Here is a 72,089-nt window from a genome sequence, read left to right as displayed (position 1 = left end):
ACATTCACTAACTGCGGTGTTTTAGAGTTATTTTTTGCGGCTGAAGGCAGCAAAAAGAAGGGCACGGATCCCTTCTGCACCGGTGCAGCTCAGAAATCGGGATCACGCCACAACTCGGGTGACGGCGCAGCGCTGAACTAGCGTCCACAGCCTTTACTTAGAAACCAGAATGCAAATTCTCTAGTTAATGCATGAAATGCAGACAGCCCAAGTCGGAGCGGGCAGTAATTCCCTCTATGTAATTCACACATTAATTCCTGAAATTCCGAGTTACATTCGCGCCCTTGGATGGTGCAGACGTAAGAGAAAGCACGCGCCGGCTCAGCAGTGAACCTCCGCAGCTGTCCATGGATCGGCCTATTCTGCCTCCACAGCGCTCCGACGGAAGCCGCGCTGCCTCGGTCTCCTGCAGGCTGTTTGTCATCTGCTGAAGGGAGGAGGGCGGCGGCGCGGCGGCTGGTGGGCCGCCCCTCGGCAGGCCGCCCCTCGGCAGGCCTCCCTGGCTGCGCAGTCACTCAGCACAGCCAGCAGGCTGCGGGGGAGCGGGCAGGCTCGGCGGGCGGCCTCGGCCGCTCTAACCCGCAGCCATCCATTACCAGCGAAGCAGCTCTCAGCAGCTCCGCAGTGCCAGCCCCTGCGAGGCGATCGATCGAGGAAGACGGCGGAAATACAGCGGGGAAGAGAGGCTCTCCGTCCATTAGGGCCGCAGCTCTGCGCCAATTAGAAGGAAAGGAAAATCATTACTCAGCAGCCAGCGGCGGGCGGCGGCCAGCCCTGAAGTGCTTGTTTTCCGTCTAGCGCCACTCATTCCTCTCAAACCTTCTCTGCTTCCCCAAGACACACATCAGATAAAGAGGGCTGGGCACGAGAGACTTAACGCCGCAATAGCAAGCCACGAGAAACGCGTGAAGCACGGCGCTGCACCGTGAACTGGACCTGAATTGTCTGATCTTGTGTTGTTTGATTGGCGCCTACGTGGTCATGGCAGGATGCAATACCAAAGACGCGCAATGTGAAATTAGGGAAGTCCTTTAAAAACTGCGGGGCATATTTACAAGCCCCTTGCGCCACTTTTGCATCACTTTTAACATGGGAAAAGTGACGCAAATGTGGCGCAAGGGGCTTGTAAATATGCCTCTGTGGTGGGGCTTATTTACAAACCCCTTGTGTCGCCGGTGCGTCACTTTTTAATATGGGTAAAAGTGACGTGCAAGGGGCTTGTAAATAAGCCCCTAAGGAGCAGATTTATGACGACTGGCGCATCCCTGCATATCAGCAGGGATGCGCCAGTTATTGTGCGCCACAGCTCCGCCACCATGGATGCGCCGCATTTACAATGCGGCGCACCATGGGGCAAAAACGGCACAGATGCGTGACGCATCTGTGCCGTAAAAGTGGTGCATTGCTGGAGTTGCGTCGCAAGCGCGACGCAGCTCCAGCAATGCTCTGGGGGGGCCCTATGGACAAAATGCTGCGTCAATCCTTACGCCTGCTTCAAGCAGGCGCAGGGTTTTGACACAGCATGTGCTCAAAAGTGACTGAGTGAATTCTTGTAGATTTCACTCAGCCATTTTTCGGAGGCGATCCTGCGCCGGAACGCCCCCCCCCCCCCTGTGCAGGTACGCCCACATGTGGCGCAAGCTTTACAACGTGACGCATCTCCCTAGATGCGTCACGTTGTAAATAGCCCGCAGCATGGCGCTGGCTTTGCGCCGCCGCTGCGTCACAAAAGTGACACAACAGCGGCGCAAAAGTGGCGCACAGGGCTTATAAATCTGCCCCTTAGTACCGCATACATTTACTTAGCTGCCAAGTGCTCGATCTCGCGTCTTGTTCTCACATCCAGCCATGGCGTTTGTCATCTATATCCGGTCCTGGCTTTCCATACAACCGTGCTTGGCGTTGTTGGACTAATCGGTTTCAGGTTTGCCTTTTTCAATTACAGGCGTAGCCAGCCTGCGTGTCACGGGATTGCTGTTGAGCTAAGACCGGGGTTGGCAGAGTGCCGTCCGTGACACGGGCCAGCTTCTAGTTAACAATATCCATCAACCCTACACAGCGTGTCACCCTCGGGATAGGCAATAGCTCATAGTCTCTTTTGCCCACTGACTGCAGGAGATCTAAATACCCACCAAAAGGGCACAAATTCGTTGTGACTTTATGACGCAGCGTGAAAACTGTGCCACATAATTGTGGCGCCCTGATGCGACTGCACATCCTGCATTCATGAAAGCTACGTTCCTATCCAGGGCGATTCAAAGTACAAAGCTGTACTAATGAAGCCTTTCAAATCAAAGTGCACCGGCTCCATTCCTTAACGCCATTAAATTATAGCCGCCTTTTACTACCCAACGCGACACCCTTGCTGATGCTTCTAGGCTGAGTAGAGTGGGCAAGTTTAAACAAATAAAAATATTTTGAATAAAGTACCCTCTTGCGTACAATTCTGCAAGTCACCAAGGGGTTCCACCAGTTGTAATGGAAAGAACCAGACAATGTGAAGTATTTCTATATTGATTTATGGAAGTCCAAAGTTACTTTCAATACCCTCATTTACATATGGTAGAGGTGCTTAACATACGTCAGTCCCATGCCCCCCCACATTGCAACTTTTCATACAGGTTCAGTTCTGCAGAATAAATGGGAAATCCTACCGTATAAATAAACAAACATTCAATGTATGTCTTGTGACAGTCAAATATGGGAAGATCAGGAAACAAATTTAAACTAAACTATAGTTTTTGCTTAAAAGTGCTTGTGTTGCACACATAGGGCCCAGTGTCCTTTTGCATCAAACCAGCATCTACAACATCATAATTGTGAAAAACAGTACATATCTACTATGCATAATTCACTTTTCCAATGTATGCCACATGCATTTTTTTGTACAATGTTACATATAAAGTATCCTGAAAGACTGATATGTATTCATCACAAGTGCCTACGACTAATGGAAACCAAGCAGGCCACTATGTACTCACAGGTGGGTAACATGAAAGGAATTTAAAAGAAAAGAGAGCATTCAGCTTAATTAGGGAAGCGCTTTACAATACCTGTTCTTTGTTGTCACTGCAGCGATCCTTGTGATGTCACCTCTCAAAGGTATCTCATTGTTGCAACACAGCTGGCAACTAACGAGAGTGACTTTTAAAAAGTCCTGCTTTTTTGTCGAAGGTTCCCATTATAAATATAGGCCTACAAGTTCCATAATGCATAGCGTTGTTGACCTCAAAGTCAGGAATGGGTTAAAGACACCCTCACAATCCGAACCCTGTTCACTTCTGCTACAAAAATGTCTGTCATCTGAGATGAACTGTAGTGCATTAAGGATTTCAAGTCACAAAGTAGTCCCTTGATCAAATGGAGGCATAAGCCCAAGGGTCACAAACCAAAAGAATCCAGACGATCACCTAAGTTTCAAGTTTTTTTGTTTGGTAACAAGCCAATTTGGGCTATACAAACACACAACACCAAAATATTTAGTTTCATTCACGATAAAAAAAAAAAAATTAACTTGGAGCAAACCATCCATTTTAATCATGTTTTCTCATTTATTAAATAAACCTCCAAAGATTATAGCTTAAACCTATATTTTCCCAGCACATAACATATGCTAGGAGTTTTGAGACTCATTTTATCTGGAACTCCCTAAATCTTGGAAGTAACAGCACTCTGTGATGTTCCTTCATAACTTTTCATGAGATATAGTGTTAAATCAGCTTGTTGGCATTAGGAACAATTCCCAGCAGTGTTGGGCTGGCCTTTTGGGTGGTCTGGTCCGCTTGAAAGATTCTCAGAAGCGTTCCGGATCATCTTCCACACCCCAAATGTCCTGGAAATGGTTAGCATCAGAAACCATCTCAATTCTCTGGATTGACTATTTTATCCGTGGAAGTCCTTTAAATTCTAAGTTGATGATATACTTTTATGTGTGGTGACCTGTGTATGAGTGATACTTTAAAAAAGACATGTTTAGAAGCTACTTAATCAGTGCATCTGATATCAGACCCATCTTTATCTGTTAGTGTTAAACTTAAAATATTTAATTGTAAGTATTTTAGCATTCCATAGGCAACTTTTATGCCTTTCCATATAGTCTTTAATTGCATACTGCGTGGAGATATCTTTTGATGTTTTTATATGATGCCGATAATTCAGTACTCTTATTTAATATTGAACAAATGTATTAGTCAGACTCAGGTGGTCTCAAAGTGAATCATGGAGAGCCCAGTGGTGTTGTGAACCCTCTGCTTTCGCAGTGTAAGCAGAGAGGGGTTGGTTTTTAATACTTCTAGTTAGTTATAAGCCGGTTCTGTCTTCAGCTCTACAGCCAAAAGCTCTTAAACAACAAAGTAAGGGAAAACAATAACAGAGATCGGGGATGTGAATTTAAACCAAGAGAGGGAAGGGAGGGCTAATATTTATTCAGGTCCAGCATATATGCCCCTGGAAATCTCTAAACAATACTGGTATGCAGTTCCTAATATAAAAACAGGTTGTTGAATAAGGTCAAGTGCTCCACATGGAGTAGGAACTCAGGAGAATTTTCTCCTTTTAGGAAAAAGGCCCTCACACACCCAGCCAGCTAGGTGTCATGCTTCATCATCGGGTCTGCTCCTACTCGGGGCGGCGCTGCAATACCCGATCAGGCGCCCGTGATGGGGCCTACTTGGCAGAGATCTTTATTCCTTAAGCCGTTGGGTGCAGTGCTTGTGGGGGCCCTAGAACTGTGTAGGTGATGGTGATGTGCAGGAAAATGTAAAATTAAAATAGGGAGAAATGGTCCATTCAAGATAATTTTAATGAAATTGGCCTCTTCCCTAATTAAAATAAACAATGCGCGTATATTCACTCTATGGTGTGAGGTTCTACGCTAGTGATAACGGTCGACATGTTTCTTGTCCTTGTATCAAGTTGATGGCAATTCTTCAGGACCAATAAGGGACTACCTACACTTTTTGGTAGTGGTCATTAACAATAATTAGTGAGAAATGACCACCGTTACAGCACCCTAAAAAGTGGTGGTACCTGTAGTTCAGAAAACAACCCTATTAGGGTCAGCGATGGACCGCAACAGTACCGGCCAGTGTAGACACTAAGGTGTAGTGTCGGTACCACTGGAAGTGGGTCGGCGTCTGTCCTACCCCTCACTCGGCCGGTCTGGTCAGTACTCTTATTTAATATTGAAAGAATGTATTAGTCAGACCCAGCTGGTCTCAGAGTGAACCATGGAGAGCCCAGTGGTGTTTTGAACCCTCTGCTTTCGCAGTGTAAGCAGAGAGGGGTTGGTTTTTAATACTTCTAGTTAGTTATTAGCCGGTTCAGTCTTCAGCTCTACAGCCAAAAGCTCTTAAACAACAAAGTAAGGGAAAACAATAACAGAGATCGGGGATGTGAAGCCAGAAATAGTAAATGAGGCCCAGAAGATAACATGATAGAGAGAAACAGGATGAGGGCTGGAAGGAATAGTGAAAGGAAGGACGGGTGAATTGAAAGGAGAAACTGTGACAAGTAGGAGGGGTGATACAGGTTAAACAATAGATACAACGGTGAAAGGACTGATGTATGGAAGGGCAACAACATTTGCATGGGAGAGTGAAATAAAGAATGGAATGATGAAAGGCTTGTTAAAGGGTGGATGGATGAACGGAAGTCTCAATGAAAGAGAGAAATAATGGCTGGGTGAATTGATAAAAGGAGGTTAAAATGATGTTTGGCTGAAAAATAATTTTGTGGATGGGAAAAGGATGGCTGAGTGGTTGAAAGCGTGAGTGGAAGGATAGATGGATGGAAGAGTGTAACGATGAAAGGGTGGATAGAACTGAAAAAGGAAGGTTGGAAATAATGGTGGAAGGATGAAAGCATGAAAAGATGGATGGATACATAAAAGCTTTAAAGGATTGAGAGATAGATGGACAGAAGGTGGGATTGAGGGGCCTCATCTAGGTGGGGCAAGGCTTACTCGCTTTGCTCACCCTATGGCATTTGAGGTATGGATTAAAGTGGGGTGTATTTGTTTTTGGCTACTCCCTTGGGCCATGTCTGAACTGGGGTGGCAGAGTGAGCTAAATAATGATGATGGATTAAACCCAGATCAGTTGACTGGTGGTGAGTGCTTGCAATGTTCAACACTCCGTCCATCATCCCCTTTGGTTTTGCTTTGTACTCCCTTGGGAGACCCTATTGCCAATTCCATCCACTACTTGCAAATTGTCATTTCTGCTATTTCTGGAACAAAACATTGCTTCCATACAATACCCAACTCACAATTTTTATTTCATAAGTTTCTCTTAATGCTTCAATTGATTTATGTAATGTGTGTGTGTCCGTTTTCCCCAAGGCTTCTCTTGCTGTCTTTGTATGACCTATCACAGATTTAACATGTTCCCGAAAGGTCATTTTGCTATAAATCACCCTCAGATAGCAATAACTGTTTACATGTCCTAATGGCTGATGGTTGAGTCTCCAGATGAAGTCCTGTTTACAGCCTCTCTTCTGGACAACCTTGACCTCTATTGTAGGTGTATTACGTTTTAAGTGAGTATCTTTACAGTATCTGGTAAAAGTGTCCAAAGCACATTGCTAGGGGTTACATCGAAAAGGATTGTATCATCTGCACAGTATAGGCTTTGTATGACTTCTTGCTGGAGTTTCAGAAAAACAGCATAACTATAGCTTTTTGGTGTATCTGTAATATAAACAGAAAATAACAAAGATACCAAAATGCCCCTTGTCTCAGTCTGCGGGTCATAATCCTTATAGAAAGAGCTCCATTTTTGTTTATTTGTATTTGGGTCCAAAATTGATCATGGAGTTCAATTCATTATTCATAAAAGAGCTATTGATATTTCCCATGTGTTCATCTTGTTCCATGAGATATTTTTGTCGACTGAATTAAAAGCCATTGTTTAATCACCATTTGCCACATGAAGTAGGAGGCATTCTTGGCACGCATACTTTTCTGGTAATACTCTTAGTAGTAAGTATCAGTCCATAGTGGAATGGTATTTTTTTAAAGACAAATTGAACCTTTGGCAGTATGTCTATGCTTTCTACCCGTTTCTCTAGACTTCTTGGGAGGTGTCGAGCAAATATGTGATATACATCATTGCTATCATTCAATATTTTCTGGTAGCGACTCGCCTCCTTTCTTCGGAATCGTGAACCGTATGATCCCTCTCAACGAGTCTGCTATGGTAATACTTATCATGACTGCATTTGTTAGTGGTACTGATAAGGAAGACAAAACGCAAGGTTATAATTTTAGGGTGTTTGCCAATATTCCATCTGGATGATAGGCGCAACAAGAATTTCTGGACCTTACATAATTTTCCAGTTCTTTTTGTGATGGTGGTAGTGGAATACTACCTCATTCTCTTATCTCTTCATATTTTGGTTGTTCTTCAGCTTGTTATCACGGATCATGTTAAGTTATTTATCTATCCTTTTAGCTTTAAGATTTAATTCAGATGTTAGAGATGTATGTATTCCGATCTTCTTCGGCCACTGGCGGTTTGGTTATCCTTTTTAATGTGCTAATAGCTTTTCCAGTCAATTTCCAAAATAATTTATGCTTCTTATGTTTTAATAGTAATATTAGTTGTCCATTATTTTTCTTTCTCTTAATATTGGATGTGTCTCATAATCCCCCGATATTGCTACCTATAGTTTTGTATACGTCACTGTTCGTTTATTGCTGTCTACCTTTTGTTAAACATTTCACTGTCAAATTACTTCTTAATAAAGAGGATTGAAGGTCTTCTGCAAATTGATTATACTTTTCCAGCAGTTTGTCTGATTACCTTACACAGAGCACCAAAACTATGTACATGACCTCACACCAAACAACACTACACTACCCTCAGCATACTCAGCTATAAGACACAAGTTGCATCTTCTGCACAAGACCAGAATGAACACACAGCAATGCGCTAGTAGTAGTACGTTTTATTGTTTGAGCTTATAAATATGTCATACAATATAAAAAGACAGTAACAATCTATTAAATTAATAAATTTGAAATCCACAAAGTTAATACATTGAAATTTTACTATGCAATGTGACTACTAAAGTAGCAAGTGCATGAATCCAGTGCTTTGATCAACAATTCATCACATTGAATTAAAATAATTAATAGTGGAAAGCTTTGAAAATCAGACTAGCATACTTATAAGAAAACATTTGAAATCCACAAAATTAACACACTTAGGATAAACTAGATTGATACAAAAGGGCCTTCACTTTACTATATGCCTGTACAAAAATGTTCAGGATAACTGAACATAAAAAAATTGTTAACTGCCGAATAGCTTGTAAACATAGTACAATCATGCCCAGATCGTATATGACCTGCCCTCAGTTTCTGCTATAGTGCTGAGTGCATGAATCCAATGGTTTGATTATCAATTCATCACAACTAATTAAAACAAGCATTGGCATAGCCAATAGGTCTCGCCTTTGGGACCTTATAAGTGCATAACTAAATACTTATAAGGTCCCAAAAGCGAGACCTATTGGCTATGCCAAGCGGCTGTGAAAGTGATTGCGATCGTGATCACGCTCAAACATCAAAGCGGCCGTGCGGTCGCTAAAGTGAAAGTAATCGCGGTAAAGCGCGGCACGCGCACCCGCGCACATGCACTGTAGCTCTAGGCTGGCCTGGTAGCACTATTTGGAGCCCTCTCAATAAGTCTCGCCAGACCAGCGCATGCGCTGGGTCAGACGAGACCTAAAAATTAATAGATCTGAAATAAACACTAACATACTAGTAAGTCTATGGCAAACTTTTCCGATTGAGCCTAAAATTCGCCATATATCCCATCTTGAGAACTCAATGCTATTTAAGAATAATCCTAACCAGTTCCATAACACAGAACCACGATTATTAAAACATAGTGCATAATATTTCCGCAGCAAGCATCTCCCGCACAGGCTTGTTCTTGACCCCCTCTTTTCCTCCTTGATGTGTGTGCTTAATAGGACTTAATTGGTCCAGCTTGTCCGCTTTAAAGGGTGCCCCTTGTCAATCTCCAGGCTGCATAAATATTTTCGGCAACCGCCCGGCCTATAGACGGACATGGTAGCGGACTACAGGGAAGATGTCGTGGCTGTTATATTGTGCCTTATTTTGTGCTTGGTAAATAGCGGCCTAAGATGTATTTTCCTTGCTGATAAAGATTTGGCACAAAGCTGAATAAAATGAAGTGTGTTTCTTCTCTATTTTGTTTGCAATCATATTTAGTAGAGGATGCGTCGTGTCTTTCGCATCTTTTGGTAATTGTTTTAATCTGTAAAATACAGAGGCAAAATTTAATAGAGTTATCTTTTCATACCTGGAAATAAATTACCCATATAAAATTCCAATAGCACAGTTGGTACGATTGTTTAAAACTGAGTAAGCCAATGGCTTCCTTCTGCTGAGCTGACATACGCCCAATCAATCAATCAATCAATCAATCAATCAATCAATCAATCAATCATTTGTAGAGCGCACTAATCACCTGTGAGGGTCTCAAGGCATTTAAGTAGCTGTGCTGTTGTGTGGGTCATTGCCTCTGTTTTTTTTAACAGTCTTTCCATCCTAAAATCAGAAGAGTCTTAAAAATATGATTTTACCAAGATAGATAATTCACTCTATCATTCCTCCATAATTCATAGATAGCTTTTTGATAAATTTCCAAGTCGTGCTGTGTCCAGATTCGCACCCAGTATAAAATCGGTTAAAGAGCCAAGAGTGATTTCATTGACTTCATGCCCAGTTCAAGGCTGAGAGCATCCATTTGGGTACTTGGCCCAGACAGAGAAGACCGCATACCTAGTTACTTTGGACTTTTGTGCTCCCAAACTTCCACACCAAATGTGCTAGCTGCCACAGCTTTACACTGATAGGCGCTGATTGCTGGAGCAACTAGTCTCCTTCCACACTTGAGGAAAAATCTATGAACTGCATTACTATTGTGGAGCAGGGTACCTTTGGATGCTTGCTCGGACCAGGATAATTTATCATTGAATATGATCCTCAGTTAGTCAAAAAAATGGACTCTGCTCAGGTAGTACCGTATTTTGGAGGTAGTCCTCAAAGGTTCCTGCTATTCTCTATCATTAATTTAGTTTTCATTTTATCTATCACAAGGTTTTTCTTGGGGCAGTGTGTCTCCAAACAGACCAATGATTTATGGATTGCCAATTCGGTGCAGGAGAAGAGAACTATATCAATGCACTACAAACACAAAATCCTTAAAGAACTTCCAATCCATATACACTGCATGGTCTGAAGCCACAAATATCAGACTTTAGCCCAGACTTCCAGACAACACAATGAACTCATGTCCCCCACAGCATCTCACCTCTGAGGATAGAAATGTTTGCAAAAATATCTATGTATGCACACACCATCACTCTCTGTCATCACATTAACATCACATTGCGCCTCATTCCACAACACATAACAGCAATGGGTTACCAGATGAACACCACACAGATCATTACACCAGTGCGCATCACCCCATCAAGACATAACTCTAAATGACTCAAAACCCTGGAAAAGTCATCACAAAATCACAGACCCCATCAAGACACCACAGAATAACACTCAATGCCACATTGTGGTGCTGCTCTTTATACAACCCTACCCCAATGAGAGACCAAATATTTTAGCAACTCACCACATTGATGTGTTTCATACAACACCTACCCTTCTCAAAGCACCATACAACAGGCACCATACAACAGAGAAAAATACCACTCCTCACTGCTCAACACCAGCAACTCCACACCAAATCACGTTGTAGCCCTTCTGCAACAAATGACACCACTCCAGCAATGCCATGCCAATGCATGCCTCACTCCTTTGAACCACACCGCAACTCGCCCCTCACTTAGAACATTACACCACTCATCACCACTTCATACTGGTCCACACAGTAACAACACCAAATGCCGTACAAGATCACCAATAAACACCTCGTCACAGTGTTGTATGCAGTACAATACCAAACCCCCTCAACATACCACCATTCAATACCCCTGCACCCATACAAGATACCACTCCATTGAACACCCAACTTCTCTGCTTCACACTGTCAATGCATACCATACCATCCATATATGACCCCTTCTTCTACATATTACTCCACACCCAATCACACACATGCCAGCATAAACAGATACTATCACAACAATGCATCTACTGTGACCCACAACCTGAAGATTATCAGTGGGTTCGACACTAAAATACCCCACTTTCTTCTTGCCCTCCTTCTAACTTTCTACTCAAGTCCTCCTTCCCCCTCATGCATAAATCTTCTTCTTTCCTCATACCCTTGCCATACTCTTGTTTTTTGCTCCCATAATCCTCTGACACCACACCCCCTAATTTCCCTTCACTTTTATCATCCCTCTTCCCAACCGCCAGAGCTTTGATGGTCTTTCTCACACCAAAACATACTGCATAATGCCTGACAACACCCTCAACACACAAACACACACACCCACCTCACAAACTATTTCGATACCCCCAAAAACCAGCATGCAACGCGCCACAAAATCTCCTTATCCCCAACCACATTACACTCAACTTTGCCAAATGCATAACACAAGACCTGAAACAGGATAGTCTGCCAAGATACCGCTCACAAGATGAATCAACAAATTGCTGCATCACATACAGAAAAACTTAATAGGTAAAAGTGAGATCCTGTACCCAGACTCTGCAGTAGAAGGCGCTGGGTCTATTGGCTAGATAACCATGTTGCAACACTATAGTAGAATCAGGCGAGAAAATCAATATCCGTCACAAGATCTGACTGTCCACTTTCCCTGCAAATGAAATGAGTCACATGGACAATTCCCTGGGAGAAGTCAACATAGCCACTGCAAGACACATGAGAACTATGAGTCTTTGGGAAAGGGCACAAAGAGCTGAGAGCAAGAGTTTGAGGTTGTTAGAGGTAATGATAACATGTCCTTGGGACACAATGCCATGGTGTCTCACAGACCTGGAACACTTGGAACAGGTGAATCCATTTCTGAACAAATGCTGACCAGAATTCTTATCACATGAGTGATCGGGATCCACTAAACTAAGGAGAAGAAGCTGGTAATTGAACGGTCAACCACTGCCGTATATAAATAACCAGAATAAACTAAGAGTTCAGCCTGCTCTGGTCCATCAAACTTAAGGAAGGAATGACACAACCTGTACTCCGCATTACGACTAACCTAACACACATCAACCAGGTCAATACTCTTCTCCTGCTTCTCTCCTAGAGATCAACTCAAAAAACACCTACCTATCTGACTAATGTTAATTGGATTCAAGACCACCCTCTCAAGACAGTTTCAGACACATACCAAACTCACTTATGTTTAGATTGCAATAGTGCAAGATCCAAGCCCTATAGACCCCACTCTGTACACCATATTCAAAGCCACATTCACCCAAACCACGGGACGTCAACCGACCCCTTCTATGGAATGATCCACAGACAAACCCACAATCACAAATACATCTGCTACTCAAAACAACAGGAGACCAAATAATGGGTGAGTGTTACACTAAATTAAAGCTGCGTAACATGACGTATAAAAAGTATGTCTTACGGAGTGTGTGTAAGGGCTCCCATGATATTTATTCCTTTTTTGCTTCTTAGTATCACCCACAAGTGGACTTCCATAGCATGCTTGTTATCTATGGATGATGATATCGTATCTGATCTATCACCCACAGGATTGCAAAAACCTTCGGAAAAAATAAATATATGCTAGACAAAAACATTATTACAGTGAAGACGAAAAGACAAACAATTTGTATAGGGATACACATTGTAAATTTAAAAATAGGTTATGTTTTTTTAACAAAGTTGAGGCCGTTCCTTTGTGCTATTTTGAATGTTATTTATTTTAATCGCACACATGAGAAATGCTAAGCAAGTGGTCATCACACTGTCCATTTTCTTTATATTTATTGTGTCTGCTTGGTGCTCTTTATTTCCTATAGGTAGGCACAGAGCCGCTTTATGGGTGTTTTAGAGGAAAGGACAATCAAATTAAATGTAATGTGAGGCTAGTTTTTTTGCACGATACTTTAACCCTGAAATGGGAGTCCAACTGCGGTTATTACTAATCAATACCTGATATGAGGACAGATTTCCTTGGTCAAGCTACTGGTGCAAGCAGTATTACAGCTTCAATTATTGTACAGTTGTGCTCGTTGCAGGGTAGCGCTTTGGGTCGGAAAACTTGTAAAACTGTTAAAAGAAAACACTTAGGGGCATATGTAGAAGGGCATTGCGCTACCGGAAAGTCACTTTTACCGACGTTCCTGTGGCGCAATGCCCTGCTCCGTATTTACAAAGTGGCGTTAATCCACTTTTTGTTGCTTAACGCCAATTTGTAAATACGGTCGCTTTCACGCAGGTATCTGCATGAAAGGGGCTTGTAATGGGTGTTGCTGTGGGCGTTCCAGCGCAACATCCACTGCTTTTTTATGCTGCCCCAGATTTACATGGATCTGTAAATCTGAGGTAGCGCCAAAAACGAATGCCTTGCGAAAGCAGGCATTTGATTGACACAACGAGGAGAAATACCTTTATTTCTCTTTGTTTTTGCTTTTTCTATGTGTGCTGCATTCTGCAGCACATATAGAAAGAGCAAAACGCTATTAATGATTGATTTTGTGCACGAATAATCATTAAAACATTGCAGCACTCATAGAAGTAGCAAATCGCCATTATTGATTGTTTATGTGCAGGAAGATACACCTTCATGCACATAAACAATAATCCCTGCAAAGCAGGCAGCCTTGCACTATGGCGCTAGGGTCTCTGTGTTGGCGCTAGGCAGCTATTTTTAGCGCCAGCGCAAGCGAAAACACAGGGGTGCGCCGTATTCTTCCAAATACGGCGCATCCCTTTGTTTCAAAAATGGTGCAGCGCAGGCGCTGAACAATTTGCCAAATCCACGCTATGCCATTTTTCTTGTGCATATGCCTCTTGGTTTCATTTCCCAGTATTAATGAATTGAATAGTCTAATCTGGGATTACAACCACTGGATGGGGGTTCTAATGAGTGCTAGGTGTAATTTACACAAGAGATGTATATTGCTGAAGACTACGGTGTTCTTTCAAACTATAAAAAAACTTTTTTTTCCTTTTGTGGTGCCCATCAAGAAGAAGGACCGATTATTGAAGAAATTCATTTGAAATTGGGAAAGAATAATGTTTCTAAAGGTTCTGTTTGACCAGGGTATGGGTTGGTGGAAATAATAGTTTATGGGAGTAGAAGGCAAAAGTAAGAGTTTATGTTCTGTAAATATACGGGTAAAGGAAACTGACAGATTAGTACACATATTCTAAGAATGACATTGCAAAGAGAAATTCTTGCAACCAAACCAATTAACTGGAGAAATGATGAAACAATGCCCTTTGTAGTGTGATAGGTAGACTCAGCCAGATGACATTGCTCCCCAACTTCACGAGAGACCTCAAGACATGGCTCTTCGATAGACCTCCTCCTTGATGGACAGAACCCTGACCCCCCACCCCAGCGTCTTGAGACCCTTACCAGTGAGTAGTCGCACTCAATAAACCCATGATTGATTGAGGGGGTGCTATTTTACATTATTAGCATTTCTACAGTGCAATTCTAGCATCTGTTTGACACTGTAGCAGTCTCAGGGTCTCATTAGGAATTAGGCAGTAAAAGAAGTCGTAAAATCCGTATTCAATGCTAGCCGGTAAATCCGTGTGTGTTTCACAGAATTACACGTTTTTTATGTGTACTGCAGTTTAATTTTTCTTGCATGTGGAAAAACTACCTGTAAAATCCGGGAATAATACTGTCATCTTTCTTTATACCTGACTGCACATGCGGTCTTTTATCTCCCATTGTATGCTCATGCAGTTAATGATTCCACATTACCTCCTCGTCCATCTTCCCCGATCCAGTCCTTACCTGTGAGATCACATCTCCTCACAGATATTGTTCCCTAGCCATCTTCAGAATACTTACCCAACATGGCCGCCATTACCTAGATGCCACTATTAAGGGGAGGTAGTCACTTTACACTTTCTGTTATTACTAAGCAGAAAAACATAATTACAAAAGCACTATAACCAGTCCCTTTAGGGTCGGGAGGGTGGGAGCCCTAGGCCTGTTTTGGGTAAGCTTTGGATTCAGAATGATAAAGATTAGTGGTAAGTAACCGGAGCATGTGCGCATATTGGTTTTCCATTGCATTTAAAGAAAACCACATTCCTAATGAAGAATGAGGTTTTCTTATGGTTTTCAAATTCGCTCATTGTATTGGCGTATAGCCTCTGCAACATGCGCTGTACGCATGTATTTTGATTTTTGTGCTTCACACACGGAAGGAGGAGGCATAGCCTTGCTTCTTCACTTCAGGTCGCCAGTGCGCGATGAGGACACCAGTTTGTTCACAGGCCATCAATCTGTTGTAGCACCAACACACTACCAACGATGTCCTTATTAAAAACATATTGACCTGCCCTGTCCGAGCCCATCAATAAAAACAATTTGGCAGCATGTACTGACTGTTGCAAGGTGCCCTCACCAGCTTGAGTGACAGCAGGCTGCGGGCCCTGCGGACCATTGACCTGTCACTGCCACCCCAGGTAAGGCGAGAAGGAGGCTGTCCCCTCCCTTGTGTGTACTTCATGCCAGAAAGAACTTTAGGGCACTGCAGGCATTATGACGTACAAATATAAACGTCACAAGTGCAGCCCCTATGTACAGCTCATTGTTTCTGCCAGCTCAAAGGAGGCAGATTGAGAATGCGGTTACTTCATGGAAGACTTTGGACCTTTCATTATTGTCCGGGAATTTGTTAATATGCAGAAAAATGGTGAAGACATAGAGTGAAAGCGGGCACAGCTCAGTCCACTGACACTTTAGTATGTGTGAAAAAGGGTGCCTTATTGAAACAGGTGTGCATCACAAGGAAATTCCCAGGCCTTACAAAACTAAAACATCACTATACAATTTTGTCACCTACTATTCCTACTCCCCATTCCTAAGGTCTCGCCCCCACATAACATACCCAGAAAGTATCTACGTCATGACCTACTGCACTCCTGTGATTGTAACACTTTTAATTTCCCCTCCTGTTTAACAGTGAATCTATTAACGTCTACTAAACAGAACTTCCTATTATGTAACCTTTAACCTCCTGTCTCGGTCCGGTGTGAGCTTGTTCACACCCTCCCTTTCAGCCTGGTTCACCTGTGGCAACAACAATTACCTTATCTAAAGCTCTGCAAACCTGTGGGCCTACCACCACCAGAAAAAAGCACTTAGGTTGGCTCTTTCTGCCCCCCACCTCCAATGCCCCCCCTCCGAATGTTCCACTCGACCTATTCCTTTGTCCCTGCAAAAACATTGCATGTCCCTATTAATTTTCCTCATCGCTTTATCTATTGTTGCCTGGAGGAAGCTGGTTCTGTATGTGCTATACCAAAGTATGGTATAGTGTGCACAGAGTCCAGTGGATCCCCAGAGGCTTACAGAGGCTTACGTAAATAATACTAAAAGTTCTGTTTGTGGTAGTGTGGTCAAGCAGTTAGGCTTATCAGAGGGATGTGTTAAGCATTTGTTATACACACTCAGGCAAGAAATGATTACACACACTAAAAGACTGAATCCAAGCCCAATTATTTTGTATACAAAGTTATTACTTTGGTATTTTATTTTAGAACCAAGAGGAACTCAGTTGCAGGTAAGTAACAGTTTCAAGAATAACTATACTTTTCAAATACAGTGGGTATTGTGTTGTAAAGGCGTAGAAGTACTTTACAGGAGTATTACAAATATTTTGGCAATGTCAATCAAACAATAGCAACTTAGCAAAGGTACCAGATAGATATTTTGTGCAATAGGAAGAAATGCAATGCAATCCTATGAAAGAAAAAGAGTAATGCACATTTATAGGTAAGAATTCGACTTACACCTCCAGTCTTCGGGCGTTTAGACCAAAACCGGGCAAGGTTCAGATCAAGGTAGATACTGCACCATGAGCGGCACGGGGACCGCCTGGTGCAGAGGTCACTGGGCCCAGGGTTAGTCAATAGAGACTAGAGGGGACCCACGAGAGGTGCAATTTGCAGGTAAGTATCAGCGGTTTCAGGGCACAGGCCCCGGGATTAAAGCAAGCACAGAGGGGGGCCACAAGGTAGCACCAACCAAAGAACACAAAAGGCACAGGGGTGGCCAGGTGCAGTGTGCAAATCAACGTTGGGTGTCCAATGCAAGTGAATGGGGATCTCGGTCGCACAAAGAGGCTGCCGGCTCAGACCAGGAGGCTGGATGAAGATGACCACCGGCTGATGGACAGTGAAATACTAGATGGCAGTGGATTAGTTTGTATTCTGTTTTGGCTCTTAAACGTTGGATATGACCACTGGCATGATGCTATTTAATGATGGTAATTGTAACTGTGTGAAGCAATAAAAATTGTTTTTGCAAAAAAAATGGGGACCCTTTCGTGAAGAGGCTGCAGGCGTTTTCGTGGAGTCTAGGAAAGGTCAGCCACCAATAGAGTTGAGGTCAGGATCACTGGGGAGACTTCACCGAACAGATAAACCACTCAGACTCAGTCCATGGGCATCGGGTGCAGGGTGGACAGGAGATGCAGATCCGGCTGGATCCTGAGTCCTTGTAATTGGATTCTTCTGGACAGGGCCGGTGTCCTCGGTAGATCTGGTGCCCGTAAATACAGGATGTTGGGGCGTTACAGGTACTGCCAGATGATAGCCAATGGGCTATTTGCCTTTAGGATGACTACGCCCTTTGTATTTCCCTTCCCTTTGGGGAGGGGACATCCCCTAACCTAATTGGCACAAGTTGGAGGATTTTCTATGGAGGGGGTCACCTCGGTCCAGGGCACCTTAGGGAGGCACACCTCTCCTGATTACTAATTTTCCCGCCGACCTTGCTGCCAAAAGTAGGGTTTGGTCCGGGAGCATGCATCTCCACTAGCTGGAGAGGCCTTGGCTAGCATATCAAATGGCAGGAAGCCTTTGAGGCTCACTACCCTGAATGCTGTTCCTGCTTGAAATGTGAAGCACCTCCACCCAGAGCAGCCTTTGTCTCTAACCCATGAGAGCACAAGGGCTCCCACCTATTGGGTCAGAAACATAACTTTGTGTGGCAGGCTGGTGTAGACCAGTCAGCTGGACACAAAGGAGTTAGTTGTTTTTCAGGGGGCATCTCCAAGATGCCCTCTAAGTGCCTTTGGTAATAAATCCAGCACTGACATCAGTGTGGGTTTATTATACTGAGAAGTTCAATACCAAACTTCTTAGCATTCAGTAAAGCCATCATGGAGCTGTGGAGTGCATAATGACAGACTCCCAGTAGCTCTGGGAAGCTCACAACTAAGACAGAAAGATACAGCGTGACCTCCTTGAAGAACCAGCAACAGGTTTGTTGTTCATCTAAGGTATCTGGGCTAGAGACCACTGCAAGAAACACCGACGGGCACTTCTAGTGATAACACAGATTAGCTAAGGGCTACAGCAAGGGATTGGCTAACAGTGATTAGTTCTATCACTCAGTCTGTTTTTTTTTATAGTTTTATCTATACTCATTATCTGCTCTAGATTAGAAAGTTGATTTTAATAAAGTCTTAAAATATATATTGGGTGGATAATTGTGAGTGTTTAGCCATGGAGAAAGGAGTTTCGGAGCTCACTAACAAACTACTAATCCTGTACATCTCACAAGACTAATCGTTGCCCAAAACACACCCTCCTCATGTAATGCGCAGTTGTATGTGGGTTGCAGTCCACTAGTTTCCCTATCTCAAGTTGGTAAATTGGCAATTGATCCGTGCCCGGGCAGGAAGGATCTAAAACTGGGCTGCATTTAGCAGAATATTGTACAAAATGCATCCTGGCTCCTGGCTGTAGGACTGAGTTTTGAGTATCCCTGGGTGACACACACAAGACTTTACGAATAAATAGTAATAGCGGAATCATCTGCTGTAATATTGGATTCACCCCTCTGTTTGGAGAAAAGCTCCCTCTCTGCTGAAGGGTTTGTCAGGCCTTTAATTAATAAAAGGTATTCTCCATTCAAATTCCTTTTTTGAATCTCACTCTGAGCCTGTTTAACAATGGCGGCACCACCTATTATGATAAGGGTGAAATTTAGGTCACCTGTAACACAACACCTAATGAGAAAGGGGTTTCCCTGAGGCATCTGTAAAGTACTTGTTGTCATAAATGAACATGCTGCATACTTCCTTGAAATATTTTACTCATGGGTGGAATCTGATCCTGTAGATCCAAACACTAGGTCCTTTCATACCTATAAAGCTGCCCCTATGAACTTTATAAAAACCTATAAATCCAGATATGGTATTGGAAGCACCAAATTAGTTTGGTGGAAATTTACGAATTTCAGTGGCAATTATAAGAACGGGCACACAGGGAACCTGGGGGCTGCTTGGCCCATGATGGAAGGTTAGATTCTGCATCCGTATGAAAGAAATTTGAAAGCTTTGGCATTAAGACATTTTCTAAAAGAGTTAGTGACATATATAGGCAAGTTCAACAATACATTCTGGTGTATTGGTTCCTGCTGCTGCTCAACCACATTCTCAAGTGCTGACAGTTAGTCCACAGGCCGTTAATGTGATCATGTACAAAGTGCCCACAAAACAAGATGTGATTCCATTTTGGATTGCTTACGGAAACCAATAAATTGTGGTCTATCATTACACTACACACCAGGACAAAGATAGGATGCTAAGAATGTGTGTTCCATTTGGTAAGCACCCACTCGTAGAGGAGTATAATACTTAGGAATTTTTTTTTGCTGGTATGTACACTACTACATATAGCAGTCCCTCACTGGCGGTGTTATCGGAGGTATTAAAATAAATACAGAACGAGCATGGAGCCGCTCCATCTGTTGATTTAGGTATGAAATTGATGGAAAATTTTGAAACTGTCTCTCTTATAGTTCTCAGTATCATTTGAGGGGAAGTGGTGTTTCTTGCAGTGTTACTTTCACTAGGTTGAAGTCTGAATTGGAATACTTTATTCCCTGTCGACTTCCTGTCCTGCAGGAACTACACATCTCTTGTTGATACAGTTTCTTGCAGTGTGTCAGCTCTTATCCACTATTCCCATTCATGATCATGAACATGAGATTTCTAAAAATATTTCACTACTGTATACCTCCGTAGTGCGAGATACCTTAGGTTCTTGATCTGCAAAACCGCAACTCAAAACCAAAAATGAGTCTGAGGTTTCTAGTAGAGAAAAAGCACTGGAAACTAAGAAATAAGCAGAAAGCTAAACAGAAATCCAGGACTGGATCTTCTCTGTAGAAGGAGTCCAGTAGGGGTTGATACAATTTGAGGGACCATAAAACAAATGATAAAGCTAGATCGGGATCAGTTTTCTGATAGCCGTTCTTCATATTCTTTGCAGAACTCTGGGGGAGTTGAAGGACAGAAAGGAGTGGATGAACTGATTATAGCAGTAAGGACAAGTACGTAAGACAAAGAAGTGAAAGAGAGGCAGCATGCAATGTTGACGTTTGCCTGAAGAAATAAGAGAAAAAGTTAGAATAAAAAGCTTGTTTTGGGGAAAAAAAAATAAAGATGCTTGACTGACAAAGATAAAGCATCTCTCAACAACTGTGCATACTTCTGTGGAAGAGAACCTGGGCACTCGCACTTCAGGACAGTGCAGAATAGATAATTATAGTTCCCCAGACTCTCAAAGAGCATTTGTTGCTGACTCCAACTGGAGAATACATACAGGTTGAAACACTGGAGGGACAAGTAAGCTCTTCTGATAGGGTTTATGATGTAGAACTACAAATTGAAGTGGAGAAATTGCACAAAAACAAAGTTGTATTCTGGTCACATTTGTCAGTCACCTATGAAATCATTCTCACAGGGTGCGATTGCCTCCATCATTTATAGGGGATGCTTCTAATAGGGAGCTGGTAAAATGGTGGGCATTTTCCTCCTGAGTACCTCAGGAAAAAAATATGCATGTGCATGGGCCATGCAACAGGTTCAGACATTGTATAGAAACCAAGCTGAGTGGGACGAAGATTCTCTACCACATGTGATCTCCTTATGGTCTGAGATACAAGTTCAGGCTCAGTATCCCAAGCCAGAAGTAAAGCAGAATGTAAATGCTATCTTAGATAAATTATACAATCATAGTGAAGTAGTGTCTTGTTATTCATCTATGAACACTCCACTTTTACAATTGTTGAAGTCAGACAATTCGTCAAGAATATTTTGGGATTCTCTAAGTTTAAATGCACACAAAAGAGCTTTGCAAAACTCTCACAGTTCTGGGCTGATGACAAATTTAGCAAGGCAAAAATACAAAACAACTTTAGATAACTCAAAAGGGTTCTTGAGTTCAAATATTGTGCCTGGCTCACAGTTTCTAATCACTTTCTCATTCGACAGATGTCAACATGCATATATGAAATTGCATTAGGGGTATGAGAATAATCCTGGGGGGTTTTTGCAGCAAGAAAAATGGGGTTCTTGCAAGAAGATTCAGAGGTGTTATCATACATTGCTGACTTCTAGATCACAGATGATGATTTGGCAGAACACCTATATAGGGTGGACAGAACAGTGACTCCTTTAGCCTGGCATGGGTATAAAATAAACTTTAAGAACTCTAAGGTGTGTGCCCACCCCCATGCCGATTTCTACCATATGGTTTGGTCGTGCTCTGCGATCCAGAGATATTGGGAATTGTTAACCCAAGACCTGACGGGTGTCTTGGGGTGGGAGGTGCCTCTCGCTCCTATACATGTTCTGCTGGGAGTCTCTGACGGATTGGACGGCTCTAGGGCAGAGAAACGTTTCCTTAACACAGCACTGGTGGTCGCCAAGAGGGACATTGCTGCGCATTGGTTGGACACTGCTCCTCCCACTCTAGGGCGCTGGCGCCGGCGGGTGGATTGGTGCACTGCACAGGAGCGGCCTCTATACGTGGCCAGAGGATGTCCTGAGAAATGTCATCGTATGTGGGGCAAATGGGTCGGGATACTCGATGATTGAGATGGTGTGGTCCTCTCTTCAGGCCCACGTGGATACGCTTTTAGTGATTTCCTTCTGTAATCTTGCTGTCACTGAGATGTGTTTTTCTCCCTATTCTGATGATGCATATGTGGCTCTGAATGGTGCTGTTTGTTCCTACCTACAAAACTCAATAAAATTGGTTGTCAAAAAAAAAAAAGAACTCTAAGGTGTGTATCTTAATGTGATCTTCCTTGGATATGAACTATCCATTGAGGGTAAATGATTGCTTTAGGACTTCCCACAGTAATGTGCTACTTTACAACCTCCAAGTACAATGAGATGGTTGCAAGCCCTTATGGGGTTTTTGACCATTGGAGGAGTTTACTGCCCATATCATATTGAGCAGCTTAAGCACATTCATAAATTAATTGCTACATTATCTGAGAAAAATTGGACAAATACACATGCTGCTATTTTACGTGGCCTGCAAGCAAACATGTTAGAGGTGAGATACTTACAGATGTGGTACAATTACACAAACCTAGTGATATGTGTTGCTCCTAGCACTTCAGGCTACACATATGTAGTCTACAATGAGGGACAGACAACTCCCATAACATACATATCAGGCCTATATGCTACTGCAGCCGAACAATTTACTCCCTCATTGAAACTTCTCAAGGTGGTACAGACGACCATTTTGAAAGAACATTTTCTGGGATAGGTAAAGCAAATAGGCGTGGTTTCCCCATTACTTATGCTTGAGGTGGTCTCCACAGCATACGTTCAAACATTCGATGTTAAGGCACTTTTGGATGCTATATTTGCTCTGGAAATAGGACTGATATACGTGCATCCATTTTGGCTGAAATGAAACAGTGTGGTTGACCGAACCACCCGAGCAAGCCTTGACTGCTGGAGAATTGTATTAAGGATTTTTGTGGTTCTATAACCTGCACAGGGTTCAGAAATCACTTAATTCCTTGCCTGGAGAAGTTTTAGAGGACCAAACCTCATATCACATGGTTTTCAGCATTCCATTGACTGTATCTGACTTCGATCTCCCTGGAAGGGTGGCAGAGTAAAAAGCTAATTCACCTGACTTGGTTTCATAATTGTATCTGTTACAGAATATTAAAAAAAACTAGAGAGACTCTCCCCAATAAAAAATAATCTGCCACTGAAGATAAAACTGCTGACGGGTGCCGGAGCTAGTTTAGGAACACATCCTTGACAAGCAAGTCTTTGGACCATCTTACACACCACCAATTCACACTGTAATCTTGCCATCTGTTCCTGGTACAAAGAAAATCAGAAAAGTGTCTACTGATCATGCTGAAAAACGCTATGTGGCTGATTCTGTTCAGCAGACCCCCACCAACATCAAAGTGCCTCCAATAAATAATGTACTTATTCTGGAAACTCCTCAAGAAGAATACAGCTGTGTTGAAATCATTGACACTCTTCAAGGGACTGATGAGCCTGCTGTGTCTCCAGCTTTACAATCATCATCAACTGCTAACCCAAAAGTGATACAAGCTTTGGGCCCAATTCACAAAGGTAAACTGAGACGAAAGTCTAACTTTACGACTTTCGGTATTCACAGAGGGCATTTACGAGTAGTGAAGTTGGACCTTTGTCTCAGTTGAACTTAAGTTTTGGTTTTAAGTCTAACTGAGACCAAAACTTAAGTTAAACTGAGACAAAAGTCTAACTTTACTACTCGTAAATGCCCTTTGTGAATACCGAAAGTCGTTTAAATTAAGACATTCGTCTCAGTTTACCTTTGTGAATCGCGCCCTTTGTCATTAACAAATTAACCTGCTGTAGCTTCAGCAATGATTGGCAACTCTGCAACTGCAATCTTATGTGTACCACTGAAAGAATCTACATCAATTGAAATGCTGCTACTGAAAAAAAAATCCCCTATCTGGAAGTGAGCCTGATCCAGACCCTGAAATGGGAGCTAGTTTTCCTCTGTCCCTCAAAGAAACATAAGAAAAAAACACTTATATGATGAACCGACACTGCAGGTTAATCTACCTATTGCTGGGGCAGTGACCAGTTTATCATCCACCATGGTCCTCCATTTGGATCTTTGCTGAAATATCATTATTTGTTTTTGTGGCTTATAATATTAATTATAATATTGCAGCTTGTGCATTGTCACTATCTTCCTGAAAGTTCAACACCTTCTCCGGTGGTTCAGGAACTGTGGAATCTTCTCACACAGCTAAAAGGGTTTACCATGCTATCAACATCACTGTGAACCTTTTGCTTGATTGTGTTCTATGGGAAAAGGTGCCTTAACAATGTTTGGACCCTAATGAAATGATTGAAGTTCCTTACGTTTTAAGCATCTCATTGTATCACATCACTCCAGGTCCTTTTGCAAGGTTATGGGATATATATGCTGTTTAACAACTGATGAGTGACCTGAGTTTGTATGCTTTTTTGGACTATGAAGATCTGTATCTTGAAAATTATCAAGAGCTGTTCTGTTTCTATCCTTGTGGACAGCATCATCACTCCAGGTCCTTTGCAAGTTCATAAGTCAATAAACAACTGATGAATGACTTGAGTTTGTATGCTTCATTGGACAATGAATATCCAATCCGTAATGCATAAAATCATCAGTAGCTGTTCTGTATCCACCATTATGGACACCATTACTTTCATCAATCTAGCTGCCTGAGGGATTTATTCAATTTTACACCGTGGGAGCATTGCAGACTCCTTACTGATTAATAGTCCTAAAAGTTTTCAGAAAAATATTTTCCTGTTTTAACAGTAATGCCAGATTGGCCCAATCCACAGTTTTGTTTTTTAATTTTCAAGAACCTGCAAAGTTTTTTAAAATGTTGATTACTCATCATGGATGTATCTATTCACCACAGTTTGACTTGTTTTTCAAACAAGGAATACATATTGGAAAGAACATATTAATGGAAAAAGCATTTGGGTAACTTAATTTTGGCAAATGCATCACACTGTTACCTTGATCTGAGTATGTATGATTCCCTAGAGAAATTACATTTTAAAATAGGACTGAGCAGCAAACAACTTCCATAAGATTTGTGTTTCTTTAAAACATTTAAATCACCATCACTTGCTAGAATTAATTTGACACATTTTTCTAATTGGATTTAGGAAAAAACAATTGATTATAATGGTTTGAATCAAATGGTTCAGAATAGAAGTAACACTTTTACATTGTTTGACTCAAATGGCATAGTCTTATGGGTAACAAATACTGAAACATGCATGTACAGGTTTCTATCTAAAACAGGTCCATCCGCAAATGCACCAGACCCTAACTATAAGACATATTACTCTATGACTGTAACTACTTAAAGTGTAGGGGAGTTGTGCCTAAGATAGTTTGAGTGCTGCAAAGAAAAGTGAGTGAGAAAAGTGAGTGATGACAATAATTTGAGTGATTTTCTTTTGGGACCACATCATGTAAAGGATAATAGATTTGTAGCTAAGATGATTTATGCTGTTATATAAGAAGAATTAAGAAGGTAGCGTATCCTAAATTATGAGACGTCCCCCTGAGCACAGCAGGAATGTCGCAAGATGCGATATCAAGAGATTGTATCAAAAGTTTAGTCCAAAATTTAGATAAGGATCTTCAAGTGGATTGACAAAGGTTTTTTATTCTTTGTTTGATGAGACGATATTCATTCCATCATATCATAACTCCATAGAGCCAACTTAAATGCATATATGCATACATTTCCACTTCTCCCAATGCAGTTTAGGCAGTGTTTGCCCTTTGTCAGGGAAAAATCTATACAAAAATAAGATAATGAAATTATGAGTAACCAACCGACGTTGGTGAACCTGCACCTTCACCCAGGTGAACTCGGAAGGTATGACGAAATAACAATAGACAAGGCACTGAACCGCGCTATCTCTCAGGAGAGTGGGATCAAATCGAGCATCCATAGATTGCCATGCAAACAAGTTTACTAAAAGTGTGTACCGACTTTTAGAACGAAAATCATAAACATACACAAATCACGAGTGTGTCAACGAATTAAATAAATAAATACGTATAAGTCAACGCAGGTGCACCATTGTTTTTTTTTTTTTTTTTTAAGTTTCAAAAACCTTTATTTACAATATAGGAAAAACATAGGGCAGTAGTCCGCCGTACACCATACTAAAGCCAAGTGTTGCCAAACGGGCGGGTCCCCTCAAGAGCAATAACACAGCCATTCAGCCGACATCCCGGAGGACCGGCGGCGTCTTGAATACCCAACCCATGACAAATGCGCGACCATGCACCTGACAGCGTACTGCAGCTACGCTACATCTAGCCTACGCGATAGGCTGCCCATGACTCAGGCCGTCGTAGGCCGTCGGTCTGCATCGGCGAACCCAACCACACTCCCATGAGCTCCAAACATAACCCCAACCCCCAATTCTCCCCCCCACCCCACGCACGCACATCGGCTTGTCTGGTCAGGCGTCCGTGCCTAAGTATATCCGCTGTCACTGCAGCCCACGGCAGCCAGGCGCCGCACTCCACCACTATCAGACCGTCCGCCTCACTTCCCCGCGCCACCACTCTCGCAGGACTCCCGTTCCCCAGACCTCCCGGGACAAACTGTAGGCCCTCCCGCATACTCCCTAGACAATCGGCCCCTCCAATTCACCATACCGCACCGCACAACCACACCTTCACCCTGAGAGCGTATCAGAAGCAGCTGCGCACTCAGCAAGAGCACTCGCATCAATGACCTCCCCCAGCGAGTCACCACCATCAGATGGCGCTGGAGCTTCAGTGGTGAGGTACGTTTTGTATAATTCCCAGAAATTCTTAGGGCGACTCCTCAGCGGCAGCAACTCACTGTATATCTCAGCCTGTGTGCTGCAGTACAGCATGTCCCTAGCCCACCGTTTCATGGTGGGGAGGGGCCCTCTCATCCAACAAATTGCGACAACTCTTCTAGCAATAAGTAACGCCATGTCAACCAAGCGTCACTGAGCCACCGGAAGAGGCCTTGAGTACCCCAGCAACGCCAGAGCGGGGTCGGGGGAAACCTCAGTGCCCAAGATCCGGCTTAACTCTGCAAAGACCTCCGTCCAGAACTTTGCCATTCCCGGGCAGAGCCAAGCCATGTGCATAAAGTCCGCCACGAGATAATGGCAGCGCTCACACTCCGCCGACGGCCTGAGCCCATACCTATGCAGCCGTTCCGGGGTATAGTACACCCTCTGCAGAAACTTAAAGTGCACCAACCTGTGCCGGCCGTTGAGCGATATCTTCTTGGTGCTAACACAGCAATATCTCCACATCTCGTCCGTGAGTTCCAGTTGTAGGTCCTCTTGCCAGGCTAGCCGCGCCACATCGTACTGACGCGCCAGCTGCCGGTCTCCTATTCTTTTAAGATTCGAAATCAATTTTGGCGGAGCCACCGTTTTGATAACATAGGTGAGATCCGGAACCACCGAGGGCTCCACCATGCCCGGACTCAGCGCGACCGACAGCGCCCGACGGACCCTATGGAACTGAAAACTCTGCAGGAGCGTGGGGGTGGACTGAGCCAGCTCAAGCTGGTCCCATGTCCTGGCAACCCCATCCAAAAATAAATCCTCCATCCGCACGATGCCCAGCGCACTCAATGCCTGGATCACTCCCCTCTCCCTCAGCGGCGGGAGCCAAGTTGCCCATTCCACCGGTAGCAAAGGTGAGTACAGCAATGTACAGCCGTGCGCCCTCCTCAACTCCTGCCATGCATGTGTCGTGGCTTTGAGGGAGTCCAGGCGCCCACCCGAGCGGCCCGCAGGCTGGAAGGCGACCGCAGGTAGTGGGAGCGGGTCCGCAAACAGACGCTCCAGAATAACGTGAGGGACATCCGCGCTGGCATGGATCCACGTGTGGAGGTGCGCCGCCTGCGCGACCCTGTAATATCGTTCCATGTCCGGAGCACCCAGCCCCCCCATGTCGTACGGAAGGGTTAACACCTTCCACTGTACTCTAGGCTGTTTGCCCCCCCAGGCCAATTTAATCAGGGTGTGAGTCAGCTGCTTAAAAAAGGCCCTAGATAGTACTATGGGTATGTTGGTAAAGAGGAACAAAAATCTCGGTAAGATGACCATCTTCATGATGGCTATTTTGCCCAGCAGGGACAACGGCAGTCGAATCCACGACTCGACATCGTCTACCAATTTAGCGTAGGCTACGCCATAGTTTTCTCTGAGAAGTACCTCAGGGTCTTTATGTAACTGTATCCCTAAGTATCTGACCGAGTCCGTTGTCCATTGCAGTGGGAATTCCATCGGGAATTGGGTCGTTACCGGCGTCAGCGGGAACGCCAGCGACTTGTTCCAATTCAATCTAAGGCCAGACAGCTCCCCGAACCTGACCACTTCTCGTAAGATTGACGAAAGGTTCTTCTCCGGGTCGCGGACATAAAGCAGCGTATCGTCTGCGTATGCAGAAATGCCAATTTGGTATGTAGGGAAATTAATGCCCTCGTACCGGTGGTACTCCCTGATCGCGCACGCTAATGGTTCCGCCACCAGGGCATAAAGGAGAGGGGAGAGAGGGCAGCCTTGCCGTGTCCCTCTGCTGATCCCAAAGGCCTCTGTTACCCGATCGCCCATGCGAAGCCTGGCTGTAGGCTGGTGGTATAGTGCTCCAAGCATCTGCAGGAATGGCTCACCCAATCCAATCTTGCGCAGCACACGTACCATAAAGGGCCACTCCATCGAGTCGAAGGCTTTCTCCATATCGAGGAAAATGGCCAAGGCCTTGGTGTCCGGGCGCACATGTTGCATTGTCCCCAGTACCGTGCGGATGTTATACGTAAGGTTCCTGGCCGGTATAAATCCCGCCTGCTCCGGCGCAACAAGTTCCGGCACCAGCAATGCCAAACGCGTGGCTAGCACCTTGGCGTATAACTTCACGTCCACATTTAGAAGTGAGAGCGGCCGGTATGACCCGCACTCGTCAGGGGGCTTCCCTGGCTTCAGGATAGTGACTAGGAGCGCCTCACGCATAGTGTCCGGTGTGTAGCCCTCCTGGCATATTGCATCAAACAGGGTGATCAGATGGGGGAGGAGCTTCTCTTTGTAGGCTTTATAAAATGCCACAGTCAGCCCATCAGCCCCAGGGGCGCTGCCCGCCCTCATGCCCTCTAGTGCTTCCAAGATCTCGTCCTGCTGAATGGGGAGCGACAGGAATTCCCTCTGGGAGTCGGATAAGAAGGGCATTTTGATGTAACTGAGGTAATCCTCAATTTCCTCCTCCATCTGGGTAGACCTGGCTGCGTAGAGCCTCGCATAGTAGTTCTTAAACTCGGCGTTAATCGCCTCCTCCCCGGAGACCACTGTACCATCCGCAGTGACCAACTCGTCAATGACCAGGGGCTTCCTACTGTTTCTCAGTATTCTGGCTAGCAGCGATCCCGGACGCTCGCTCTCCCCATATGCACGGGCCGTAGCGTACTTGCCCATATGCCTTACCTCCCTGTCCGCATCCTCGTGATATTCCGAGACTAGCGCTTGAATCTGGGCCTCCACCGCAGTATCGACAGACGACTGTCGTCTCTCTTCCAGCTGCACCAGCTGGGCCTCTATCTCCTTAAGTCTCCCCCGTATAGATTTGAGAACACCGGAATGCTTGGCCATGGCCATGCCTCTGATGTATGCTTTAAACAAGTCCCAGATCGTGTGGAAACTTTGAACCGAGCCCAAATTGGTGGCGAAGAAGGTCTCTATGTCTTCCGCCAGTTCACCCCGGAAGACCTCATCTAATAGCGAATACGGCGGAAATCTCCAAGTAAATGGAGGGATACGTTTAACCGGGGTGTCCAGTATGAGGAGCAGCGGGGAGTGATCCGAAAGCTTACGCGGGAGGACCGCACTACTCTTAACCAACTCAAATATCGCCTGCGACGCTAGCCAATAATCAATTCTGGTGTGGACATCGTGGAAAGCAGAGTAGTGCGTATACCCCCCTTTACCCGGGTGTCCCTGCCTCCAGACGTCCACCAGGTCTAGTCTGGTGAACTCCGCCTGCATGAGTAAAGCCGCTGCCGCCGGACGACGCGTCGGACCGGAAGAGCGATCCAAAGCCGGGTCAAACGTAAAGTTAAAGTCACCCCCCACACCATGCGGGCGTTAGCGTAGCGGCGACAACTGGCGGCCAATGCTGCATAGAACTCGGGGTTGTCGTAGTTGGGACCGTACACGTTCACTACTATGAGGTCATGACCTTTCCCAGCGCATCGGGCGATCAAATAACGCCCGTCCGAGTCTGCCTCCAGTACTGTCAACACCAACCTGGAACGGGGGTTCGCCCAGGTGATCACCCCTCTGGAGTGCGAGGTAAAGCCGGCCGCCACGCTGTTTCCCGCCAAGCCCCTCGCATTAAGCATATGGCTCGCTAGTGGGAGGTGCGTCTCCTGCAAGAGCGCCAGATCTATATGATGTCTATGCAAGTAACTCAGCACTTTCCTCAATTTGCGGTAATCATTCAGTCCCCTCACATTCCATGTCAGCGCCCTCAGTGAAGCATTGTCGTTGTCACCAGTCAGATCCCTAGGGTCTCCCATTGCAGGAACCTCGCGCTTCAACAATCTTATCCCAATCGGGCCAGTGAGACACACCACCCATCGATAATAACCAGACACAACGATCCAAAGACAAAGCCAAGAAACAAACTGCCTGCCATTCCACAGCACGTGCGATCCCCCAACCCTCAACTCCAACCGCCCCCCCACCCACAGCCGACCTCCCCCAACCTGGCCAGACAGATCCCCTAAACTCCCTCCCCCTCCCCCAAAACAAGCACTCCTCACAAACATCCCGCCAATCACACCTCGCCTCTTCCTACTAGACAACTGCGCTGGGGCCAAGGTCGCCAGGCGCTTCGCAAGTCGCAATCAGGCGACTGGTCAGCCCTAAGCGCGTCTCCGCCGCCCCGCCCTCACATAACCTAGCTGCGTGTTGAGCTACTTCCCAACTTCTCTCCAAGATATCGGTGGACCCCCCGCAGTCTTCACCCAGCGACAGATCCCAACAGCCACCCCTCCCACTCAGGCTCAATGAGGGCTCCCTCTATTCCACGCCCAACGCGTAGGCCAGCCAGCAGCCTGCCACCACCCAGCGTCTAGTCTCCTATGCATCAGTGACCTGTGTGATTTATGGGAACATCATCGTTTTTGTGGCAACAACAAAAGTGTCAACAGGAGGGGTGCCCCGTAGTACATAAATGCCAGTGCGTCAAACGGCAAGCAGAGAGCCGGACTCGGGTATCCCTGGACATTGTGCCACCCCTAAGCGGCATGCGCGGCAAAGCAGACCCTTTGCAAACCGCGTCAGGCCACCCATCCGTACCTAGTCCTGCCCGTCCAGGCCAGAGGCCCCCTCCAAAGCGTCCCCTTGACCTCTGGGGCTGTTCTGCCGCTCTCTAGACCATACCTTCAGGGATTTCTGGAGTTCTCTCGGGTCCGTGAAGAAGTGGAAATGGCCTTGCCTGTTAATCCGAAGCCTGGCCGGATAGAGCATGGCATAGTCCAGGCCAAGATCCCGGAGCTGTTGTTTATACGGTGCAAACTGTCGTCTCTCCTCCTGAACTTTCGCCGTGAAGTCTGGGAAAATCGAGATGTCCATGCCCTCATACTGCAGCTTGCCCTTTTCCCTGGCCACCCGGAGAGCCACATCCCTGTCTCTGTAATTCAGAAGCTTTGCAATGATCGGCCGCGCCGGTGCTCCCGGCCGGGGGCGCTGGCCCAACGATCTGTGAGCCCGCTCGACCACAAACATGGGCGAGAACACATCGTCTCCCAGCAATGCGTGCAACAGTTTTTCGACGAAAAGCTCCATCTTACCAGTCGGGGTCGACTCCGCTACCCCGTTATGCGAATGTTCGACCGTCTTGACCTGGCCTCCAAGTCCTCGGACTTGTCCTGGATAACCTGTAGGAGCTTGCTGAGCTGTTTGCGGTCCGCGTCCCACTCTGTTTGGGCATCTTCCACCTTCATGATTCTGCTCTCGGCCGTGTCCAACCTCTCCACATTCTTGTCAACACGCTCCGACATACGGTCCATGCGATAGGTGAGCGCATCCAATTTTGCGTCAATAGCGGTCAGGCTGCCCTGCAGGCCCTTCTCCATCGCCACCAGCATCTCCCTGATGTCCGTGCCCGCCGAGGTCTCCGCTCCTGCCCCGCGCGCAGGTGCCTCCTGCCCCGCGCCAATCCCTGTGGCTCCCTTTGGCTTGCGCGGGTCAAACGAGAGTTTGGGCTGCGTTTTATCGCCTTTCACCATGGCTACACCTCTTAGTCTCCACAGCACCAAGCCTGCAATCCTCAGTCAGGGCGACGCTGCAGAATCCAGGATCTTTAAATGGAGCAGGTATGTAAGGAAACTCCCGGGGAGGGCCACCAATCCCTCGTCTGGGCCAACTGCACAAGGCACTCCTGCGACCAGGTTCACGCCGCCACAGAGATCCCACTCAGGAGCGCGGTCTCGCCGCGGGTCGCTCCAAGCGGCCACCAGAAGCACCACACTCCGCTGTTCAGGGCTCCCCGGCTCCGCTATTACCACTAGGGCGTCCCACCCCCGGGGGCAATCAAGCTGGTGTCACCCCACCCTGCACACGGCGTGGTTCCGCTCACCCTGTCTCCCCCTCCAGATCGGTTCAGGTACCTGGGGGACTCACCGACGGGAACCACCCGCGTGGCCATGGGGGTCCACTCCGCTCCTCCGGAGTCCAGTCGCCGCTCACAAGATCCCCCGCAGAGAGCCCCGCCGCTCAATGTCGTCCGCGCCTCAAGGGCCGCACGTCGCCAATGTCTCCCGGGATCCCAGGCCAGCGCGGACGGCACCGCTAGCGCCAATCTCCACAAGACCAGGGGCAGGGGGCCACGCTTACTCTCCAGAGCGTGTGGGGGCTCCTCGATGTCGGCTCCACTTCCGCCGATCCCAGCAGCCGCTCCCCCGCGAGGCCCTCCGAGAGACCGGGTCCGCGTCTCACAGCACTGCCGCACGCCAGAGCACGCAGTACGGGCTTCCGCGCACTACAGGCCGAGGACTGAGGCCCAGCCCAGCGCGCCGCTCTCCACCTCCTTCGCGGGCTCCTGTCGTCGTCTCCGAGGTCAGCCGGGATCCGCTACTGCAGTCGCCAGCACCCGTAGGGGTTCCCAAAGTCGCAACGCCGTGTAGCTCTGCAGCAGAGGATAATTAAACGGATTTTGTGAGGAACGAGGCAGGGAGCGCCGCACTCACACGTCCGCCATCAATGCCGGCAAGCTCCGCCCCCAGGTGCACCATTGTTAAGAGCAGTATAAGAGCTCAAAAATTGTGGCCTCACATGTTATTGTAGTGAAAAAATCCCAGCGGTATCAAGTGTGACAAACATGCAAAAATCGCAAAGTGTGTAAACCAACTCAATGACTAGTAAGTGAACGCGGGTGCATCGTAGTTATGAGCACTGTGAGAGCTCAAAGATTGTGGCCTTACGTGTTATTATAGTGAAAAACTCCCGGCGGTATCGAATGTAACAATTTAGCAAGCAAACGAAATAAGGTGACAAGAGTGACCGAAACATGCTGTTGGACCTGTCAGCCCTAGGGTGGTCTCCCCTTCTATTTTTGTATCGTGCCTCATTTTTTCCACCCTCATTTTTATGTTGGACTAGGTCTCCGGGCGCCTTTTCATTGCCAATCAGTGTTAAGGTGCAGGTGCTCCCTTCTCCCAAGATGGCTGCCACAGGCCCCTGCTACTGCGGAGTGGTCTTTCATAGTAGCACCCTAGCTGCCAGGAGCTGGCTGGAACCCCACAACAATGTTGCGACTCCAGCCCGCCTTTTTGTCCCATAGGTAGAGTGGGGAAGCTCCTGGAATGTGCTGGAACCTTCTAGAAGGGAGGTGTGGTTTTTCTTTTGCCGCCTTGGCCAGAGGTCACCTGACCTAGGGCTACTTAAGAGAGGGAGGGAAACTTTTGTGGTGAGTTGGCCATTGGGGTGAAGCAGAGCTGGAAGAATCCACCAGGAGTGTAGGCGGTAGGGCCTAGCCAGGGACTTATGCCTCTGAGAGTGACAGGATTTAGGTGCTGCCTCTTAAGTGAGTGAGGGACCCTGTGAAACCCACTGATCTTGCCCAGCAGTAGGAGGACCCAGAGACTCTCTGCCCAGCCTGACTAGGAAGGATCTAGTCGCCCTCTCCATTCCTAACCCCCTGTAACAGAACCCCTTAAGGGCGCCAGATACATCTGTGCCAACAAGACCTTATCTGACATCTAAGAACAGAAACTTACAGGTCAAGCACTGAGACTGCGTGTCCAGACTGAACTCTAAAAACTATTCACCAAGCACTGAGACTGCGTGTCCAGACTGAACTCTAAAAACTATTCACCAAGCACTGAGACTGCGTGTCCAGACTGACCCCTGAGCCCTGATGCAAAGTTGACTGGAGAACCACCGGGGATCGACCAGGTATTAGCGCTGTGACCCCTGCGCTCCCTGCCCTGGTCTGGGACCCCCGGCAGCGTGCTCCGCTGAGCACAGAACCCCATCCTTAATTTGAGACCCCTGGTGACGACGAAGCCAGCGCGCTCCCCGCCGTGGCCTGGAGGCCTGGAGAAGTGCCCTGCCGTGTCACGAGGCCCACGGAGAAGCCCGGGGCCCCGCCGCTGCCGTCGCAGCTGCGTGAGGAGGTGTGCGAGGCCGGGGCCGAGTTCCCCCATCATCGTGGGAGCGGATGCCTGCTGACGCCGAGATCGAGGTAAGCCCGGAGGCTGAGATCGCCCGCGGTGCACCCCCTGCGGGTTGGGAGCCACACCGCACCCTTAGCCGGGTTTCCTCTCCGTGGGATTCCCCCCCCTGTCTTCACGACAGAAGAGACCCCGCCGAGGGATCCTTTCCGTGTGCCCCCTCGAGCGGTACTGAAGCGCGGTGCCCAACGAACTGCATTGGAGCTCCCCACTGGAAGCTCCGCTCCAAAGTACTGAGAGTCATTGATTCCGAGTGGCGCTTTATGCTATATGCTCTGCTCCCAAGTACTGAGAGTCAGTGATTACGAATGGCGCTTTATGTTATATGCTCCGTCCCAAAGTACTGAGAGTCATTGATTACGAGTGGCGCTTTATGTTATACGCTCCGCTCCAAGGTACTGAGAGTCATCGATTACGAGTGGCGCTTTGTTTTTAAATGCCCTGCTTTAAAGTGTTACGTGCTATCAAGTCCGAGTAGCGCGCTGTTATTCATGTGCCAGGTTGAAGTGTTACGTGCTATCAAGTCCGAGTAGCGCGCTGTTATTCCTGTGCCATATTGATGTGTTAAACGCTATTGATTACGAGTAGCGCTCTGTTATTTATATTCCCTATTACAGTGCTATGTGCCAGAGATCACGAGTAGCTCTCCATGCTAGGTGCCCCGTTCTGAGGTCGTCACCGGTTAGCGCGCCCAACGCGCGTGTGCAGCTACGTGAGTGGTAGTTGTGCCCCAGGCAGTACTATCATTTCATGAATTGCATATGTGGTAGAAACAGCCTTTATAGCTCCTGACTGATAGGTACATCGCTAGCTATTGTATTATCCGCATATGAAATGTACTGCTACCTCATGAACTGCATTTAACGTGATCTACTTGGATAAACTTGAGTATTTACATAATTCCTACAGTGTGGCGTCACTTATTGTGTGTGTTCCTCGTCGCATGTGAGGTGCGTGTTGTATGGTTGCTTTACACACAGACCTTTGGTGGCCCGACCGCTCGTGTCACGTTACCGCCCCATAGGGCCTGGAGACCCCAGGTCCTACATTGTTGGCGAGCGGTGGGATCCTTAGGACCTGTGACCATACAGCACCCTTCCGTGAGGCGGAGGGCGCCACAATTAAACGCCTATTTGTTCCAGAGCTTGAAAACCATTGATTGCTGCATTATTATTTCCACTGTCCAGGTTGAGAGTGCAAGGATCCTGGTTGGCTGATAACTGTTGCCTATACCCTAGGAATTTTTCTCCTTAGTGTCTAGGTCCCCACCTGCCAGAATGGAATTCCGGTTAGCTGACCTCGAGGGGTACTCAGTGAAGCAACTAAGGGAGTTCGGGCAGGGGATGGGGGTGCCTGGGGTACGGAGGGCCAAAGGACCGGAACTCCACACCGCCATTAGGGCATGGGTAGAAGCCCACCCAGACGGGAGAGGGGATGAGGGACAGGAGGCGCCAGATGCACCTCAGGAGAAGAGCGCCCAAGAAGTGATTGACATACTAAATGTAGATGTATCCGAAAATGTGCCCCCAGGGAGACTTTCTGGGGCCAGTAGTAGGACAGGGTCGAGGAGGAGCGCGTCTCCAGAGGAGTACGAGGACAGGAGGGAAGAGAGGCAGTTAAGGTGGGAGCTGGCCAAGTTAGAACAAGAGAAAAAAAGGGAATTGGCCCGATTGGAACAAGAAAGAGAAAATAGGAGATGGGCAATGGAGGAGAAGAAGCTTGCGCACGAGCTTCAGCTAAAAGAGCTGGAGTTACGCGCCCTCCAATTGAACGCGTCCAATAAGGACAATGGTGGCAGCATACCTAAGGAACCTCAAGAATCAAAATTCTACCTACCTAAAGAGGTAATTGCCAACTACACAGTGGGGGACGACATCATGAAATGGTTGGAGGCATACGAGGTAGCCTTGACGGCCCATGGGGTACCCGAGAGTAATTGGGGAGGTGGTTTATACCGGTATATACCTCCCAATGTTAGGGACACCCTGCTATATTTGGCCAAGGCGGATCAGGTAAGGTATGCCCCCATGAAAGAGGCCTTGTTAAAAAAGTTTGGTCTCAACCCCGAGAGGTGCAGGCAAAAGTTTCGTGGCAGCCATAAGCTGTCCACCCAGACATGGGTAGATTTTTTTGATTATGCGAGGAAGGCACTAGATGGTTGGGTGCGTGGCAGCGAGGTGCAGGACTACCAAGGGTTGTACGATCTTTTTTTAAGGGAGCACCTCTTGGATAAGAGCTTTCCGGAGCTGCGCCAACATCTGGTGGACCGCAAGTTGATGGATCCCCGCGAGCTTGCGGAGGAGGCAGATATTTGGGTGAGCACCCGGGTGTCTCACAAGGGCCCTGGGGGAGATGGCTCGAAAGGCGGACAGGGTTTCCCCCAGAAGAAAGAGGGGGGAGATAAAAAGGTGGAGTTCTCGAAAGGTCCCCAAAATAAGTTTGGGAAGGGAGTAGGAACCCCACCCCCGTCCAATTCCACAAGACCCAAGGAGTCAGCAGCCTAGGATTGTGCGGTGCTACGAGTGTGGGGAGATTGGACACTACAGGGGAGATCCCAAGTGTCGCAAGCGACCACCAGCCCCAACGGGCGGGAAAAGTCCCGGGGTGAGTAGTATAGCGCTTGGGGTGGAGCTGCCCTTAGATAGGGAAGGGGAGTGGACAGGCCTGACGCTGGTTTCACTCGGGGATAGAGAGGTGGTCCCCGTAGTGTCCCTGCCCCCGAACACTGCTAAATATCAGCAGAGGGTGAGAATTAATGGGGAGGAGGTGGAAGCTCTGAGGGACACAGGGGCCAGCATGACCACTGTCGTGCGGCGGCTGGTGTCCCCAGACCAAGTAGTCCCCGAGGAGTTCCATCCGGCCGTATTGGCTGACGGCAGTATGAGTCACTATCCAGTGGCTCGCGTTCCATTTGAGTGGGGAGGAGTCAGAGGCCCGCTGAGAGTTGCTGTGAGCCCTGCCTTGCCTGTGGGGTGTTTGCTAGGGAATGACCTGGAGCACACCAAGTGGAAAGATGTCGAGTTTCACGCTCACACCGAAATGCTGGGATTACCAGGGTGGACTTGCGTCAGCACGCGGTCCATGGCTGCCCGGCATGGAACTCACCCTGGGTTGGAGCCTGGAATCATGGCCCAGCCCAAAGCCAAACATGGAAAGAAGAAGGTGGTAGAGGACATGCCCCGTGAGATGGATGGGGAGGCTGCAGAGGTGCCCCCGGAGTCCGCGGAGGTAGATGTCGTTCCTGTGGAGGACTTGCCGACCCTTGCTGACTGGCATGTGGAAGGAGGGCCTACCCGGGAAGAATTTTGTCAGGCACAAAGGGCGTGCCCCACTCTTGAAGGCATGCGGCGGCAGGCCGAAGCCCAAGTGGCCAGTCAGGAACTGGGAGGTTATCACGTGTATTGGGAGGATGGTCTCCTATACAGTGAGCCCAGGGTGCCGGTACATGGATCTTCGAGGGCCATAGTGGTCCCCCAATGTTACCGGGCCTTTCTGCTGGAGTTAGCGCACGAGATACCCTTAGCCGGACACCTGGGTCAGGACAAAACCTTTGCACGGTTGGTCCCCCATTTTTATTGGCCCAGGATGAGGATTGCATCAGACACCTTTTGCAAGACCTGCAAGTCTTGTCAGGCTAGTGGCAAGACGGGGACTAAGTTGAAGGTCCCGTTGGAACCGCTCCCCGTGGTCGGGACCCCGTTTGAGAGGGTCGGTATCGATATTGATGGGCCATTGGACCCTCCGACCGCAGCGGGACACCGGTTCATCTTGGTTTTGGTGGACCATGCCACAAGGTGCCCAGAGGCTATTCCTCTGAGGACCATCACTGCACCGGTGGTGGCGCGGGCACTGTTGGGGATTTTTACCCGAGTGGGATTCCCCAAGGTCGTGGTGTCGGACAGAGGCACCAATTTCATGTCGGCCTACATGCAGGCCATGTGGAAGGAGTGTGGGGTGACCTACCGGTTCTCCACCCCTTACCATCCCCAGACTAACGGACTTGTAGAGCGCTTCAATAAGACATGGAAGGGGATGATCCGAGGCCTACCAGAGGGCTCGAGGCGTAAATGGGACGTCCTCCTCCCCTGCTTGTTATTCTCCTATCGGGAGGTATCGCAGAAGGGAGTCGGGTTCAGCCCGTTTGAATTGCTCTATGGCCATCCCGTTAGGGGTCCCCTCAGTTTAGTGAAGGAGGGGTGGGAGAAGACTTCACAGAAGCTTCCCCGTGACATTGTCAGCTACATGCTGGCGTTCCGCAGCCAGATGGCCAAGCTATGGAAGGCAGCCACAGAGAACCTGGAGGCTAGCCAGACCGTGATGAAGGAGTGGTATGACCGCAACGCTCGGACGGTCGAGTTAGACGTTGGACAGAAGGTGTGGGTTATGGATCTGGGGAGCTTTGTGCCCTCCAGGACCGGTGGACTGGCCCGTTCGACATTGTGGAGCGGCGAGGCCAGACCACGTACGTAGTCGATATGAAAACCCCCCGTCAGCCCCTCAGGGTGCTCCACGTCAACCGCCTGAAGCCGCACCATGAGCGATCAGAGCTTGCTCTCCTTATGGTGACGGATGGGAGCGAAGAGGAAGAGAGTGAGGCTCTTCCTGACCTTCTAGCGGTACAAGAGAAGGATGGTTCGGTGGAAGGTGTAGTCCTCTCCCCATCCTTGACCCCAGAGCAACAGAGGGACTGTCGCCAGGTCCTGGGACAGTTTGCCTCGTTGTTCTCCCTCACGCCTGGAATCACTCATCTGTGTACCCATGATGTGGACACAGGGGACAGCCCCCCGGTGAAGAACAAGTCTTACCGGCTCTCTGACCGAGTGAAGGATAGCATCCAGCGTGAGGTGGCAAAGATGCTGGAGCTAGGGGTGATATAACCTTTCAGCAGCCCGTGGGCTAGTCCAGTGGTGTTGGTGCCGAAAGCGGCCCCACCGGGTACGACACCGGAGCTTCGGTTCTGTGTGAACTACCGGGGGTTGAACTCTGTCACGAAGACAGATGCTCACCCCATCCCACGTGCAGACGAGCTGGTGGACCAGCTGGGAGCAGCCCGGTACCTCAGCACCATTGACCTGATATCCGGATATTGGCAGATTGCCATGGCCGATGGAGCACGGGGGAAGACAGCGTTCTCCACCCCCGAGGGCCACTACCAGTTTTGAGTGATGCCCTTTGGGCTTAAAAATGCTCCGGCCACATTCCAGCGGTTAGTGAATCAGGTACTATCTGGTCTGGAGTCCTTCTCAGCGGCTTACCTGGATGACATAGCTGTCTTCAGTGGCACCTGGGAGGACCATCTGCAACACCTCCAGGAGGTATTGCAGGCGCTGCAACGCGCTGGCCTAACAATTAAAGCCAGCAAGTGCCAGATTGGACAGGGATCTGTCGTGTACCTGGGACACCTGGTGGGCGGAGGTAAGGTGCAACCCCTCCAGGCCGAAATAGAAACCATCTTGGCTTGGGAGCCCCCCAAGACCCAAACAGAGGTCCGAGCTTTCCTCGGCCTCACTGGGTATTACCGCCGGTTCGTCAAGGGATATGGCACCATCGTAGCCCCCTTGACGGAATTGACCTCAAAGAAGCAACCTCGCAAGGTCATATGGACAGCTGCATGCCAAGAAGCCTTTGACACGCTGAAACAGGCGATGTGTACCGCTCCAGTACTAGCAACACCAGATTTCAGCAAGGAATTTATTGTACAGAGAGATGCCTCAGAGCACGGCATAGGTGCGGTGCTCTCACAACTCAATGCCGAGGGCCAAGATCAACCTGTGGCCTTCATATCCAGAAGACTCCTTCCCCCGGGAACGGCGATGGAGCACCATTGAGAGAGAAGCCTTCGCGGTGGTCTGGGCACTGAAGAAGTTGAGGCCATACCTCTTTGGCACTCACTTCCTTATTCAGACCGACCACCGGCCCCTTCGCTGGCTCATGCAGATGAGAGGCGAAAACCCCAAGTTGTTGAGGTGGTCCATTTCCCTACAGGGGATGGATTTTCGGGTGGAACATCGGCCCGGAGTTGACCACGCCAATGCTGACGGTCTCTCCAGGTTTTTCCGCCTTAGTGATGAGAACTCCCTAGAGGTTGGGTAGCTCTCCCCTCTTTCGGCTGGGGGGGACGCATGTTGGACCTGTCAGCCCTAGGGTGGTCTCCCCTTCTATTTTTGTATCATGCCTCCTTTTTTCCACCCTCATTTTTATGTTGGACTAGGTCTCCGGGCGCCTTTTCATTGCCAATCAGTGTTAAGGTGCAGGTGCTCCCTTCTCCCAAGATGGCTGCCACAGGCCCCTGCTACTGCGGAGTGGTCTTTCATAGTAGCACCCTAGCTGCCAGGAGCTGGCTGGAACCCCACAACAATGTTGCGACTCCAGCCCGCCTTTTTGTCCCATAGGTAGAGTGGAGAAGCTCCTGGAATGTGCTGGAACCTTCTAGAAGGGAGGTGTGGTTTTTCTTTTGCCGCCTTGGCCAGAGGTCACCTGACCTAGGGCTACTTAAGAGAGGGAGGGAAACTTTTGTGGTGAGTTGGCCATTGGGGTGAAGCAGAGCTGGAAGAATCCACCAGGAGTGTAGGCGGTAGGGCCTAGCCAGGGACTTATGCCTCTGAGAGTGACAGGATTTAGGTGCTGCCTCTTAAGTGAGTGAGGGACCCTGTGAAACCCACTGATCTTGCCCAGCAGTAGGAGGACCCAGAGACTCTCTGCCCAGCCTGACTGGGAAGGATCTAGTCGCCCTCTCCATTCCTAACCCCCTGTAACAGAACCCCTTAAGGGCGCCAGATACATCTGCTCCAACAAGACCTTATCTGACATCTAAGAACAGAAACTTACAGGCCAAGCACTGAGACTGCGTGTCCAGACTGAACTCTAAAAACTATTCACCAAGCACTGAGACTGCGTGTCCAGACTGACCCCTGAGCCCTGATGCAAAGCTGACTGGAGAACCACCGGGGATCGACCAGGTATTAGCGCTGTGACCCCTGCGCTCCCTGCCCTGGTCTGGGACCCCCGGCAGCGTGCTCCGCTGAGCACAGAACCCCATCCTTAATTTGAGCCCCTCCTGGTGACGACGAAGCCAGCGCGCTCACCGCCGTGGCCTGGAGGCCTGGAGAAGTGCCCTGCCGTGTCACGAGGCCCGCGGAGAAGCCCGGGGCCCCGCCACTGCCGTCGCAGCTGCGTGAGGAGGTGTGCGAGGCCGGTGCCGAGTTCCCCCATCATCGTGGGAGCGGACGCCTGCTGACGCCGAGATCGAGGTAAGCCCGGAGGCTGAGATCGCCCCCGGTGCGCCCCCTGCGGGTTGGGAGCCACACTGCACCCTTAGCCGGGTTTCCTCTCCGTGGGATTCCCCCCCCTGTCTTCACGACGGAAGAGACCCTGCCGAGGGATCCTTTCCGTGTGCCCCCTCGAGCGGTACTGAAGCGCGGTGCCCAACGAACTGCACCGGAGCTCCCCGCTGGAAGCTCCGCTCCAAAGTACTGAGAGTCATTGATTCCGAGTGGCGCTTTATGTTATATGCTCTGCTCCCAAGTACTGAGAGTCATTGATTCCGAGTGGCGCTTTATGTTATATGCTCCGCTCCAAAGTACTGAGAGTCAGTGATTACGAATGGCGCTTTATGTTATATGCTCCGTCCCAAAGTACTGAGAGTCATTGATTACGAATGGCGCTTTATGTTATATGCTCCGTCCCAAAGTACTGAGAGTCATTGATTACGAGTGGCGCTTTATGTTATACGCTCCGCTCCAAGGTACTGAGAGTCATCGATTACGAGTGGCGCTTTGTTTTTACATGCCATGCTTTAAAGTGCTACGTGCTATCAAGTCCAAGTAGCGCGCTGTTATTCATGTGCCAGGTTGAAGTGTTACGTGCTATCAAGTCCGAGTAGCGCGCTGTTATTCCTGTGCCATATTGATGTGTTAAACGCTATTGATTACGAGTAGCGCTCTGTTATTTATATTCCCTATTACAGTGCTATGTGCCAGAGATCACGAGTAGCTCTCCATGCTAGGTGTCCCGTTCTGAGGTCGTCACCGGTTAGCGCGCCCAACGTGCGTGTGCAGCTACGTGAGTGGTAGTTGTGCCCCAGGCAGTACTGTCATTTCATGAATTGCATATGTGGTAGAAACAGCCTTTATAGCTCCTGACTGATAGGTACATCGCTAGCTATTGTATTATCCGCATATGAAATGTACTGCTACCTCATGAACTGCATTTAACGTGATCTACTTGGATAAACTTGAGTATTTACATAATTCCTACAGTGTGGCGTCACTTATTGTGTGTGTTCCTCGTCGCATGTGAGGTGCGTGTTGTATGGTTGCTTTACACACAGACCTTTGGTGGCCCGACCGCTCGTGTCACGTTACCGCCCCGTAGGGCATGGAGACCCCAGGTCCTACACATGCTAAGTCAAGGCTGGCAGTAAGTTAACTTACTTCAGCGAAGTGGCGGTGACTCAAGGCTGGTGCGGGCGTTCGAACAGCGGTGTAGTGCACGGGACGCTAGATAACGTATCGGTGCAGAGGTAGAAGATGGACTACGTGTATGATATGAAGGATGCAAGCGCCATGTTCTTATTTTATGTGCCACACTCAATGACCAGAGAGTGATACCTCTGAAGCACGTGACAACTTAGCACCTTGTTTGCTTTGTAGTGCGTGTTCTTACATAAGAAGAATTGGCATGCTCTATGGGAGAAGCTGCAGAGTGAATAGGATTAGGGAAGCTGATAGGAAAATAATACAAACCACTTTCAAAGTTATCAATAATAGCTTTCAAACTCTGTCTAAATGTATCTATACAATTCTACGATCACCTGGTCTGCTTCAAATCATTTGCAGGGAGATTTTTATTCTTTACAACTTGGGCAAGCTGTAATGAGTGCACTTGTGCAGTTCTGTTGGGCACTACAAATGCTCAAGGTGCACATGGTGCCTTGGTCATTGATAAACAATTCTGCAATCTTTCTTCCTTATAATATTTCAGTAAGACAAATAATTATGTGAGCGTCGGTATCACTGCACTTAGTTCCAACATCTCTGATTTTCCTGATGAAAGTGAAACTTGTTAGACACCATCTTGTCCACCTATTGATTTTCTCTACAAGATTGAAGATTTGAAAGTTTCCATCTGTTTTCACAATGAAATGAACTATAACAAATGAAAGACAATAATAAGCTGCTGCTGTTAGTGTGCTTAGCTGTCTGAAGCCAGTGTTTGCTTTTAATCCCCTTTGGATTAACTTTTGGTTTTTGCACCATGCTGTAAAGCCAAATTAGGCACAAGGTATTTTACCTGGCTTTTTCATTGATAATTAGACATAGATTTTGATAGAGCTCTGGGCCCTTCGAAAAATTTTTCTTCTTCAGTTGATAAATCTTTGTTGTAGCTTGTGATGTAGGAGGGAGTTAAACATCAGTCTCAATTTAATTAACAGTGTAATGCATAAGGTTACACAATAAGACTTGGTCAAAATAAGTAATTTTAAGTTGGTTTATTAGAGACTCAGAAATAAACTGATATAAATGAGTCTCAGAAGCATATTGTAGAAATTGTTGATGTTTAGTTTTCTGTGATGATTTAAGAAGAAAACTTTGTGTTCCCTAATAGGGAAAAGACTATAAGGAATGGCAAGATGGGCTGCACTTCTTGATAGAGATGTCAATTTACTGCACGAGAAGCCAGTGATGTCCAGCCTCCGGGATGTGGGATAAGCTCCGTTATGTAGTGATTATCAGAGATAAAGCAGCCGGCCTCAGGGTTGTAGGCGAGTAATAGTGTATGCCTGCATGATTGTTCATTAAAAAAAAAAAAAAAAAAAAAAGCATATTGTAGAAATACAAAAACACCAAAATGAGTCCCATTCTCTTGAGGAAATTCAGTCTAAATAGCATGACGCATACCAAGAACTCGGTAGCAATGATACTGAATATAAGAAACAAAGGGGGATATGTACAAGGAAATGTCAGAGTCAGGTGTAACGCAAATTTTGGCAATGCCGCGCTCTGTCATTTTCAAAACACAGGGATGGCTTGTATTTACAAAAATACAGTGCACCCCTGCGTTTCCCCTAGATGTGCCACAAAAAATCTGCCATGTGCTAGAGCAGGCACCCTTGCGCCAGATTGCAAGGGTGCCTGCACTGCTGGGGGATTGTTTATGTGTCGGAAGGGACACCTTCCTGCACATAAACAGGAGTTTCGCTGTTTCTATGAAGAGCAAAATACAAGGAGAAATTAATAATTTCTGCTCACATCACCATCCTAAGATCAGACTTTACCTGCCCTTTGTTTTTGGTGCTGCCCCATCCTTGTACATATGGGGCAGAGTCAAAAAGAAATTGGGTGTTTCGGTGGAACGCCCACGGCAGCATTCATTGCACGCCCCTTTGCCACAGCGGACTGCTGCGGTAAGGGGCAGGTTTACAAAGTGGTGTTAAGCCACTTTAAGTGCCACCTTGTAAATATTGGATAGAGAGCAGCGCCACCGGAGCATCAGAAAAAGTGACGCTCCAGTTGTGTTAGGGGCTTGTAAATATGCCTGAAAATATGCAAATTAAATTGTACGTTTCGATCCTCCTGCCTAATCATGAGTAAACTCACAAAAATCTAATTACCCTACGGGACTCTGTGGTCGGGGAAGCCCTAGTTAGTCAAAGAATTAAAGGAAGGCGGCAGCATCCCGGAGACTTCAGTACAAGAACTCCTGTTAGAAAGAGCATCTAGCATAAAGCCTCACTCAGTGAAATATCAGAGTGGTCTGCATCTCAAGACAGACTAAAGGCATCTGCTCCCTAGCTAACAAAGCAATACTAGTTTACACACAATGCTGAAAGAAATCTTCGTCCTTGGCTGCTGTACTTTTCCACCTTTTCAGAAAATTCCTTTTCTGATTTCCCCCATCTCCCTTGAAACATCAGTCAACCTTGAGCACCTCCTTTCTGCTACAAATCTCGTCTCCTTCCTCATTAGCATATTGTCTCTTGCCAAAGGAACCATTTTGTACCGTGCTATCACTACAACATACAATAGTCTTTTCACTAGCTAATGAAGCCAGTCCACACCTGCAAAGAAATTGAAAAATACAAGCAAACAGACCCTTTCACGCTGAAGGTTAATCATTAAAACCCAAAGCCTTAAGGACATTGGCTATGCTAATTTAATGAAATAGACAAGTGCGCACAAAATTTTAATATACACAACATGTATACGACAATATGATTAGACTTTATATGAATACATCATGGTTACAAGGATATCAGTAAAATTTCCGCTAACTATAACATGTGTGAAACCTATGGTTTTTTCAGTGAATTTGCAAGGTTTTTTAAATGCTAATTCCTAACTATAACGTGTGTGAAACCTATGGTTTTTTCAGTGAATTTGTACGGTTTTTTAAATGCTAAGTTACTTTACGCCATTCGTGGCGTGCGCGCCCACTTAACGCAGTTCGTTCCGTGCGCGCACGGTGTGCTTCGCGCACCGTGCGCGCACAGTGAACACGCGGTGCGCTTCGCGCACCGCGCGCCCACTTTACGCAATTAGTGCCGTGCACGCACGGTGGGCACGCGGTGCGCTACGCGCACCGCGTGCCCACGTTACGCTAGATGGGCCATGTACGCACGATGCGCACATGGAGGACATATTATGCGCTTCCTTGTGATAGGTAATCTGTTGAAATTTTTTATGGAAATGCTGTGCTCTTATATGCCATGCACAAATGGTGGCCTTCGGCCACCATTTGTGCACGGGGTGGAGAGAGTGTGGATTTTTAAAAAAAATAAAATTTTTACCGTACGCGTACGGTAAGCGTACGGTAAGCGTAATCGGCCAAATTTTCGAAAAATAAAAAATTACCGTTTTTTGCCTTGGGGGATCTTTGAAGACTCAACTAACATGGTTATGTGCATGGGCGCTGTCTAAACAGCCCCTTTATATGTTTTTGGCATTTGTTTATCAGCTCCCCCCTCAGAGTGCGAGAGAGAAAATGGCGGCCGCCGCTTCCTGGTTTCGACCGATTCGAATGTTTACTAAGATCTAAGGGCCAATCAGAATCGCGCTCGCGCACGCCACCGTACGCGTACGGTAAACGCACCGTAAGCGCACCGTAAGCTGGCTCAGATATATATATTGATTTAAAGGCTATTTTCTCAGAATCTACTGAACAGATTTACACCAAACCTACAAAAGGCACTTCCTTGACCTGAGGACTACCTCTCTGCCAAATTTCAAGTAATTCTGTTCAGCCGTTCGGGCTGTAGCTGTGTCTAAAGGTCCTATGGAAAAATGCATGGGAAAAACGCGTTTTGGGACCCCCCTTTTATCTCATCCCCCGCTTGACGAATCCCCCCGAGACTTTCAGGGTAGGAGCGGAGCGTAGCGCCCCACCTATTTTGAAAAATTCGCAAGGATTCGTCGACCGGCGCAAAAGTTATTCAAAATAGAATGTTGCGGATTTCCTATGGAAACGTGGTCCTAACTATAACTACCTACTGGCGACCGCCAGTAGGTAATATATATATATATATATATATATGAAAACGAACAGGTTGCCCCAAATGGAGTAGTCGCACGTTGAAGGGAAAGCGCACACAGCCCCTGGCAGCAACATCGCAGCGCTCTCTGCTCACTTCACTGCAGTCTGCCAAACGCGTTTCGAGCCCCAATAGCTCTTGATCACTGGCCTGCATGAAAACAACAAAAGCAGCATAGTTTAGCTAGGTAGCCATTTTATTGCACCATAAGTCCCGCCCATCAGGGCGTAACAACATTGCATGATGGTAGCGGTAGTCCACATGATAACGGACCTGAATACCAACCCTTGTGTGGGTAATGCTGTCCTCGCTTGAAGTTAAAACCAAGTGGAAAAATGTTCAAAATTGTTCATGGTCGGAAATTGCAGGTAAAAGCGCTGTTCTGCCACCAATATCAATCCAAGGGTCAGGCCCCTTCAACTCCAATAGGTGCCCACGAATGCGAGCAATGGATCCGCACTTCATGCGGCGGGACCACTCCGCGGCTGGACAAGCCGCTAAATATGAAAACGAACAGGTTGCCCCAAATGGAGTAGTCGCACGTTGAAGGGAAAGCGCACACAGCCCCTGGCAGCAACATCGCAGCGCTCTCTGCTCACTTCACTGCAGTCTGCCAAACGCGTTTCGAGCCCCAATAGCTCTTGATCACTGGCCTGCATGAAAACAACGAAAGCAGCATAGTTTAGCTAGGTAGCCATTTTATTGCACCATAAGTCCCGCCCATCAGGGCGTAACAACATTGCATGATGGTAGCGGTAGTCCACATGATAACGGACCTGAATACCAACCCTTGTATGGGTAATGCTGTCCTCGCTTGAAGTTAAAACCAAGTGGAAAAATGTTCAAAATTGTTCATGGTCGGAAATGGCAGGTAAAAGCGCTGTTCTGCCACCAATATCAATCCAAGGGTCAGGCCCCTTCAACTCAAATAGGTGCCCACGAATGCGAGCAATGGATCCGCACTTCATGCGGCGGGACCACTCCGCGGCTGGACAAGCTGCTAAATATGAAAACGAACAGGTTGCCCCAAATGGAGTAGTCGCACGTTGAAGGGAAAGCAGATTGGGGGAAGGGTTGAAATGTCTTTCAGTTGGAAAGGGTTGAAATGTTTAACCAATAGAAATGTGTGTTTGCTTTTGAGTTTATGTGTGAAGGATTGTGATTTGATGTTTACATGTATATGTGTGGAAAATGAAAGGGAAACTTTTCCATTCTTTGTTTTTGCTGAGAGGTGCACAGTGCAGAGATTCTGTAAAAGAAAATATGGTGAGTGACTGATATACTTCTTAATCTACAAAAGAACTTGAAAGATGAGTTATTTAATTGTGAGGGGATGTATGTAGACTATTTTGATTTTAATCAGACTAATGTATTTCTCCTGCTAAAGTGTAGGGAGTACTTTTTTCTCTACAATCTTATTGACAGTGTGTGTGCATGTAGAAACCATTCTGTAATAAGCATTTGTGTTTTTCATGTGTTTGCAGACAGATAACTGTGCTGTTTTTATATTTTGGTAGAATTAGAAACCAGTCATTGTTTATGAATTTGTGAAATAAGTTATGTTATGTTTCTATACTAAAATGTAGTACTACTTCTAGATGAAGAAATGTGTTTTGGTATAGTGCAAGGGATAGTGTTGTTTGTCTAGAATCACACAGTGCGTCTGTGTGCATTTGGGAACCACTGTGAGAGAAGCATTTGGTAACATCGTGTATTTGCTGACAGATAACTGTTTTAACCTGTCATGTTGTGAAGTTTTAGTAGCATTAGAAGACAGTTATGGCTTATGATTTGATTAAATGAGTCAGGCTTTGACAGAAAAGTGCAGTCCTGAAATATGTAGATTGTGTGCAGTTCCCTTACCACTTGCACTGTAGTGAATGAGTTTTGGTAAACTCCTAGGGATAGTGGTGCTTGTCTAGAATCACAGTGTGAGTTAGTGTGTATTTGGGATCAGTGTGAGAGAAGCATTTGGTGACATCATGTATTTGCTGACAGATAACTTTTTTAAAACCTGTCATGTTGTGAAGTTTTAGTAGCATTAGAATCCAGTCTTTGCTTATGCGTTGATTAAATGAGTCATGCTTTGACACTAATGTGCTGTACTTAAATATGTAGATTGTGTGCAGTATCATTAACTCTTCTAGACTAGTGAATGAGTTTTGGTAAACTCCCAGGATAGTGTTGCATGTCTAAAATCACACTGTGAGTCTGTGTGTATTTGGGTAAGGATTGTGAGAGAAGCATTTGGTAACATCGTGTATTTGCTGACAGATAACTGTTTTAAAACCGGTCATGTTGTCAAGTTTTAGTAGCATTAGAAGCCAGTCTTTGCTTATGCTTTGATTAAATGAGTCAGGCAAAAGTGCAGTCCTGAAATATGAAGATTGTGTGCAGTTCCCTTACCACTTCCACAGTAGTGAATGATTTTTGGTAAACTCCTAGGTATAGTGGTTGTTGTCTAGAATCACACTGTGAGTCTGTGTGCATTTGGGAACCACTGTGAGAGAAGCATTTGGTAACATTGTGTATTTTTTAGCAGCTAACTCTTTTAAAACCTGTCATGTTGTCAAGTTTTAGTAGCATTAGAAGCTAGTCTTTGCTTATGCATTGATAAAATGAGTCAGGGTTTGACACCAAGGTGCAGTACCATGTACTATTCTGTTCACGGTGGCAGAACTGAAAATTTAAAAGTTTTACCTAAGCACTGTCCTAGAAGTAGTCTGATTATTTAGTCAGTTTCTAAGTACCAAATAGATTGCTTCAAATGTCTATGCAGTATGCATGTAGTCTTCTAACATACTATACACTTGTCTTTTACACCTTAAATTCCCTAGTCAGTATCCATACACTTCCAGGAAACACCCTGTCACTCCCTTTGCAGTCCTCTAGAGACCCATTCAACAGCATGTACTAATCCATTCACTGTGCCAAAACCCAAACACTTATAAATTCACCAAGACACTCTCTTTCCAGTACTCTAATGATTCAGTCACTGCCTAAGTATTCATGCACTGAGCCAGGCCTTAGCACATGACTTCTTCAAACCCCTATCCACTATGCATGCAGTCCTCTAACCACCTACACACTTGTCTTTCACACCTTCAATTCCCCAGTCAGTATCCATTCACTTCCAGCAAACACCCTGTCACTCCCATTGCACTCCTCTAGTGACCCATTCAGCATCATGTACTAATCCATTCACTGCGCCAAACCCTAATAAATTCACCCAGGCACTCTCCTTGCATTACTCTAATCATTCAGTCAGTACCCAAGTACTCATCCAGTGACCCAGGCCTTAGTATATGGACTGCTTCAAACCCCTATCCACTATGCATGCGGTCCTCTAACCACCTACACAATTGTTTTTCACACCTTCAATTCCCTGGTCAGTATCCATACACTTCCAGGAAACACCCTGTCACTCCCTTTGCAGTCTTCTAGTGACCCATTCAGCATCATGTACTAATCCATTCACTGTGCGAAAACTCAAACACTTATAAATTCACCAAGATATTATCTTTGCAGTACTCTAATCATTCAGTCAGTGCGTAAGTATTCATGCACTGAGCCAGGCCTTAGCACATGAACTGCTGAAACCCCTATGCACTATGCATGCAGTCTTCTAACCACCTAGACACTTGTCTTTCACACTTTCAATTTCCTAGTCAGTATCCATACAGTCCAGCAAACATCTTGTCACTGCCTTTGCACTCCTCTAGTGACCCATTCAGAACCAAGTACTAATCCATTCCCTGTGCGAAAAGCCTAGCACTTATAAATTCACCTAGGCACTCTCCTTGCTGTACTCTAATCATTCATTCAGTACACAAGCAGTCATGCAGTGAGCCAGGCCTTAGCACATAGACTGCTTCAAATGCCTATTCACTATGCATGCAGTCCTCTAATCACCTACACAGTTGTGTTTCACACCTTCAATTCCCTAGTTAGTATTCAAACTCGTCTAGCAAACACCCTGTCACTCACCCAGTGTGTCTCTTTATAGTAGGGTAATCTTTTAGTCAGTTAGCATGTAGAGTTTTAGTGAGGTAGGCTTTAGGGCATGAACTGTTTCAAAGTAGTATGCACTATGCATGTAGTGTTTTAACCATCGTCACACTTGTGGTTCAGGGACATAGTTTCTTAATCAGTATTTATATAAAATGTGGTGGTACAGTAATGGAATAGTATAATTTTGAAAGTTATTAATATACATTTATTTGTGATTCTTTTTTACAGATACAGAACAGGAGTGTTTCTCATCTGTTTGCACTCTTCTTGTGCAAGATTGTTTGGATGAAGGGTCCTTAGGTGTTTCATCATACTTGCTGTGCTGCATGAGTATTTGTTGTTAGGATCCCCTCGTAACAGAACTCTTTTGAAAATCTTGTGCATGAGAAAGGTGGTATTGGTCTTTATTTGCCCCTCGAGAAAAGTAGAACATTTCCACATCACTGAAGGAAAACGTTGTGGGCGTGGTGCATCCTCCAAAAATTCAACTTTAGATTTGGTGAATATTTTATAGCGACATCATTTACAGTTTTTGTAAGTTAAAGTTAAAAAAATGTGTCAGCTATGTGCATTTTATATTTCGGTGATTTGTATTTTGAGAATGGCATGTTGTTTTTTTTTTAACAATCTTTGAGATTGTGTTTTTTTTGCCCGCTGTTAAGTGAGGAGTACGATTGAAATCACTATTTTTAGTGAAATGTAATATATTCTGAGAACAGCAAAAAGGCAAAATAATCACTTTGTGGAAATTATGCTTGGTTGTAAAAAATGTATTATTACATGTTATAATTTTTTTTCCTTTTCTTTCACAGATCCAAATTTTAAAATAAGCAATTTATATGAATTTATATTTGAATGAAAAACAGAAAAAAATGTATACCATTTTTTATTCCTATTACTCTGAAGGTAAGTTTAACTAAGTCTCAATATGCAGAATGAAGAGGCCTGCAAGAAGCTACAAAGTTGAAACACGTTTCTAAAAACACTCAGTTTATGTAGTTTTGAAATCTGACCATAATCAGATATCATGTGACCTGCAAAAAAAGAGATTTGAGGGGTTCATAATATTTCACCTTTTTAGCTGTTGAAGGACCGCAATCATTTCAATCATTCTTCTTTGAACATCTTTGCAGACAAAACTCTGTGCTTACCTTCTATCATTCGCAAGGAAATTTAAAAATGGAAATATGTCACTTTTTGTAACATAGTTATTGTGCAAGATACTCTTTTATATTTACAAAGAGAGGAAAAGGCACTCTGTGCACTTTTTATACTCCATGTAAATATAACCTCATCAAGCACACCACTTTGTGTTGAAAGGGTGTTCTATAAATTTGAGATGTCATCAGTGATGTCATCAGTGATGTCACTGACCATGTCATGAGTGATGTAATATGTGATGTCATCAGCAGTGCATTGCGGGGGCGCGAGTTATGGTTAGCTGAACTAACTATAACTGGGGAATTTCTAGGGTTTTGTACGAGGGAAATGTCCAGCTAACTATAACGCCCCTAAAACCTATGGTTTTTTTAGTGAATATATATATATATACATATATATATATATATATATATATATATATATATATATATATATATATATATATATATATATAGTAAATTGGCTCTGAACCTGTGCTTGGCCAGAGAGTTTAGCAGATCTAAAACTGAGCCGCGTTTGCAAAGAGTTACAAAACACATTTCAAGCCATCTACCTCCTGGGGAAAGTATTACAAATCTGGAAGTCATAACAAGGGCAAATGCTCCCTCTTCAAGTGGATGGATGTTGAGAATAGGCTACCTTTGATACCTATCTATAGAATATTTAGACCAGGAGTCTAACTTGATTTACAGACCCCTGTGCAAACCGCGGATTATTCAGAAGTTGAACTCCGAGTAGTGTAGTATTTACCGCACTCAGTATTTACTGGGTGCATTAAATACCTGACTTTCATTATATTTCAACAGATCAAACCTGCATTAAGCACCAAAATCTGCAAGTTGGTCTCCAAAAACTCAGAATAGGTACTGCTTGCTGTATTTGATTAATTTGTAACCCACCAGAGGCGCAACTAGAGCCAAATTTTGGGGGGGCTACTAAAAATTTCGAGAGGGGCTGACTCTTCCAGCAATTTGCAGAGTGGAGATGCAGGGGCTCTAGGAAGGGGTGAAAAACACCAAAGCCTCGTTAACACGTGAATGGTCTTTTAAAGACCTGTGAAGTACTCGGGTGCGGGTGTGTGTTTGCCAGGGAAGCTGTCTCAGCCGGGCTGACACACACGACGGGGGGGGGGCTGAAGCCATTTCAGCCCAATGGGCATTGCACGCCTGGTACCCACTCCTCCACCACACACGGAATCAGGGCCTTTGACTAGTGCTTGCCACCAGGTTAGGTTGACAGCACCCTCCCTAGACAAAGAGTAGATGATTGACCCAGTGATTGATCTACATTCAGGGTTGGCTATCCTGATGGTGCCCGCACATTTGAACAACCTGCATTTCTGTTCCTGTGGCCCTTAGTGCTGCATAGGTTGCTGGCATGGCGCCATTACTTTCTGCTGGATGATGAAGATGATCAGGTCATGCTAAAAGCTCACATGCCAGAGGGCTGCTGATGAGATGAGTATCCACCTGGCTGGCATGTGTGAACCGCCGGGAAAGAGACCCTCAAGATTGGAGAATCGCAACAGCCAGATGGGAAAACCCTAAGCACACCCTGGACCACCCGCAGGTTATCCTTTGGAGTGACTTGATCCTTTTTGTAATTCTGGACAACAGAATGGCTCCAGGCACTCGATCCTCCCGCACTTCGGAAGCAAGCTCAGCTTTAACGCACCGACATACACAGCCCGTTGGTTTCCTGGTCGCACCGACCCGTGGGAGACTATTTTACTTTTAATCCCGACGGCTTTCGATCCTTTTCACATGACATTGCTCATTTGGCCCTGAAGAGTCACAGTTGTTGTACTGTTGACGAAACACGTGTCGGCTGGCGCTCTTTGTATTGATGAAAGACAACGTTTTGAATTAAAAAAACATCTTTCCATTGCTCTTTGAACCCTGTTATCTTTGCTATGATCAAATTAAATTCTATTGTCACGTGTGCATAGGACTTGCTTATAATTGTTCTGGTATGGGCTTTTGCCCACACCTTATACAGGGGTTTTGGGTATTCCCCTGACCTGTTTGCACCGTTAAGCATTGGTTCTTTGTTCTTCTGACTTTATCTGTCCGTTCATCTGCCTTAGCGCCAATTTATCATGTCTCCAAAACCCTCTCTGGTCCATACTCGATTCACCTGCTCACCCACTCTGTAGTGAGTGGCAAATACACCATCATAAAGCAAGACACCATGGAATTAATGTACACAAGCCCATTTCCCTTCTTATCCCACTTCATACATGCTATGGGGCCGATTCTCAAAAGTGTTTATGAGTAATGGAAGTAGTGCTACTCTTTATGTACTATTACATGAGTTTGTAAACTGGTCTAGAAATGTCCAACTACCTAATAATAAAATTCAAAGAGTGCACAATCCTATATGTTTGTATATGGATATGAATATTCCCATTTTAGATATTTGAGGCCAACTCTCAAAGCATGTAGGAGAATGTAAGAGAATTCTACAGGAGGGCTGTTTTACCTACTCCAAAATGCCTCTGTGATTTGGTCCCAGAAAGTTAAGGATATGAACAAACTAGACAACTGATGTTGTATCCAAACTGCACAACGGTTCCTTTTGTGTTAGGGATGTGTGCAGATGCCACATGTTCACTTTGCTGCAGTTCATTTAGGCTGGTCTATGAGAAGTGAGGTATAACAAGCCCAGAGTAGCACTGTAACATCTAACAGACGGCAGACTTCAGCACCTTAGCACATTCCCAGATGTGGAGCAGAAATCGGGCTTGCTCTCAAGTCTGTGATGAGCCAGTCGCTGACGAGACAACTTGATAGCAACTTGATGGCAGTGGGTGACAACGGGAGGTGATGTCGGGGCGTCCTGTGCAACAGCCTGCGAACTGGAGGAGCGGTGTCATGAAGGGATCAGCACTCTGAATGCGGTGCAGTGATGCTTGCATTTGCATTGTAAGTGAGAGGCGGATTTTTATTAGACTATAAATGCTTTTGCGCAGATCGGTGCACGTGCTTCCAGGGCCTCACTGGCCAATTGCTCAGGCCTCCGGGTTCAGCAGTGAGACTTGTGGCGGGCAGCAGGGCTCAGATCTCAGTATTATGCTCAGGGTTTTAGTCGGGGATACATGCAGGTACACAGCGTCCCCCCACTCTTTTCACAGGGTAGACACCGTCCCCCCTGCCAAGAAGTTGGGCCCCACAGAAATATGCTGAACTTGTCCCCGTGTAATTTTCAGACACCGGGACACATTCAGCAGCACCTGCATGTTGCCTGCTTTCCATTCCCAGCAGCAACGTGCAGGCAGCGAGGGAGCCTTGATTCGCCTCCATCTGGGCCGAACTTAAGGGGCCATCCGGCATCCTTTTGTTTATATAGGCTGACTGGGGGCCGTCTGGAACCTTACATTTAAATGTAAGTGCCACAGAGGGAAACAAAGGCACACAACTTGCCTTCTCTTCACAGGTACTTAAGAGAGGCATGCTTTTGCCTTTATTCTGTCCCTGTATATAAATACAGACAGTGTAAGACTGTCAGATGGGTTAGTCTGTCCCAGTATTTACACAAATAATTTAAATCGCACTATTGTATTTCTTTTATAGCGCTACGTAGTGATGTCATGAGGTCATTTGCATATTGTCTTACTTGGTCAGTCCACCCACTTCTTTTTATAGGCCTTGTGCCCTGATTATGCTTCCAGCCCTTTAATGAATATGCATGAGCTTTCTACTGCATATTCAAAGCCCAAGACTTGAGGTGGGGACGTAGCCACATAGGCCAGATTTTCATTCTTCCATCACCTTAAGGCCATGCTGGAAATCAAGGGGGTCACGCTGGATTCCAGTTCTGGCATCTATTTCTGGCCGAATCTGGGACCAGGCCGACCCAGGGAAACATGCTGAATTTGTCCTGGTGTCATTTACCAACACCAGGACACCTTTCAGCAGTCCCAACACGATGTCTGCATTCTGTTCTGAGCAGAAACATGCAGCATTTCTTATTTACACTTGCAGCTGGGCTAGGGTGACCAGATCTTGAGAACCAAAAACCGGGTCATTTTTTAATAATAGAAGAAGAACTACAGTTTTTCATCACCGGAATAGTGCAGAATGACAGCTTTCATCAACATAGGATCAAAGAAGATGCATTAAAAAAATGAATACAATATAATTTCTACAACCAACATCATACCTGTTAATTGAATTGCTTACTTATAACACCTGCTAACTAGCACAGCTTTAGAACACCCAAAAAAGTACCTCTCACTGTTTTCAGTCAACCCCCTCTAAAAATTGGAACATGGACCAAAATTGCTTAAATCTGCCGGGACAGCTAGTGAAAAACCAGGACTGGCCGGGCAAATCCCGGACTTTTGGTCACCCTAAGCTAGGCACAATACAAAGGCCTGATATAAAGGGCTATAAGCCCTCATTTTGTTTGAGCATAACACTGGATGGCAGCTATCTGGTTCCTAACACCTAGATACCAAAGTAATTGAAGGAAACAAAGGCATGTTATCACTTCATAAGTACTTAAGAGGAACTATGATTTGGAGGCAGTTTTTAACTTTGTTCAGCTCCCTATGTCAGAGATGTGAAATTGCAAAATGTATCTGTCTGTCTGAGTGAATACACAAATATTGATGTAAGTGGCACCTACTATTGCTTTATGCAATTCTTTTATAGAACTACTCATCCCAGTGTAGGGTGTTAGAGCATTTTACATCACACACAGAGGCCCAATAAATGAAACACCTGTGTAAATCAGTGTACAGGAAATGTTACATAAGACAATGAGAGTTATAACTTATAAAGTGTAGGAATCACATAACATCCATACTTGTAGACATTATGGCGCTCATTGTGACGGTCTGTCAGTTGCGGTCCGAACGACATCTAGTACCGTGGTCCGACCGCCATATTATGATGCACAGTGGTCAGGGGCAGTGTGTGGAGGTTCCAACCAATGATTCCGACGGGCTCAAGGAGCCTGTCCGACTATCGGTCGGAAAGTAATTCCCTACAATGGGGCTGTGCCTGCTCAGCACCGCCGTAGGGATTATGATGTCCCTTTCAGACAGCCTTTCTATGGCGGTCCGACGCGCCATAGAATGGCGCGTCGGAACGCCATAGAAAGGCTGTTGGACACAGGTTTTGGAAGCTCCTAGCAGGGACCCCGTACTCCGCGGCCTCCGCTATGAAGCCTAGGGGACACCTGTGCTGCTCCTCCAAACACCCATGCATTGTGTGGCAGTCAGCGCATATTGCCTCCTACATGATGCATGGATTTTTGGGCGGTGCCTGCCACACGATTCATGGATGTTTAAAAAGTGTTTTTTTCCTACTTCGGCTTATGTGCGGCCTGCAGGCGGTCGCATCGTAATTTAGGAAGCGTGACAGCTGACTCCTTGTCGGGCAGTCCTGTTTCTGACACAATGCCGGTAGGACGCTCGTCCGACTGGCATCATAATGAGGGCCTATATGTTAAGAGTGAATGTTTGGGAGAAATTCAAATTAAGGAAATAAAACGTAACACAGTGATTGTGGTTGTCTGTACTAGTAAGACTTTATTACTTCCCAAAGGAACCCTTCTTTGCAATCTTAGAATAACAACACATTGAGCAAAAACTGAATAAGAATCTAAACCCATGACTTACCTTTTGCAAACAGCTCCTGATGTTGGTAAATAGACCACTGTGCTATATTAGAAGGCTTGCAGCCACTGAAATGGAAGTAACAAAACGATCTCATTTTTAAGAGAAGTAGCCTACTTACCTATCTAAATAAAAAGTGAATCTTGTTACACAATGTTATATTATGCGATTTGAGCAGGAACATTAAACCTCTATGCTATCTTATGGGTCAAAACGGTGACTGGACAAAACACAGATCTCTCCTAGAACAATGTAAGTTATCGCACCGCTATTATATTCCACTCAAAATTGCTAGGCACACAGTGATCTCTGCAGCAGATGCCTGGCAGTGTAAGATATTTTAACATGCAGCCTCTTTGTGACCAATTAACTAATCTAGAACAGATTTACTGTCACATATGTCCTTGATGCCAATTTCTTTGCTGCAGATTTTTTTAAAAAAAATAAATGGACAAGTTGACTGTCAGACTGTGTTTTTCAAACTGAGCCCCTTATGACTCCACCCCCTTTCCTCCACGTCTTGACCCCTAATTTGTGGGTTTCCGAGTATTGTTATTTTTTTAATTCCAGCACTGCCTTATAGGAACCTACCTGTTAATTTCAGGCAACCGCAAAACTCTATTTTCATCCATTTTAAAAGTGTCATCAAACTGGTGTGCAACCCAAACGTGTGTGTTGTGTGTACGAATTACGAGTCATCTAAATATTCACAAGTGCTGTGGGTGCGTGATGACATTTAATTAGTGCGTACCACGCCCACCTCACACCCTGTCACACACTGTGAAGGAGCACATGTTTACTTCCATGTCTCCGGATGAGCAGGCGCAAATGACGTGTGAAATAGTCAATTTGCACAATACACAACTGCTGATGCGCAACTTCTGTGCTCCCATCTGCTGTGGACTTAAAAAGGGAAAGAATCGAGTATTCGATGGACATATTCTTCGCGTTGCATCATGTGTAGGCCACATGGGTTCCCGGAACAGATGTTTGTTTTCCAAAAAGCTCATGGGCGACTCCCAATTGTACATGTGAGAGAAAGAGATGTTGCAAGATGAATAATCCGCTAAGAGGCATTTACTCTGATTTCCTGGCTGGATCAAGGCTTCCGAACAGAATGCAAAGTTCATTTACCATAAATGTGAAATATGCACATTTATCAGTATGCTATACTATATAAAACGATCGGCGTTTTTGCAAGGCCCTAATGGGACAGCCATTCAATGTCCTCTTGGGTTTTAGTTCAATGAACGTCGTACAACCTACCCTCAAATATTTTTAACACTGAATGAGCAGAGAACGTTGTTGTGAAGCAGTGGGTCTGTGGTACACAGGTTGCATGGTGTTGAACTGGCATTTATGTAGCGCTCTTTCTCCCTTACAATGCTCAAAGCGCTTTCGAAGGGGATAAGGATCTGCTCCATTTGACATGAATGGTTGAAAACATTTTGTTTAAGGTGTTGGCTTTGAGAGACATGTGTTTGGGTCCTGCATGAGGTTTGCTCCAGGTGTGCGACTGCGCTCATTGCTGAAATACTATTGCCGAATGATCTCCAAATAAATTTCAAACCACAACAAAAAGGTTAAGCAAATGGGGTCAGAAATCAGATTTTTTTGCATGTAACACAATCCCTACCAACTATAGTGTCTTTGTGAATTAGAAATGATGGAACCCTTTTGACTCCAGATGGACTCCGTAGAACTGTGATGTAAATATTTGAGCGGTATGTACTGAAGATTTATCTAGACTGTTGAGTTTGCAGCTACACGCATACAAATAAAGACTTGTATTACTAAGCTCCATGTGTGACGTAGTCCTTTGTGGGTGCCCACACAGGGGAGGACACTACAACTAGCGACCAGTTAGGGGTTTAGTACCCCCGAAGATTGACAGTGTTCTCCCTGAGAGTTTGCCATGGTTCAAGCTGACTGCTTGTGCGTGCCACGTGTGCTACACTCATAGCGAGGAACCAACGCATAATGCATGTGTAGTTAGAGTGCTACTCCAGCTGCTGTAAAGAAGTTATGAACTACGAAAGCATTGCAAAGAAATCTTGGTATCGACGACCGACAACCTGCTGGTCAGATCATATATGAAGGTGCTGCAGATCGGCGCATATAAATTCTCCCTGCTTCCACGGACAGAGTAAATCTACAGTCACACGCGCAATCACACATCATACGCTAGGGCCCATCACACTAAATTCACACTATTACTCTATCCACACTGAATATAGGAGAGAAAACCTAAACCAATCTGCATCTACAATGAGGTCAATGCGACCTTAATGACATTGCCTTGAGTCATGATTTTGAACATAAGAAATACATTTGAAACTCAATAAATGACAAGGAATAAACACCCGACACTGGAATTCAAACAAATGCTTGTTTATCTAAATTAATTCAAATGGAAAGTCAATCATTAGCAAAATCATTATTCTCATAGTTACCTATTCTAGCTTAAAAGGTCAGGACAGGTCTCTCGGTAAAGTCTCTCGAGCTGCCGTCCTCAGCATGGGTTCAGGAAGAAGTCCAAAACGCGATGAACGCAAGGAAAGAACGAACGAAGAACGAACATGGACCCTCTCTAGTCTAACATATTTATAGAGTAAGTTACAAATAAAAGTTACAAACAAATGTTAGATATTCGTTGAACCACTGAGCAGAGCGAGCAAGAAAGGAAGTCTCTTGGTTACATTTAGAAAACCTCCGCTCAGGAAAAATCACAAAAATAAAAAGACGGAAGAAGGAAACTCGAGTTTGCAAATGTTTCTTTCGTAAATGCTCTTTCTTGATATCTTAGCAGAGCCACCGCAGACTGGTCATTGTTCATTGTAGCTTTATCCTTGTCCAAGGGCAGCTGGAATCGTTCCCGGAGCTGCTGTCCTCACGGAAAACTTTCTAACCAGGCAAAGGCTGTGGTCAGGTGACTTTCGACCATGTTCAGCAAGGCCTCTTCGTCAAAATTCAATCACTCGAGTGCAGGCTGTAAATGGCAGCCATCTTGTTTTAGGCCAAAACGGACCATCTTAATTAAAAGAAACACAAACAACGTTACCACATCATAATGATTGTACAGTGTTAAACCCCACTAATACCCTTATGTGTATGTACTTATATAGCCTTCTGCAACACGATAAAGCATTAGCACACGTTATTTTTAACGCACAAACACAAAACAAATAGCACTTTACAACACATATTTAATAGAACCGCACATTATTATTAAGCAACATATATGCATCCCACGTGTAATTTCTCTCATTAATAATGTTGGTTAATCCAGACAAAAACAAACTATTAATTAGTCGTTACAAATTAGTAATTTTAAATCATAACATATAGACGAAACTGGAGCTTAAAACTCGATAAATTTTCAACAGAAAACTCTGCTCCAGCAAAGGTACCGCACTGATATGCAAAATACAGTCATTTGTAATCTGGGGCATGAATGCTAAATGCAGATATAACCAAGTTTTAAAAGGGCAGCAAATAGTGACAGCAAATTGCGAAATAATGTTACCAGTAGAAAGTGGTGTAGGCTAAGTGTGCTCAAAGAGTTACCTTAGAATAAAACAGTTATTTTCTCACTATAACCTGAGTAATGTGAGCCGGTATGACCTCAGCACCAGGCGCTGCAACCCAGATCAGGCACAGGGGTTGTGTTTGACAAGTGCATATCCATTAATCAATCAATGAATCAAGATTTATAAAGCATGCCAAATCACACGTGAGGGTCTGAAGTCGTTGGAGTTGCTTGCTGCTTCATGTTGCTCTATTCATTCAAACAGCCAGGTCTTAGGTCCTTTCCTGAATTCCAGGAGTGACGAGGTGGTCCTAAGGTGCAGGGAAAGGTCGTTTCATGCTTTGGCCACCAGGTGAGAGAAAGAGTGTCCTCTGCTGTTGGCTCGGCGGATCTCGGGGGTATCTGCAAAGGAGAGGGAGGCGAATCACAGGTGTCTGGTCAGTTGATGGAAGGTCATTTGTTTGTTAACGTATGCTGGTCCTTCTTTCAGTAGGGCCTTGTATGCATGGGTCAACATCTTGAACTGGCAACTCTTCTGTATTGGAAGCCAGTGTAGCTTCTTGAGGCGTGGAGTGATGTGACTTCGTCTGGGGATGTCAAAGATGAGTCTTGCGCCTGAGTTTTGCATTGTCTGTAGTCTTTTCAGGAGACATGCGGGGATTCCTACAGAGAGAATGTTCCCGTAGTCCAGCCTGCTGGTGATGAGGGCCTGAGTGGCAGTCCTTCTGGTGTTGGTTGGGAGCCACCTGAAAATCTTTTGGAGCATACGTTGGGTGTAGAAGCAGGCGGATGAGACTGTGTTTACCTGTTACTTCATATATAACTTGCTGTCCAAGCTGATGCCTAGGTTGCGGGCGTGGTCTGTTGGGCCAGGGGACAGACTGAGTTCAGCAGGCCACCAGGCATCGTTTCATGGCTAGGTGATGTTCCCAAAGATGAGGATTTCCATCTTGTCTGAGTTGAGCTTGAGGCAGTTGTATTTCATCCAGTCGGCGACATTCATCATACATCTGTGGAATTTGGAGCTGGTGTTGTAGGGGTCTTCTGAGAGTAAGAGGGTGAGCTGTATGTCATCGGCATAGGAGATCATGTGGAGTCTGTGCGATCTGACGGTGTTGGCTGGGGGGGTCATGTAAATGTTAAAGAGGGTGGGGTTGAGGGATGATCCTTGTGGGAGGCCGCAGATGGTCTTCTTGAGATATGAGGTGAATGGTGGGAGAAGGATTCTGTGGGTTCTTCTGATGAGGTAGGAGGTGATACATTTGAGGGCGTCTTCCTGGATTCCGATGTGGTGGAGTCTGCTGATCAAGATGTGGTGGGAGACACTGTCAAAGACAGATGACAAGTCCAGGAGGATGAGGGTTGCTGTTTAGCCACGGCCCAGGAGGACCCTGATGTCATTGGTGCCTGCGACAAGAGCTGTTTCGGTGCTGTGGTTGGCTCAGAATCCGGATAGTGAGGGCTCCAGGAAGTTGTTGTGTTCCAGGTGTTCGATAAGTCTCTGGTTGATTGCCTTTTCGGGGAACCGTTGCCAGAAAGGGGAGCAGGAAGATGGACCTGTAGTTCTTTGGTTCTGCTGGGTCAGCGGATTGTTTCTGTAGGAGGGGTCCCACTTCAGCATGTTTCCAGTCCTCAGGGAAGAAGGCCGTGGCGATGGAGGCGTTCAGGACTTTCTTGAGTTCGTCGCCAATCGTCTTGCTCCAGAGGTTGAAGATGTGGTTGAGTAGGGGTCCATGGGTGCTTACGAGGGCACGCAGTTTATGACTGAGATTGTGGCTTGAGTTGTGAGAGGGTCCCAAAGGGTGAGCAGGTGTTCGGGGTTTGGTTTCATGGATGTGAGCAGGTTGATGCTGTCAGCAGCGGGGTTGGGGTTTGAAGTTTTCATAGATGGCTGAGATCTTGTTGTGGAAAAAGACCGCTAGGGTGATACGCAGTTCTTGGGAGGAGGACATTTTGTTTCCGGTGGCTGCAGAGTTGGAGAACTCCTTCATGATGGTGAAGAGCTCCTTGCTGTGGTTTGTGCTGGTTTCCGTGTGGTCTGTAAGAGTGTTCTTCTTTGTTTCTTTCAGGAGGCGGTGAATTTTGGTTGAATGTTGTCTTGAGGGTGGTCTCATCTCCTGTCTTTTTCCTGGTATGCCACTTCCTTTCTAGTTGCCAGCAGTTGCAATTGGTGGCTCTCAGCTCCGCGTTGAACCAGCTGGCTCTTTTGTCTTAACCTTTGGTTTCGACTTGGCATGGGCGATTGTGTCTGTGCATTCCGTGATCCACTGGGAGAAGTGCTTAGCATCCTTTTCCGGGTTGGATATTTTGTCTGGGGAGGTTGGAGTTGAGAGCATTGTTCCACTGGTATTCTGATATCTTTTTCCAGTCTGTGCCTGGAGCTGGGGGGTGTGGTGTCAGTGTTGGTAGATCCTGAGATGGTGAGTAGACACTGTAGTGGTTAGTCCAGGTGAGCTGCGAGACGTGGTTGTACTTGACTCTGTCGCTGGGCACAAAAATGGGGTCCAGCATATGTCCTGCGATCTGGGTGGGTTTGTGACAAGTTTTTTGAGGCCCATGTTGCTTATGCTTTGCAGGAGGTCAGTTGTGTTGATGTCACGTGGGTCATCGAGGTGAAAGGTAGGATCCCCTAAGAAGATGTAGTGCTCGGAGTCGATGGTGATCAGAGCGATGAGGTCAGGAATGGAGTTGCAGAAGCTGGGGCATGGTCCCAGGGCTCTGTATGTGAGGATACCTCTAATGGAGCATTTTCCATCTGCGTGAAGTTGGAAATTGAGGAGCTCCATTTTTGGGGTCAAGTCGTCTGAGGAGGTTGTTCAGTGGATGTTGTCCTTGCAGATGATGGCAAGTCCACCTGCTTGTTTGTTGATTCGGTGTGTTAACTTGTAGTCTTCGGGTGTGCAGATGGCGATGTTTGGCACAGAAGCGGGGTTCAGCTAGGTCTCTGTGAGGAGGATGACATTCAGGGTGAGGGATGAGATCGTGTCCATCAACACAGTCTCCAGATATCTTCGAAATAATGAAATATTTCAACTGGCAGAGAAAGAAGTCACGATTCCAGCTATCATTAAAGATGATCCTGAGGCCGTCACATCGCAAAGCCTCACTGCTGAGTCACATAAACAAAGCCCCAGAGATCCACAGGCAGTGCCATTAAGTTCTACATTGGTCTGCAACACTGCAGCTTTCCTGAAACCACCACCACCATTCAATACCGCCAGAAAGCAAAATATTGGTGATAGATGAACTGCTTGGATTTAGACATTTGGGGCCTCATGTAGGTAAATAAATTTTACCGGTTCTTAAATACCGAGCCGTACCGAATCGGTAAATTAGAATCGGTAAGTTATATGTAGGTAAAAATTCGGTAACAGTTACCGATTCGGTAACAGTCGGTAAATACGAATCGGAATTCACCGAATCGGTAAATACCGAGGTGATAATTACCGATTCGGAAAATACCGAGGTGGTATCTACCGAATCGGAAAATACCGAGGTGGTATCTACCGAATCGGAAAATACCGAATCGGTACGTACGGATTCGGTAAATAACATCACATGACTTGACGAAACAGCTAATCCTGTGCAACGACAGCCCACCCAACCAGGAACTGCCCACACCCAGGCAGGTGTACACAATTAGCCGAAGTGGCCACACCCAGGCAGGTGTACATAATTAGCCGACCCTGGAGAGGCTCGGAGTGCAGAGGAGAGGCAGGGAGCAGTTGCATGTGCGAGCGGGAAACGAACAGCATGTCCAGCCAGAGCACACAGAAAGACGGAGGGGAAAGGAGGAGGAAGCTCAAATTCAGCCCCAAGGAACTCCAGGTGCTGGTGGAGGGGGTGGTGAAGCAGCACCAGAAGCTGTTTGGGAGGCAATCCCTGCAAGTGCCTGAGGCCGAAAAGCGCAACATATGGCTGGCCATCCAGGCGCAGGTCAATGCTGTGGGAGTGACCCACAGGGAAATTGAGGTCCTCAAAAAGCGCTGGTATGACCTGAGGATTGTGACCAAGAGGAAGATGGGCGACATCCAGAAGGAGGCCAGCCAGACCGGAGGTGGAACCAACAGGGCACCTGCCCTCACCGAACTGGAGGAGCTGGTGGCGGCCACACTCGAGCAAGAGAGCGTCGTGGGTCTTGGGGACGCCGACAGCTCTGCCAGAGCCGCAACACACCAAGGTAAGACGAAAGCACAGCAATGTAGCCGCCCCTACCCCTATCCCACATCCCCCATTGTGAAACGAGAATCACACTGCAGTCCACACGTGTCAGTGCAGACAGGCAATGCATTCCGGGAGATGTAGTCAGGGCCACACTAACCATGACGTAAATGTCACAGGGCAACAAGGCATGTCACGCACTCGAGGCACAAGGAGACAGAGGACAGATTGGAATGTGAAATGATTCATCGTGACGCTTGCAATGCAGCCCTTCGGGGACACTGAGCCAATGTTGTTTTTCTGTCCACAGATGTGACATCATGCAGTACAGGGCATGCTGCAGGGGAGACGGCACACCGGCCACAAAAATCACCTCTAGCCACCACGAGTTCAGACCAGGGAGCAGGCCCACTTTCAGCCGCACCACCTACGCAGCCAGCCGCGCCGCACACAGAGCCACCATCACCTCACCGAGAGCCAGCATCACCACCACCAGAGCCAGCATCGCCACTCATGTTCGATTCACCGGCCACATCTCCGCTTGCAGGTGTGAGAATGAGGAGGCGTCCAGCAGCCAGGCTACGAGCCTTCGACACCTCGTCAGACGACAGCATGGGCCCAGAAGACCGCACCGGGCCCCAGGAAGGGAGCCATCCCACTGTGCCCCACACCTCACAGGCAGCACAGACGGGAGCAAGAGGGCGCCGCAGGTCGCGTGTCCAGAGTCCACCAGCACCCACTGACGGCCATGGTGTCTTCTTGGGGCTCGAGGGCCAAATGTTGAAGCAACAGCGCCTGCAATCAAAGGCAGTAATGTCAGTCCAGAGGCACATGCGGGTGATGAGGACAAGCTTAGTCAACATGGACACAAACATTGGCGGCATGGCTGCGGGCATTCGGGACATGTCCCAGTCAATCCAGCAGTTGTGCAGCAAATTAGATGCTGACATCGAAGCACGGCGCCGGGAACGCCAGAGAAGGGACACTACCAGCAGGGCACTCAACCGTCTGGCAACTGCGACTTCCCTACTTTGCCGGCGCTCTGTGACGATGCAGGAGGGCCTAACACAGTGCTGCAGCGACCTGTCACGGGGGATGGTGCAGGTGACAAGTGCACTAGGGGTGCTATTGACAAGTCAGGCGTCGACAACTGCTGCAGGGGATGCTGCGGAGAGCATCGACACCAGCAGCAGCATCACACCCCCCGTCCCAGAAGCACGCAGGAGCAGCAGGCGGCTTGGGGTTGGCTCTAGTGAGGATGCACAGGCCGTGCAATCCACCACTGCAGCGCGTATGCGCAAACATTGATGTGGCCCTGCTTATCCACTTGCCATTGGGTGACGTAACCCTGGACATACTCATTGTATAGATGGCATATTGCCAGATTGGCCTGTTCATGTGTTCATGGCGTGGTGCCACATTAAACTACGTCATGACTTCTCACGACTCGCTGTGTCCCCTCACTTACTCAGAAATAGTTGCATGTGATCTCTGCCCGTCTCTCTCTCCCATCGATTGCAGTTGGCACTCTAGCTGCGCTGCCCTCTGGCTGGCCTGACTCATCCTCGTTGTCCTCAAAATATGTTAGTTCCACATCTGTACCTTTTTTCGTGGCAAGGTTGTGCAGCATTGCACAAGTGGCAATTATCTTGCAGCAGGTGATGGGTTTGTACTGGCGTGCGCCTCCGCTCTTGTGGAGGCAGCGGAACCTGCTCTTCAGCAGTCCAAACGTGCGCTCCACCACATTGCGTGTAGATTTGTGGGCCACGTTGTATCGTCTCTCACTCTGGGTTGCTGGGTGTAGGTAGGGAGTGAGGATGAATGAACGGCATGCATATGCACTGTCGCCTGGATGAGTAAAAGGGAACCATCAGTTACATGCCTCTATACACTCTGATTTGCAGGTTTCAAGGGGCGTCACTGTTACTTACCCAGCAGGTATCCCTCTCCGAATTCTCCGGCTCTCAGTCGTGTGTAGATCCCACTATTCTGGAAGATGTAAGAGTCGTGGGTGCTCCCAGGAAACTTTGCAACAATATCTGTGATGATGTTCCCTGCATCACAGATCACCTGCACATTGATGGAGTGGGTGGACTTCCTGTTCCTGTAGATGTGCTCTGTGTCAGCTGGAGGACAGATTGGGATGTGTGTACCATCAATACAGCCGATGACATGGGGGAACTGTGCCATGTGATAAAAGTCTGTTTTTGTTTTCTGCAGTGCAGCCTGTGTGTTTGGGAAGCTGATGTAGTGGTGCATTCTCTGCATCATGGCATCCAGGAACTTCCTGAAGAAACGTGACAGGCAACTCTGGGATACCCCACCCACCGCAGCTATCACCACCTGATAACTGCCGGATGCCAACAGATGTAGGCTGCAGAGCACCTGCACATGTGGGGGTATGGCGTGCGCCCTTCTTATTGGCTGGTCCAGGAGTGGGTGAAGGTCCCTGATTAAGTCCATGATGGTTTCGGGGTGTAGCCTGTACCTCTCATGTATCTCTGCATCAGTCAGCTGGAATAGTGTGATGCGCTGTCTGTAGATTTGTTCCTCCCGTCGCCACACCCTCAGTCCTGCTGCCTGTAGACGTAGGCGCCTTGCAATGACGTACATGGCGGCCATGTTGTCCACGCTGTTGCATTTTGGGATTGCTTATGTGCATTGTTGATGGTTACCACCTGCTTTCCATCCGTGTTAATTACCGACTCTTATTTACCGATTTTCCTGGATTTCTTAATTACCGACTGCTCCTACATGTCATTTTAAATTTTTACCACTTCATATTTACCACTTCATATTTACCGATTCGTTAATAATGTATTCGGTAAATATGAATCGGTATTTTAGAATTCGGTAACTATGAATCGGTATTTACCGCCTCATATTTACCGAAAAGTGGTTTTTGGACTCCTACATCTCACTTGTCTGAATACCGGTCGGTAACGGCATATTTACCGAAAATCGGCCGTTACCGACCGGTATTTGGCTACCTACATGAGGCCCTTGATGATTTAATCAATGCACTTGAAGAGACTGATAACAAAAAGGTTATCAAGTATCTCAAAAATCTTGATGGTGATGGTGTAAAATAAGTCATAAAAGGAATGCTGCTGAACTGATGAAGAAGTCACATATGGTCAGATTAAAGATGTGTTCAACCTCAAGTTCAATCTAATGCCAAATGCTGATTAAGAACAATACAACTTCAGTCAGTTATGCCAAAATGTGGTGAAACCGTTGATGAATTTGTAGAGAGACTCAACGCACTCATCAGTCATTGTAAGTTCAATGAATTTAATGATGAGGAAGCTATGTGTCTGAGACTTATTAATGGATGACTGTCCAGATTAATTCAGATGACAAATGCTGAGAAAAACTCTTAGTTTAGAGCGAGTGTTATTGGCTGCCAGGGCTGAAACGTGTGCTGTTAGACAAGCCATTAACATAGAGGCCAGAGGTGCCCAGAACAAATCCATCATGAGTGTGAAAAGGAAGCCAAAACAAAAGACTGAAGGACACAAAGTGATGTCTACATGTAAAAAGAAGTTGTGTTTTAGATGTGGATTTTCGTATCCACACAAAGATAAATGTCCCACTCTTGGACAGATATGTAAAGGCTTTGGGATGGAGAACCATTTGGGGATGGTGTGCAAAGTGAAGGAAAAAGTAGGGGTGTCAATGTGCGAAGACAAAATGGCCACCAGCACGTTCCAGAAACAATGTTCTACGCATATCCACAGGGCCAACCGGCGACATCAGTTGGGAGAAATCGACCCTGAACGAAGTTAGTCATCATCTAAATCATCGTCAAATGGTTCTTGTGTATCAGTATCAAGTGAAAGTGATGAACATGATTGCACCATGTAGATGGTTATTTCAGAAAAGCATGTGCATGTTGGTTTGGCCGCTTGTGAAGGAAAGTGTCAGTCAAAGAAAAATCGACATGCCAAAGCACCAAAGTCATTCAAACATTGTCTGAAGATTACACTGAAAGTAAATGGTTGTTCGATACTTTTCATTATTGACAGTGGTGCATTGACAAACATTATGCCTGAGGAGAAATACAATTAATTATCTCCATTACCACACCTTATGCCATTGAAAACCAAAATGTATATATGGGCTGCATCAACACCCTAAAAAAGTCATAGTTAATTGGTAGCGACAATGAAACACAAGAAAACGAAGGTACAAGCACCGATCCATGTGCTTCAAGGCAAGGTGTCCAGTGCCTGTCTACTCAATTTCAGCACAGCTTCTGATATGGGACTGATTTCTGTGAATTACAATTAAATGCTCATCACAAAAATAGTAAGTCAATTTCCTTCATTATTTAATGGCTTGGAAAAAGCTTAAGACTATGAAAGTAAAACTACATATAAATGAGGACATCCTTCTGTTGCTCAGAGACATAGACAAATTGTTTTTCGTTTGTAAGAAGCTGTTGAAAAAGAACTTGAAGTGTTACTTAAGCATGATATTATTGAGCATTCAACTGGTCCAAGGGCATGGCTTTCTCCCACATTGGTAGTGCCTAAAAAGGACAGTGAAGGAACTGTACGCATATGCGTTGACATGCGTCAGGCTAACAAGACAATTGAACGAGAATGACATACAGGCCCACACATTGCAGACAGAATTAAATGGTGCAAAGGACTTCTCTCACCTTAACTTAAATAAAGGTTATCATCAGTTAAGAAGACTGCCGGTACCTTACAACATTTTCTACACATGTTGGTCTGTTTCGATACAAAAGACTAAGTTTTGTTGTGTCATCCACTGCAGAAATGTTTCAAGTCTCCATGTGACAGACCATTCAGCCTATCATGAATGCGTTATTACAGCAATGACATATTCGTTTTTGGAGCTATGCAAAAAGAACATGATAAAGCTCTTATACAAGTATGTAGTTTACTTGCCAAGGCAGGATTGACTTTGAATGCAGACAAGTGTGAGTTCCATAAAGCAAAGCTAAAATTCTTGGGCCATATATTTTCTGATGGGGGTATGACACCAGATTCTGCTAAAGTACAAGCAATGTCAAATGCAGATCCTCCACAAGATGTTTCCATGGTATGTTCGTTTCTTGGCACGGTCAGTTACTGTTCTAGATACATAAAAGAATTTGCCAATGCAAGTGCTCCATTGAGAGACTTGACAAAAAAATGTTTTGTTTCTTTGGACACATGAATGTGAGTAAAGTTTTAAGAAAATTAAGCAAGCCACTGAGTATGCTACAGAAATGGCATATTTCAATCTGAAACTTCATACAGATTTTATTTTTAATTTTAGCCCATTTGGGTTAAGCGCTATCCTTGCCCAGCACAGTGAACATCCGAATGCTTAAAGTTATATTGTGGCATATGCATGTAGAAGTTTGTCCCACACAGAATGTGCTTACTAGCAACCTGAAAAAGAAAACTTACTTATGGTGTGGGTTTGTGAACGTTTCTTGTATTCCTGTACCGAAAACCTTTTACGATGGTAACTGACCATCAAGCTTTACTGACTACATTTGGAACTCCAGAGCCCAAAATGCCTCCTCATATTGAACGATGGACACTACGGTTAGAGGAATAGAATTATACCATAGTGCATCGTCCAGGGAAGGATCAGAACTCTGCTGACTACTTTTCCAGAGGGCCTATACAAGGTCACGGTACTCCATCCAAGATGGCTGAGGCCTATATCAACCTCATTGTAAAATCAAACCCACCAGCTGCCATTTTGTTAGCTCAGATTATCACTGCCATGAGCCATGATAGTGACATGTTAAAGTTGAAGGATATAATTACAAATCAGTCATGGAACCAACACACTTGACCGCTCGCCAGTGATGGTGAATATCAAAAATACAAAAATGGCAAAGATGAACTGTCCATAACGCATAAAGGAGTTATATTATGAGGGTCGAGAATCTTGATTCCGGAGAGTCTGAGATAGAAAATAATTGAGGTAGCCCATTAAGCACATTGTTGAATTGTTGCCACAAAACAAGCTTCCGAGTCTGGTTTCCTTCCCTTGATGACAGGGTTTGAAAGAAAAGGCCTGTCACGTATGCAACTGCCATTGTACATAAAGTATTCACCACACCTTGAACATGTCAGAACTCTTGAAGTATGCATGGGACAGAATAGCCATTGACTTTTTCAGTCCACTTGACAATGCACATCATCTTTTGGTGATTAGGGATGAATAGTCACGATTTCCACTATTTGAAGATATTTTATCTACAAATCAAGAATGAGTCACTGAAAGAATAAATGGCATCTTTGCGACATGGGGTGTTCCAGCCATAGTGAAGTCTGGCAATGGCCCGC

The sequence above is a fragment of the Triturus cristatus genome, chromosome 8 (genome assembly GCF_964204655.1).
Source record: "Triturus cristatus chromosome 8, aTriCri1.1, whole genome shotgun sequence".
Taxonomy (NCBI): Eukaryota; Metazoa; Chordata; class Amphibia; order Caudata; family Salamandridae; genus Triturus; species Triturus cristatus.
This window is presented reverse-complemented; position numbering follows the sequence as displayed.